A 72,089-nucleotide genomic window follows, 5' to 3' on the forward strand; every position below is an offset into this window, starting at 1 on the left:
GGTTTGGTCGACGGTAGAGGCAAGGGTCGAGGGAACACGGGGATTGTAGAGAAAAATAAGACGAGGGTGCGATACTGGGCCGCGGCCCATGATGGATGGCGTGCGTGTCAACACGGTTTCTAGCGCTGAAGGTGTCAAAATAGGACCGTCCGGGAGGATTGGTGCAGTGTGGGTGGGGGCTCGCCGGAGTTGGAGGAGCTTTAGAGGGAAGGCCGGAACTATGATAGACCGACGGTGACCATGACTCGAGCAGGATGGGGCGTGTTGTATTGTGATCCAAATTCATATACTAAAGGGAGGCTAACTTCTGACGAGCGGAGCGAGGCCCGTCGCCGGAGGCAGCCCCCCGCGGTACGGTACGGATCGTTGGCACCGCCTATATATACATCTTGTAAGCCGCCGGCTAGGGTTTATCAGATTACAAGATAGCCCACGGCGTTTGTAAACACCTCCCGATATAGTGAAGTTTTACTGGCTGGCGTCCGTGGTTTTTTCTCCTTCTGTGTTGGAAGGGATTTTCCACGTTAAATCTTGTGTCCCCTGCGTATGTTCTTGTTTCGTTCTTCGTTATTTGCTTGTCGCTTTTATAACAGGGCGTTGAGGCGGCTGCGAGAGCGCCTTCGTCACACGTATCGAACACACGCACACGTAAGGATGCCGATTTATTAGGCTACAAGCTTCTGTATATCTACCATATGTTGTATAATTATAAGATGCCAGTTGAGATTAATTAATCATGAATTATTACCGGAAAACAAAATGTAGTGGGCAAGCTAGCTCCGCGTCATCGATCGATCGTGTGCTGTGTTATTTCGGATATTCTTCCCTGCAAACAAATAACAAGTACGATTCGAAGATTGAGATCGATCGATGCCGGATACGGCACTACAGGAATGGGCCTAGACGCCGACGGCCAAACCCTACGCCGAGGGCATTTTATCGGGGCCGTCGGCGTACGGCCTCGCCAGGGCAGCGCCCGAAGCCGACCGTCGGCGTCTAGGTACCGTCGGCGTCTAGGCTCCTACGCCGAGGGCCGCCGTCGGCGTCTACCTGGCCCTCGGCGTAGAGGTCTCCATCACCTCCCCTCACACCCGCACCGTCGACGCCCGCTCACGGCGTCAGTCATACGCCGACGGCCACCCTCGGCATAGGGCATGGCCACCCTATGCCGACGGCCACCCTCGGCATATAGATTTTTTTTTTTATTTATTTTTTTCCCTCTCTCATATTACTTTATAATATGTTTCTATTATTTATTTACTAGTATGAATTATGTAAAAAATGGTTCTATTTTTTAAGAATTCGTAGATGGCATATGTAGGTCCCATGCATGGGTGACGCTCTTCGCAGACGGGTCAACCGGAGCCACTAGGCCCAACATTTGCTATCGATGTACATATGGGTAGATCCGCGGGGTCCCCGCCCTACGGTTTCCCGAACCCTAACCCTAACTGTAACCCTAACTCTAACCCTAACTCTAACCCTAACCGTAACCCTAACTCTAGCCCTAACCCTAACCCTAGGGTTTCCACATACATTGCTAACTCTAACCCTAACCCTAACTCTAGCCCTAACCCTAACCCTAGGGTTTCCACATACATTGCTAACTCTAACCCTAACCCTAACCCTAACTCTAACCCTAGGGTTTCCACATACATTGCTAACCCTAACTATAACCCTAACAGATCACTTGGTAAAACCCTAACCCTAGGGGTCCCGCCCTAGGGTTTCCCAAGAAACAGATCACCGGAGCGTCGTAATTGTTGGAAAACTTGCTTCTGCCCCTAACATACATGTACAAGTGTGATGTAAGGTTTGGCTAACCTTGGATGTACCCGGCGTTGACGATTTCCGCATAATGGGCTACCAGTTGGTAAAATCCAGGATCTGTATGTGGAAACCCCCGCCATGGCTCGAACGGAGCCTATTTTATGGTAAAGTATGCCCAACCTATGGTTTCCATGTACATATGTCCTAAACAAAGCAAAATAAATAAAAAAGTCCACTGGTAAACCCTCGCACGGAGAAAGCTATAGGGGTAGATGTGTGGGGTCCCCGCCCTAGGGTTTTCCAAATTCTGAGACCACCGGAGCGTCGGAATGGCTGGAAAACTTGTGTGTGCCCACAGGCCAGGCCCAAAGGTGATTGGGGAGGGTTTTAAAGCCAAGGATACCCCCAAGGTGTGTCCGGCTTCTCGACAGGGGTTCCTACACTTAGGCGGATTCTGCATGTATAGGGGAACTCCCTCGGAGTTGAACCGGAGAGAAACTTGAGATCATATGTGATGATCCTTGTTTCCAAATGTACCTATGACCTAACCAAGCTCAAATGGAGGCATATGCCCACCGGGGGACCCCCGATGGGATGCAGTCAAAGGGGTAGACCGCGCGGTCAACAGAACTAGGGTTTCGTCGGAAATCGAGCATCGGATCTAGGGAATGGTCCCAAAACTTGTGTGTGTCCACATGGAATGCACAAAAGTGATTTGAGATGGTTCTATATCCAAGGCTACCCCCAGGTGTGTCGGCTTCTCGGACGGGGGTTCCTACACTTAGGCGCATTCTGCATGTATAGGGGGAACTCCCTCGGAGTTGAACCGGAGAGAAACTTGAGATCCTATGGGATGATCCTTGGTTCCAAATGGACCTATGACCTAACCAAGCTCAAATTGAGGCATATGCCCACCGGGGGACCCCCGATGGGATGCAGTCAAAGGGGTAGACCGCGCGGTCAACAGAACTAGGGTTTCGTCGGAAATCGAGCATCGGATGTAGGGAATGGCCCCAAAACTTGTGTGTGTCCACATGGCATGCACAAAAGTGATTTGAGATGGTTTTATATCCAAGGCTACCCCCCCCAGGTGTGTCCGGCTTCTCGGACGGGGGTTCCTACACTTAGGCGGTCTGCATGTATAGGGGGAACTCCCTCGGAGTTGAACCGGAGAGAAACTTGAGATCATATGTGATGATCCTTGTTTCCAAATGTACCTATGACCTAACCAAGCTCAAATTGAGGCATATGCCCACCGGGGACCCCGATGGGATGCGATCAAAGGGGTAGACCGCGCGGTCATCAGAACTAGGGTTTCGTCGGAAATCGAGCATCAGATGTAGAGAATGGCCCCAAAACTTGTGTGTGTCCACATGGAATGCACAAAAGTGATTTGAGATGGTTCTATATCCAAGGCTACCCCCAGGTGTGTCCGGCTTCTCGGACGGGGGTTCCTACACTTAGGCGGTCTGCATGTATAGGGGGGAACTCCCTCGGAGTTGAACCGGAGAGAAACTTGAGATCATATGTGATGATCCTTGTTTCCACATGTACCTATGACCTAACCAAGCTCAAATTGAGGCATATTCCCACCGGGGACCCCGATGGGATGCGATCAAAGGGTAGACCGCGCGGTCAACAGAACTAGGGTTTCGTCGGAAATCGAGCATCGGATCTAGGGAATGGCCCCAAAACTTGTGTGTGTCCACATGGAATGCACAAAAGTGATTTGAGATGGTTCTATATCCAAGGCTACCCCTCAGTGTGTCCCGACTTCTCGGACGGGGGTTCCTACACTTAGGCGGATTATGCATGTATAGGGGGAACTCCTCGGAGGTGAACAGGAGAGAAACTTGAGATCATATGTGATGATCCTTGTTTCCACATGTACCTATGACCTAACCAAGCTCAAATGGAGGCATATGCCCACCGGGGGACCCCCGATGGGATGCAGTCAAAGGGGTAGACCGCGCGGTCAACAGAACTAGGGTTTCGTCGGAAATCGAGCATATGATCTAGGGAATGGCCCCAAAACTTGTGTGTGTCCACATGGAATGCACAAAAGTGATTTGAGATGGTTCTATATCCTCTGCGACCCCCAGGAGTGTCAGGCTTCGCGGACTGGGGGTTGCTGCACTGAGGCAGATTCTGCATGTATAGGGGGGAACTCCCTCGGAGTTGAACCGGAGAGAAACTTGAGATCATATGTGATGATCCTTGTTTCCAAATGTACCTATGACCTAACCAAGCTCAAATGGAGGCATATGCCCACCGGGGACCCCGATGGGATGCGATCAAAGGGTAGACCGCGCGGTCAACAGAACTAGGGTTTCGTCGGAAATCGAGCATCGGATCTAGGGAATGGTCCCAAAACTTGTGTGTGTCCACATGGAATGCACAAAAGTGATTTGAGATGGTTCTATATCCAAGGCTACCCCCAGGTGTGTCCGGCTTCTCGGACAGGGGGTTCCTACACTTAGGCAGATTCTGCATGTATAGGGGGGAACTCCCTCGGAGTTGAACCGGAGAGAAACTTGAGATCATATGTGATGATCCTTGTTTCCAAATGTACCTATGACCTAACCAAGCTCAAATTGAGGCATATGCCCACCGGGGGACCCCCGATGGGATGCAGTCAAAGGGGTAGACCGCGCGGTCATCGAACTAGGGTTTCGTCGGAAATCGAGCATCGAGATGTAGAGAATGGCCCCAAAACTTGTGTGTGTCCACATGGAATGCACAAAAGTGATTTGAGATGGTTCTATATTCAAGGCTACCCCCGGTGTGTCCGGCTTCTCGGACAGGGGGTTACTACACTTAGGCAGATTATGCATGTATAGGGGGGAACTCCCTCGGAGGTGAACCGGAGAGAAACTTGAGATCATATGTGATGATCCTTGTTTCCACATGTACCTATGACCTAACCAAGCTCAAATGGAGGCATATGCCCACCGGGGGACCCCCGATGGGATGCGATCAAAGGGTAGACCGCGCGGTCAACAGAACTAGGGTTTCGTCGGAAATCGAGCATCGGATCTAGGGAATGGACCCAAAACTTGTGTGTGTCCACATGTTCCGATGACCTAACACAACACAAAGTAAGAAAAAGTCCATGGTTCAAGCTGTTATCGGAGGCCGATCAAAGGGGTAGATCTGCGGGGCTCCGGATTAGGGTTTCGTCTGGGAGGAATAGTGATGTAAGATAGGGTAATTATTGGTACTACATGGTCCGATGACCTAACACAACACAAAGGAATAGAATAGTCAATGGGTCAGCTGTCATCGGAGTTCGGTCAAAGGGGTAGATCTGCGGGGCTACCGGATTAGGGTTTCGTCTATGGGAGAAAATATTAAGTTAAGATGGTATTTTTTTTATGCGCATAGCTTGGGAATGTAGAAGATTAAAACAACTTAGCATGGACCTATATTAATATATTTTATAAATATAATTGACATTAATAAAATTTAAATAGAAAATAAATTGAAAAAAAATGGGTCTATGCCGAGGGGCTGCCGTCGGCATAGCCCTGGCCCTCGGCATAGGGTTAGGGTTTGGGGAACGGACAAGGTCGGGTCGAGCCGGACCACGCGCCCGAGCCGCACCCCTTTTCCCCATTTCCTTCCGCGCCGAGCCCGAGTCGCGCGCCGCCGCTGCTAGCTTCCCAGTCGCCCCCTGCTCACGCCGCCGCTGCTTTGGCGCTCGCCGACCGCCCCTGCAAGCTTCCCCCGCCGCCTGCTAGCTTCCCCGCCGCCCCGTGCTAGCTTCCCCAGTCGCCTGCTAGCTTCCGCCGCCTGCTCGTGCTGCCGGCCGCCCCTGCTACCTCCTGCTCGCGCCGCCGGCCGCCTGCTCGCGCCGCCGCCGCCCCCTGCCTCCCCGTCGCTGCCGCCACGCGCGATAGAAGCCCACTGCCTCGACCCGCAGGCCCTGCCTCATCTCTTCTCTCGTAAGTTTTTTACGTAAGTTTTTTTGTACAATGATGCAATTCCATCTATGATTCTATGCTATTTACTAATAGTAATAGATAATGTGAAATGTGAAATAATTTGTGAAATGTGAAAATAGAAAATGTGAAAATGTGAAAATGTGAAATAGCAAATGTGAAAGTGTGAAATAGAAAATGTGAAATAGAAATACAAATGGAAAATGTGAAAATGTGAAATAGAAAATGTGAAATAGAAATACAAATAGAAAATGTGAAATGTGAAATAATTTGTTTTTTATTGAATGGAAATAGGTGCCGTCGTGACCGCCGACCTCGTGACCGCCCCGTCGTGACCGGCCCGTCGTGACCGCCCCGTCGTGACCTCCTTGTCGCCGTGTCCGTGATTCTCTCCGTCCGCCGAGGGTGAGCTAAAACATCGCCTCCCCTTCCCCGCATTTTCTTATGTCACTAGATTCATTTTCCAAGTCCAGTTGCGTAACCTAGGTGTCACTTCCCGTCCGCGAGCGTTACGCGGATAAATATGCATTAGTGGTCCGCATATTTTGAACCGTAACGCTATGCGGCATTCTGAGACAGTCGGCGGATGCGTAGTTGTCTACGTTTTCCATGTTCTACTCCGGTCCGAGTCAGGATTTCGGCGGCGCCTCCCGTTGTTCTCCGGATGCACATCCTCTCGGCTTTTTGCCGAGACGTGTATCGGGAGAGCAGCGAGGAGGTGCTTGCCGAAATTCTGACTTGGACCGAGGTAGAGCATGGAGAACGTAGCCAACTACGGATCCGGCGGCTGCTAGGAGCCCACCTAGTAGAGATGTAGGTTGATGCATGCGTTTCGCCCGGTAAAATAAATAAAAATATGATGCATTTAATTTCCTATTTGATATAAATGCTATGTCTGTGGTTTGGCTCCCAATAAAGCAGAGGATGGCTGATAATGGATGGATGTACAATGAGCGTGTTAGTGCGACTGAGAAAACAGATGAGTGGACAAGGAAGACCCATTTTCTAGTGAATGAGTTAGCGCGTGGTACAAAGGGGCTGGTTCGGGCACTTTGCCCCTGTGTTCGCTGCGTGAAGCGTCAACGTCGTGGGAAGGATGAAATGTATAGACACCTTCTGCAATATGGGTATATGCATGGGTACGTCACGGAAATCGACTTTGATGAGCGCGAACGTGACAGAGGTGAGGTGATGCGGCAGCGGCTCAATGGCAATGCGTACGATGGAGTTAGAGACTTTCTAGATGATCTCGTCCATGCCGATGTCCCGGATTCGCCGCCAGAACCGGAGGCGCCGCCAGAACCGGAGGCGCCGCCAGAACCGGAGGAACCAGAGCCAACCGCGAAGGCCTTCTATGATATGATTGCCGCGGCTAAGAGGCCTCTGTACGAGGGCGCCGCGATTTCTCAGCTCGATGCCATCTCCCAATGTCTAGCCGACAAGACCCGGTACAACACCACCCGTGAGGGCTTTGAAGCAAGTCTGAAAACAACTGGTAACATGTTGCCCAAAGATCATTGTCTGCCTCAAAGCCTGCACGCGACGAGGAGAATTATGAAGGACCTCAACATGGATTATCAAAGGATAGACTGTTGTCCGAAAGGCTGCGTTCTATTTTGGAGACAGTATGCGGAGGACAAGTACTGTCCCATCTGTAAGCAGTCTAGGTATGAAGAGGTAACGGGAAAGGATGGTCAGGTGAGGCAGTCAAGCACCGCAAAGTCGATTCTTCGATATCTCCCATTCATAAAAAGAATCCAGCGGCTTTACATGCACGAGGAGACAGCCAAACAGATGACGTGGCACAAGTATGGGAAGAGATTCGTGGACGAAAACAAGAAGTTGAAGATGGGACATCCATCCGATGGTACGGCATGGAAGAACTTCGATACAAAACACCGCCTTAAGGCAGCCGAGGCTCGGAATGTCAGAATTGCGATAGCAACAGATGGCTTCAATCCATATGGTATGTCCACAGCCAATTACATTTGCTGTCCCGTGTTTGTTATTCCGCTCAATCTCCCTCCCGGAGTCCTAATGACGAGGAAGACCATGTTTACGTCGCTGATCATTCCAGGCCCTCATTACCCGTGGAAGAATTTGAGTGTCTACATGCAGCCGATTGTGGAAGATTTGAACCACTCTTGGCACCACGGGACATTGACGTACGACCGAGCATCGAAGACAAACTTCTGCATGAGAGTTTGGTTGCAGTATACCATGCATGACATGCCCGGGTACGCCCTAACATGTGGATGGTGTACAGCTGGTAAGTGGCCATGCCCAGTGTGCAGGCATCGGCTTGAGTTCCTTTGGCTACAGAAGGGTCGCAAGTATGTTGCGTTTGACACGAATCGACAGTTCCTCAAAAGGAGGCATCCGTTTAGAGAAGACAAAAAGAACTTCAAGAAGGGCAAAGTTGTGCATGAAAAAAAAGATGTGCCGAAGTTTGATGGTACACTTGTTGAAGCCGAGCTACGTGCTCTCGTGCGGCAGCGACGCCAACGGCCATCAATTTGAGGGATATGGTGTAACGCACAACTGGACTCACGAGGCGGCTTTAACGAAGCTCGAGTATTACAAGGACCTCGAACTTCCCCATAACATCGATGTGATGCACACTGTAAAGAATGTCGCGGAGTCCGTCTTTCACACATGCCTGAACATTCCCGGGAAGTCAAAGGATAATGTCAAGGCTAGAGTCGATATTGAGATCCTCTGTGATAGGGAAAAATTACACATGAAGCGTCCTATTGGCCGTCAAAAGAATTGGTTCAAGCCGCATGCCAACTTCTGCCTTGATTCCATCCAAAAGAAGGAGGCATTCGCGTGGCTCAAATACGTCGTGATGTTCCCGGATGGTTATTGCTCGAATATGAGTAAGGGAGTTAATCTTTCGACGGGAAAAGTCACCGGGCTCAAGAGTCACGACTATCATATATGGATTCAGCGGCTCATGCCGGTGATGCTGCGAGGTATATCCCCGAGAAAGTGCGCGAGTGCTTGCGCAGTTGAGCCATTTCTTCCGCACGCTCTGTGCTAAGCAGATATGTCCCGAGGTTATTGCAAAGCTACAACATACAGTGCCGGAGTTGCTATGCAATTTGGAGATGATATTTCCGCCAGGCTTCTTTACTCCGATGGCACATCTCATTGTGCACCTCGCCAACGAGGCACTCTTGGGTGGTCCGGTGCGATTTCGTTGGCGATTCTGTATTGAGAGAGAGTTTAAGTATATTCGAAAGATAACTGAAACAAGGCCAAGATTGAAGCATGCATAGCTGAGGCAATATGCCTTCGGGAGATGGCAGAGATGCCGCGACAACGTACTATCCCGATGATGTTCCCACTCAGCATAACCCGGTCACTCGTTACAATGTCGACGTGCCCGAGAATGACCCCAAGCTAAAACTATTCCAATTCCCCGGTGGCAAGGCTGGTAAAGGAACAAAATATAAATTGGAGAACGAAGAGAAGGATTGTATAATGCTATATGTGCTTATGAACATGGAGGAAGTGATCCCATTCGTAAGGTAAAATGGTGAACAAATTACTTTGCAGCTAGTAACCTCGTCTCGGTCTAATGCTTATTTTCTCCTTTCAGCGAATTCACGGATGAAATGTGGCCGTATGATGAATTGCCAGAAACCTCGGAGATGGACACTCTACTGAAAGACGGTGCTCCCGGAATTAATAAAAACTTTGTGACATGGTTCATGGAAAAAGTAATTTCTAACCTTTCCTCTTACATTGCAACACGTGACTTGTCCCTCTTATTACACGTAACTAATGCACACAACAAATTTGAAATGTTCTTGTAGGGCCGTGAGAGAAACGTTGATATGATAGATGAGTTGAAATGTGTTTCCCAAGGTTGTAGCCGTGAGGTGACCAAGTATGAGAAGTATGATGTGAATGGGTTTCGCTTCCACACGAGAGACGCACCGGAAAGGGCGGGCGAATCCCAAAACGATAAATACTGGGGTCTTCACCAAAGGAGCCAACAACTTTGATTACTACGGAAGGTTACAAAGTGTATACGAGTTGACATTCAATCGTACGAACGTGCAACTCAATATCGTCGTGTTCAAGTGTCATTGGTTCGACCCAATAGGTGGACAGAGAAGTGATAAGTCCATTGGGTTAGTTGAAGTTAAGCCTTCAACCACCTATAGCGGAGCCGATGTCTTTATTGTGGCTCACCAAGCCAAGCAAGTTTATTATTTGCCCTACCCATGCCAGAAAGCGGAACTCAAGGGTTGGGAAGTCGTCTTCCAGGTATCGCCACATGGTAACCTACCGATTCCCTCTGAGGATGATTACAACAACATTGACCCCGTGACATACGAGGGGATTTTCTATCAAGAGGAACAGGACTTCGGGAATATATTTTAGAACCGTTTGTTCAAGAGGACCTCGGGAACGATGCAGAAACTTCGTGGTGAGTCGGTGGTGGATCTAATGGACCTTTCTATGCTCGTGAAGTTAGTTGAGGCGAATGACAATTATGATGAGCCTCCACCCGTCGACCCTTCAACTTTGTACTCACAAGATAGTGATAGTGATAGTGGGCCAGAGAAAGAGAAAGAGAAAGAGATGGAGTATGAGAGTGAGCATGAGAGCGATGATGGCTGGTGAGGGTCTTTTATTCTTAGTATTTATTATGTCAACATGCTTCTTAATTGCATTGTGCCTTTTATTGTTAGTATCTTCATTTTATTATGTCAACATGCTTCTTAATTGCATTGTGCCTTTTATTCTTAGTATCTTCATTTTATTATGTCAACATGCTTCTTAATTGCATTGTGCCTTTTATTGTTAGTATCTTCATTTTATTATGTCAACATGCTTCTTAATTGCATTGTGCCTTTTATTCTTAGTATCTTCATATAATATGTCTTTGTGCTTAACTGTTTTATTCTTCTCAATGCAGGTGACTGGACAATATGAGCAGCGGCAAGGCAGACTCCGAGAGCTTGCTTAAGACGCTGGCGCAGGTGAAGAGGAATATTCCTAGACCCACTAGACGGAGTGATCGAGCCCCGGTGCAAAATCCGCGTTACGCCGATGGTACCGATGGAGGACGAGGACGAGGAGGACGAGGTGGAGGTCGAGGACGAGGACGAGGAGGACGAGGTGGAGGACGAGGTGGCGGCGGGGTACACATGGACTTTGACGAGCCACCCTCCGCTTCTGGCGACGTGGCTCCTGAGTTGTACCTAGAGGGTCCGTCTAGTGGGGAGGTGGAGATGGAGACGGAGTCTACACACGAGTCGGACTCTAGGGCTGAGTTGGAGGTGATGGAGGATGGGGGTGCGCCGAAGCCCTTGAAGCTTCGTGGAGAAGCTGGAGTCCCCGATGCGAGGAAGGAGCCGAAGACCCATGATGACAAGGCCCTTATCATTCCTTCGAGCGATGAGTAAGTGTACTACTTCAGAAATTTCGAACATGTATTTTCATCTTGGGCATAATAAACAATTTGGCATGTGTACTAATGTGTGATTTATTTGCAGCAACTGGACATGGGATGCCAAGCCCCCCCGCATGCCTAACAGCTTGCTTGGGGCTCTGATTAAGAAGTTCTGGCCCGGCAGATACACTCCCCTTAGCACGGTCCCCGGTGGCCCGACGAAGCTAGCCACTACTTGGGCGGACTATGAGGATGCCCCTGCCGTAGGCTTCGCGACAGTTGCTGAGGCTGTGACCACCAAGTTCCGGGTAAGGCATATATTTCTCGAGCACCGTTCATAGTTGATGACCCTAATGTGCTAACTCATGACTTTCACAACTGATTTATGCATGATTGAAGTGCTTCTATCGTGTGGACCCGGAGCATGACACGCAGGCGCGTCTCACTTTGCGTGGCGCTTGCGAGAGGTTGACACCGCAACAGTGGTACAACCAAAATTTCACGAGCTCTTGGGCCTTGTGGGCTACCACGGGTAAGAGGGTCAAGAAGGAGTACTTTGTTGGTAACGAGCCTACGGAGGAATGGGCAATGACCATTGAGGAGTAGATGTCGGTGAGTAAAATGTCAATGAGATTCTACATTGCTGCTAAGTTTTCATTGAATTATCTTGAGCTGACTATTGCGTTTTCAGGTTTGTCCGGAGTGGGCCGAGCAGCATAGGGAGGCATGGGAGGAGCTGATTAGGGCGAGGTGGCTCAGGCAGGACGAGGAGTTTGCAGCCGTGTCGAGGCGTAACATGGAGAACCGAGGCACCGGTGGCACACACTGCGCGGGAAACCGCGACTACACCCGCTTCAAGGGGAAAAAGGTATGTATATACATGGAACGACCTTCATTCATTTCCCGCCATGTCTCATTTGTGGTACGCTTAACTTTTCTTTCGCGATGCAGGTGGCCGAGGCACCACCTGGGGTGGTGCTTCATGATGCCCAGATATATGACATGATGCGGACGAAGCAGAAGCCCAATCCCGCATTGCCTCAGCCACAGTACTACGGCAATGCCAAGGCCGCCAAGGAGGACTACTGCGACATGGTCAAGTCTCGTCACCCCGAGGTGGATGACCCCTTGAGCATTCCGGTCGACGAGGAGTCGTTGGTCTGTCGGGGCACGGGCGTCCGCATGGCCGTTTCCCTTGGATGAATAAGGCGGTCAAGCCTACCCACTCCACGAGCTACACGCGCCTCAAGCATACCCTCACCGCCGACAGCCCCAGCCTCGTCCACGGCCTGCTCGTCCACCCGCCTACGATGTAAGTTTCCTCATTTTCATCCTCTTTCCGGTTTTCCTTCCTACATGGCTAAGTGTTTACGAGATTCATTGTTTCTGAAATTGTAGCCTGACTTCGAGGCGGCCTTCGAAGCCTGCAATGAAGCGTATCAGCAGGCCGTTGCCCAGTGGAATAGGCAGAATACGGCCTATATGACGTATTTATCAGTAAGTCTGAATCTTCCTTCTCGCGCAAGTAGATGACAAGTCTCAGTTTGATGCTTTATTTCTGCAAAGCCTAACTTGTAACCTATCTTGCAGGAAATGATGATCTCTATGTCTACTGGTACACCGCCACCGGATCGAGTTACCGTGGCGGGGGACATGCCTATCATGCCATCGAGGGCAGCTTTCGCTGCGACTTACTACGGATCCACACCGGAGGTAAGTTCTTTGCCAAACCGGTAGTTACCACTTTCCTTTGCCTCGCAAGTTGCTAACATGTAGGGAACACGTAGTGAACGGGATGGTCCGGGAACCAGGCATCGCCGGGTGGGCGCGAGGTCACACCGGTTCATGAAGGTGGTCGGTCTCCTGGGCGTTCTGCTGGTGTCTCTCCGTCGACTACTCACAGGACTACTCCCGGTGCCTCTCCGTCGACTTCTCCTGGGCGTGCTACCGGTCCTTCTCCAGGTGGTTCTTCTGCAGCTTCTACCGGAGCGAAACCCCGGGCTCCTCGTTTCGCCAACGATGTGGGCGGACACACCCCGCCCGGGTCCTTCCTCCGCTAGTCAGCACCGGGCTTCTTGCTTGCCATCATTTGCTAGCTACTACTATGTATTGGATGACATGGCACTCTCCTCTTGTATGCTACTACATGCACCATGTATGCTACTATGTGGATTTCATGCTATTTATGTGAATTATGGTGATTTTGGATGAATTATGGTACATTTGGTTGATTTTGGATGAATTTGGTCGATTTTGGATGAATTTGGTCGATTATATGATATTTATGTGAATTTGGTCGATTATATGAACTGGAACTGGATTGCAACAGAACTGGAACTGAAACAGCAAAAAAAAAAAAATGGCAGGCGCTATGCCGAGGGTAATGCCGTCGGCATAGACCCTGACATAGGGCCATATGGTCAGGTCTATGCCGAGGGGGTTGCCCTCGGCATAGCCCGACGCGCCAGGTGCTGCCGCGTGTCCACGGTGGCGCTGCATGGGGCATGCATACGCCGAGGGGGTTGCCCTCGGCATAGCCTCTGGCTAGGGTGCGCCTCCGTGCGCCACGTCGCCTCTCCCGTCTCTCTACGCCGAGGGGTTGGGCCGTCGGTGTCTCTGGCCGCTCCGTTAACGTCGACGGCGCGCCGCCACGCTACGCCGACGGCGTCAACGCCGAGGGGCTTCTTCACCGTCGGCATAAAGCCAGGACGCCGAGGGTTAGCTCTACGCCGACGGCCCACCTACCTATGCCGAGGGACCCAGACGCCGAGGCGACACGCCGAGGGCTGCCGTCGGCGTAGCCTACGCCGAGGGCAAGGCGTGGCTACGCCGAGGGCAGCCGGCCGTCGGCGTAGAGTAACATTCCTGTAGTGCGGTGTACTGCCGCGTATCATCAGACAGTGATATTCTACTATCACGGATCGAGCTAGCAATGATCATGTCAGGGAAAAGGGTTAAAGGGAGTGCATGGAATAAGGATGTACGATATCCTGATGCATCCATCCGGCCGCAATGGGATAATATTAGACACCAGAATTAATACGTACCATCGTACTCCTTTTGTCCAAAAAATAAGACGTAAACATTTAACAAAAGTTAACCTTTCCTATTTCTGACGAGCTTAATAGAAAAAAAACATGAACATCTACAAAACAAATCAATATTCCATACAGTCACGAGAATGGATTTTGTACTTACACGTATAGGTGTTGATGTTTCTATCACCGTTGGTTTATTTCTCGAGATTGCCGTGTTAGATGAAAAGGTAGCTCTCTCTCCTCCCTTATTTAGTTTAGTTTTTTTGTATTATAGATGTTGATATTTTTATATATATTTGATCAAATTTAGTGTGCTTTGACTTTTGGGTAAATGTATGTCTTACTTTTTTCTCGAAGGGAGGTACTATAATTTATCTATAATAAAACAACCTCACTAGGAGTATACCTCATCTTAAGAACATCACATTTCAATGCTTGTAATTAGAGATAGAGATGTAAAATTTACATTGGTGATCGATATAATGTCATATGTTTGGTAAAAGGGAATGGCATTTTAAGAGGAATTGGGTGTGAAATTTTGTTACCGCCGGAGGTGTGTGAGAATTGAGATGAATTGATTTAAAGAGAACATCTTGACCACATAAAGTATTGTCGCAACTAGTTTCTCGTGCATCTTATATTATCTATCCTATATTTTTTATATTGTGAGTTCTCAGAAATCATGAAACGATTCATGTGTGTAAGTCATAAAATATAACATGCAGATGCAAATCTCAAATTTTATGCCCTATACAACAACAAATAATCATACATGCACATGCTATTATCTCAAACACTATTTACTCAAATCTCATCTTTTTTTTTTCTACATTACAAATGGCCATACTTTTATATGATCTTTTGCAAGTACACATGATAATGAATTTGCAAATATATAGGAATTGTTTCATACTTTTGGAAAACTAGAACATGCAAAAAAGAGGAGAGAGAGAATATGAGTTACATGCAACTAGTTGCAATAGCATGGGATCTTCATCATAACATGTGTTATCATCTCCAACTATTCACTCATGGATTGTAGCTCACCAACATAACAAATAAACATGCCTCTAAAGTTCCCAGCATAATGCCATTCGATACTAAACATGTGAGTAAGACAAAGATGCAACATCTCTGTTTCAATCTCTACACAACTCCCTCCCGTGAACTCCCATTCTTCTTCCCACTTGTTGTCAAACACGTTGAGAGTTCGAACAACATTGAAATAAAACTCCATGTTTTCTTTGATACTAGAATATGCATCCACACCTAGTAGTTTAAAGAACGATAATGTTAATGTACATAGGTTTTTTTGTATGACACACAACAAAAAGTACTCCATCCGTTTACTATTATAAGATGTTTTAGGTTTTTTAAAAAAATGCATGTATCTAGATGCACTTTAGTATGTACATTGCTCATTTTGGTTGTAGTTAGTTTACATTAAAGTATCTAAAACATCTCATAATAGTGAATGGAGGAAGTTTTTTTAAATGTTAAATTACAGATTGGACATGCATGACCCCACAATGAACGAATCCTATGTTTTTTTTGTCGAAAATTATCAATATTTCATCAATCTTGGAACTCCATGACACCCATCTTCACTAAATGTTGTGAGACTCTATACATATGATGGTTCATGTGTGTATGCACATCTGCATTACACTCCATGTTTCTCAAACTAAAAATCAATATTGGGCATGCAACATGGATTTTTATAAGACAATTAGATCACTTGTGGTTGCATCGGTGTTCCAAAATGCCATAGCTCATAAGAATATGACTAGGCATGTCTGAACATATATCTATGTACGCATGTTCCATTGAATTATTTTCAAATCATGAAGGGATTCATTCTTTTGGATTCAACAATCACATGATGCACACAACTATCATATTGTTTCAAGAATTCATATTCCCTCCGTCCACAAAACGATTTCTCAACTTTGTCTAAATTTTCATGTATCTAAACATATAAAGGGCACAAACATATCCCATTATGATCATTCAGAAGCTTAATTAGAAACAAATCTAACTTCCAAAAACATGCATGCATAACAAAGCAGCTGTACGCGCTGTTGCCAACCTTGCCACCTTGGCAGCAAAGCCCGCCTCCAGCGACATCATCATCCATGGATGCTATATTTTGTGTGTGTATATATAGGGGTGCATGCATGTATATCAGAAGATACTATACTACACGTACATTCGAAGTCCTCCGAGAGCACGTGTTAGACCCATATAAGCTAGCAAGCTTCCCAGCTGCATGCATGTAGAGATGGCAAATTAATTATATGGATGCACACGTACTCCACCAAGATATATATTCCTTGTCATCATTATCATATTACAACAATAGCTAGGTGCAAATGGCAATGGGAGCTCTATACCTACTAGACCAGCTTAGCCTAGTTAGACCAACTTAGCCTAGTTAGACCAGCAGCTCTCTCTGATTCTGCATTAGAAACATTAATCTTGAAATGAATGGCCGTTCGTGCAAACTCTTTTTTTGGAACGTGATGCATATACATTTGTACAAATTAACTAGCTAGCCGGCATCACCAAATCAATCACTCAAATATATGCATGCATTACACAAACTAATTAAGCACCCGGCAAGCTCTTAAGTTCATGTACCAGCAATGAAGATAGGGATCCTGGACGTGTTTAATTTAATTAACTAGGATCATAGCTTGAGCTCAAGGTCCACATCTTGTGGATCATCTGAGTTCATACTCTCCGACCATTGGTCTACCGTCAGCGAGTGATTTAGGTCATGCAGTCCCTTGAAGCCAATGGAGACCTGTGGAAGAAGGCCAGCTCAATAAAAGTTGATTGTATAACAACGAAATCCAGCATGTCCATTTACTTTGTAAGAAAGAGATGGCACTCAGATCATACTTAAGGAGATTAGAAAATTGTACCACCATATTTGGCAGCAAGTTAAAAATCATAAAAGCCAACAGGTATTCAAACCATGGTAATAAATCGTTATCTTCATGCAAAGGTTGAGAGAACAAAACAATCTTTCTTTTCAGAACAAATCCAATAATCATTTCAAATGTAAGAATCTAGTGGATCAGTCAAGCTTCAACATGTGCAAATGGACGACAGATCCACAACGGTATAAATACCTCAGGCTCAAAGAGAGGCAACGTGGCGTCGCTAGTCGGATGAGAGTAATGTGGTACTACTCCATAGATAGCTGATCCATGGTAATTCGGCGACGATCTGATGAATGTTGGATGAACAATAGCGTTAATTCTGTCCGACACATTATTTGCTGTTTATTTAGATCGTAGTACATCCTTAACCTCATGCTGATTAAAAAAAGTACCTGATTATGGGAGTAGTTGGTGGTGATTCGCCGTATCTCACGTCTCCTGCTCTCCCTCCATTATAGGCCATCTAAGTATGTTACATAACAGGTTAGGTCGCACTACACTGGGCATAAGATATGCATGCAGCAAGATAATAGGGCAATCACGTGCACATGCATGGGAGAGAATAAAATCTGATCTTTGGTTGCAATGATACTCTTGTTCTTCTCTGCGGCTTCACACTTGGCTATATATATGATCACTCATCCTTTCAACTATCCCCCAAAATAATACAGAATAGAGTATCACAATATATAAAATGCTTTTTTATACGCATTACTACTAGAAAAGTACCTACGTGGGGGAAATTTAAGCGTTGGAAACAAAACTAGAAGTCAATAATTAAGATGTATTCTGTGTCCAACTTTCTCTGATATTGTAGGGTACTCATTATTTGTTACTCAATTATTTCTTCTCAACTAAATTATCAAATTTGAATGATCATGCAAATCTTTAAATTGACCTAGCAAAAGATAGAGAAAATAACCACTCTAAAAACAATTAACCAGGCAAAATTTTGGTTAATATGAATCCACATAAATTAGCATGTATATCACTTAACGGATACACTTGGCGGCTAAAATTCAACTTACGTTCAAGCAAACAATAATGTATGTAAGTACCATAAGTTTTTTGTGGATCGGGATGGATAAAATTTGGACGTTCGTAGCATCACCTATTAACTTGTTTTGTGATTTCAGCTACTCAAACATTCTTAGTTTTGTTATGATTCCATACCAAAATATTTACCAACACTGATAACATTAATTAGTTGATGTTACTAGATTCATTATGAAATATGTACTTTCGTAATGTATAATTATTTTTAACAGAAGCAACATATTTGTATAGAGATTCACGCTCAAAGTTTAAACTTGAAGATATGTATATGACCAAACTGACTTGTAATCGTGTTTAATCACCTAAAGTATCACAAATGAGCGAACATGCATGCATCTTTAATGTTGAGATATTTCTAAATTGACCTAGATACATCCCTGCGGAAAATAAAAATGTAACCAAACTACAAAGGAGATAACATCAATTGGGTAAACGTTTTGGTAAATATAATACATCTTATGTTTTGGTAAAATAGTAGTACTACACCGAATACACTTTGGTGAGGAATTAATTTCCAGTTCAGTAAAAGTGCATATACCGCAAGATTTGGATGGATGGCGTAGGCCGATGGAACGTTGATGTTGTTAGCATGAAAGGAGGAGGATTTTGGCGGCGACAGTGAGTTTGACGACCATGCATCTTCCTGCTTAATCAAATTCCATAAGCACATCAAATCAGAAACCAAGCACCCAATAATTAAGTATAGGTCTTAACAAGATCAGATCAACCAATTAACACCACAAAAGTAATTAAGGATCTGCCACAGGTCAGATATGCATGAACATGCGATCAATAATCACCTGCAGGTTGAAGCTACCGGCTCCATGGATCGAGGATGGAGGTGGCTGTCCGGCAAGTGGTGGGTGGTGCAGGTACTCGGCCATTTCACTCTGCAGCCTGATCTTCTCCAGCTGGGCGACGCCAAGGCCTCGCTGCGGCTGCCTCGGCTTGTCGACGGAGCTGCCGCCGCTGGTGCCTCTCTTGCCTCTCCTTGACCCCGACGAGGATGGTGTCGACCTCCCCCTGCCCCACTCCATGATGTCCCCAAAGTTGCTTGCACTCGTGGATTATACCCAGGTAGCTACCAACAGACAAGACCTAGCTAGCTAGCTAGAAGATGACCAAAAAATGGGGGCAGTACAAGAAAATGGAAGGGGTAGAGAAAAGTAGAAGCTGGGAGATGTTGAGAGGCCGGCCTCTTAAAGTGAAAGGGAGAGATCGCCTTGCACGCTCAGTATCAATCCCTCTTATTAAATGGGGAATCCAGGCTGCCTAAAAGAAAATTTGATTTCATTTTTTATGTTGGGATAGCTATATATGATGGCATGGCCTTCTTTAGTTTAAGCAATGAGATCAGTACCATGTGACCCAAATAACGAAAGAAAAGGTAAAGTGTCAAGATCATGGACAATACCCTAAATGCTACTAAGTAGTCCAGTTTCTTCGGACAAGGCATTTCTGAACCCGGGTGTAGATGCTCCTGGTTTAATAACAAATTTGAAAACAATAGCCAAAAAAATCACAAAATCTGAAATTTCTGAACAACAAACATGAACAAGTGTTCTATCTGCAGACAAAAAAAAATCCGGAAAACGACATATGTAGTGGTTTGTGCAAAAACAAAAATACAAATTGGAGTGATGTAAGAAACAAATCTAAATGTTTCAAACAAAACCACATTTTTTCTTTTTGCATAGATCAATATGTATGTATTTTTTCGGAGATTTTTGGTGTGCAGTTAGGACACTCGTTTATGTTCATTGTCCAAAAATGTCAGATTTTTTTGAATTTGTTTACTATTTTTTGATTTTTTTATTCAATTAGGAGCATCTACACCCAAGTTCAGAACTGTTTTTTCGAATTTCTTCTATTTGATCATCCTCGACCTCGGCATCATATGATACATATATACAACAATATCTCATTCATGTGCCCGTACTGCCCAAGGCTCCCACCGAAAATGGCATACAAACGGATTTTTTTTTTGCCATACTAGGGAAAAATAATCTTTGATGACCTGCTAGCTTGCTACTCTTATAGAATCTCTGAACACAAATAAACCACCAATAGAAAATACTCTGTCTAATCCTATTTACAATTTGTATTAGTATTTTGAACTTTCTTTTACTGATATATCCCCCTGATCTTGAAATAGAGTCCAGAGCAGCTAGATTAGATATTTCTTTGGGGAATCTCCGGTACAAGTTAATAAGTCTATTACTTCCATTAAGGAGTTGGAGAAATATCGTAATTTAGTTGGTGGATGTTTACTCTATGTTTAGATGGCGGATCTTTGCCGCCACTTTATGTGATCCTTGATCTGTAAACTATTAATACTACTTGAACTATGCAATAAAATAAATGCCGTCTGCATCATTTTGATGCATAGATTGGAGCTTTGAGCTCCCATTTAAGAAAAATAGTATTTTAGAAAGTTAAAACTACGGAAACTTTGATCAAGTATAGGAGAAAAAACTATCAACCGTTACAATATTAAAAAATAATATAAAATATGTTTTAACTACACTAATCTTGAACAAGTTTGTAGAAAAATCAACCTCTGTAATACTAACTAAATGAAGTATATATGAAATCATGTTTCATGATGAATCTAATGATACCTATTTAGTGTTGTATAGGTTGATGGTTTTGTCGAAATCATGATCAAAGTTGGCGCGGTTTGACTTTTCCAAAAACTAATACGAAAAATTATTTAAAGAAAGAGAGTGAAACTCCATGTGGCATCAACAATCGGATCACCAGGGCAACACCCTCTAGAAAGCAGCAAAACATGGGCGTCAATATTGACGACACTAGCTAGGTAGCCCAATTTCTTTATCACTGATAAATGCATGCTTTACTCAATTGTTTATTTTGAAAAGGTGACTATGCCTCAGCCTCTGAATCGACCGATGCATGTGGTCTGCCACACATCACCCCCGCCCTACACATGTCGAACATCATGCGACAGCCTTCAAGACACCGTTGCGCCATGCCGCCGATACTCGCCATCGTCGATGTGCTAGAAACAACACCCTTCCTCCAAGAAACCCTCCACCGGTCCCTTGCGGCGATCCACACCTCCAAGATTGATGCCCCAGGGAGGGAATGAAATCGAAGCGTCGCCATCATCAAAGGATCTGGGGTTTCCCTGGAGGATAGGGGAAGGAGATGTAAGCATCAGCCCAATGATGCATTCAAGAACGCACAAGACGTCACCATCACCGGCTCTAGCCAAAGGCAAAACCTAGGGTTCACTCGGATCTGCCACACAAAGACACCATCCCGCAGCTTGTGCGTTAGAGCGACCAAGCCAACCACCTCCGACCAAAGGAGGAGGCCACCCCGCATTCGCTGACATGTCAATTAGACCTCCGCCGGCACCAACTCCGGAGAAAATCCCAATCCACGGGGACGGCGGGAAGCACCACCGGTCGGAGAAGAATGCCTATGAAGAAAGGGACTTTTGGGGGCCGGTGACCTCTGCCAATCATGGCGATGCCGCCTAGGGCGCCTGATCTGTCGTGTGTGAGGTCACCCGCGCTCTGCCGGCCGCCATCGAGCGTTGCCCGACCCGCATCCCACCGCCATGGCTTACTCAATATATACCACTGCACAAAATGTTTTTGTTCTCTCTCTATATATATACCATTCCAGCTCCATTAACTTCAGCAGGACCTATCTAATTTTTATTTGCGAATTTTCGAGTTATACTACATGTTTTGTACCATTTTGCGCTTGCTTGTTGGAATCTCTTCCATCACATCCTACTTAAGTAACAATGACCATCATATGCACAATAGGCTACACGGTTACATAGTTTGTCGTAGACATGCTACTGCTAGGGTTACCTAGCCCTTCGTCAAACTCAAACTCTGCATGTGTTTGAGCTTAGCTTGGCTTGGCTAGACTTAGATCACACAACACGGCCGCAGGGCATGGTGGGTGAGGCGAGCGAGCACGGGCGTTATTGTCCCTCGTTCAAATGCTACAAGATGAGAATAAGATGGATGATCCCTTTTATGTTGGCTCCTCCATTTGCAATGCAAGACTAAACTTTGCAATAGTATAATTTTATCATACACAAACTAAAATGCATGACATGTAAGAAATTTGGTGAAAAGTCAATCTATATATCCCACGCCGTCCCCACCACAATGGAAAAGCTAGGAAAATTCGTCTATAGAATATAAACAAAAATACTAGTAACCTTAGCCAATGAAATGCAGCGAATAATCAAGCCCTTTATCAGTGGCGATCTCAAATGAATTGTGCTTCCCAAGCGTGTGACATATATATGTACGGAGTTTTCTTTTATAGTTTTAAATTTGTTTCCCAGGGTACCTTGATTTGCTCGTACATATGATCGTGGAGATCTTTGTCATTGAAGTGTGACACCTTGATGGCTTTAAAAGACTACTAGGAAATGAGACAAGGGCCAGGTCAGTCTCTGCGAAATCTTGTTGGTGATCTTGGGGATCAGACGCTTCGCTGGTGTATGGATGAGACACTGAGACTCGAGCAGCAGCTAGCTCAGCTCAGCTCAGAGACATGGCCGGGGCACCGTGGGTGGATCACAGTTTAGGTGGGGAGGATCGTATCCTCCTCGATCGGACGCACGCAGCCACGTATATCCTCATCTGATTAATAAAGTGTCTCCAGTGCATCGATCTCGCTAATTGTTAAATGGTATATTTTTTTAGTTTAATAAAAGCAATTTAGAGCATCTCCAGCCGCGTCCCCAAACCGCGCCGGATTGAGCGTTTGGGGGACGTGTTTCGTTCGTGCCGCGTTTGGGGGACATCGCTCCCCAGTCGCGTCCCCCAAACAAAATTTCGGATATTTTGAACTTAACGAGATTCGATTTAGATTCGTCCAAATTTACATAGATTCGAACGAAATTTGACTAAATTTAAACTAAACCTAATCTAGAAGTACTTGCGGCGGCCGGAGGCGTCGTAGTACTGCTGGAAGTTGTACATCTCGTCGGTGACGACCTCCTGCTTGATGCGCTCGTCGACGGGCTCGTCCTTCACCAAGCCGATTGGTCCTGCCTCGCCGTCGTCGGTGAGGTCCACGAGCGGTTTGCCGGAGTCGCGGATGGACATGGCGATCGCCATGTCGACGTCGCCCCTCCAGGCGTCCTTATCGTTCAAGGACGCCAAGAACGTCGCCCGAAGCCTGGGCAGTCCTCGGGGTCGTCGCTGCTGCCGATGAGCCGCTGCTGCCGCTCGTACTCCGCCAGCAGCGCCGCCTGCGACGCTTCCTCCGGCTCCTCCTTCACCTCCGGCTTCGGGATGAGGAGGGCGCCGTCGCGCCTCCTTTGCTGCTGCCAGCTGTTGATAACCCACAAGTATAGGGGATCGCACCAGTCTTCGAGGGAAGTAAAACCCAAATTTATTGATTCGACACAAGGGGAGGTAAAGAATACTTGTAAGCTGTAACAACTGAGTTGTCAATTTAGCTGCACCTGGAAAAGCACTAGTAACATGGGTGATGTGAAAGCAGCAGTAATATGAGAGCAATAGTAACAGTAACACAACAGCAGTAATAGTAACACAGAGGCAATGACACCAGAAAATAGTTGATACTACTTCCAATGACATATAGAACGAGTATATGATGATAAGAGATGGACCGGGGTTCCCAGCTATCTACACTAGTGGTAACTCTCAAATAACAAGTGACAAGTGTTGGGTGAACAAATTACAGTTGGGCAATTGATAGGATTGAAATAGCATTAAGACAGAACATCAAGATTATTAATCATGTAGGCATGTTTTCCATATATAGTCATACGTGCTCGCAATGAGAAACTTGCATAACATCTTTTGTCCTACCAGCCGGTGGCAGCCGGGCCTCAAGGGAATCTACTGGCAATTAAGGTACTCCTTTTAATAGAGCACCGGAGCAAAGCATTAACACTTGGTGAAAACATGTGATCCTCATACCTACGCCTTCCCCTCCAGTTATCCCGATTCTTTGTCACTCACGGGGCCTCGGGTTCCGGACATAGACATGTGCAAACAACTTGTAGATACAATCTAAGCAATAATTATAGAGCTTAAATCTAAGATCATGTCACTCGTGCACTAGTGACAAGCATTAAACACAACAAGATTGCAGCAACAATAACTTCACAAACTTATATAGATAGACTGATCATAATTTAACAATTCATCGGATCCCAACAAACACAACACCGATTACATCAGATGGATCTCAATCATGTAAGGCAGCTCATGAGATCATTGTGTTGAAGTACATGGGAGAGAGAGTACCAACTAGCTACAACTAGAACCCGTAGTCCATGGGGGAACTACTCACGGAGCATGATGGAGGCGGTGGCGTTGATGGAGATGACTTCCGGGGGCACTTCCCCGTCCCGGCGGCGTGCCGGAACAGAGACTTCTGTCCCCCGAAACGGAGTTTCGCGATGGCGGCGGCGCCCTGGAGTCTTTTTGGAGTTTCGTCAATTGGTATCGGGTTTTTAGGTCGCGAGGGATTTTATAGGCGAAGAGGCGGCGCAAGGGTGTGCCTGGGGGGCCCACCCCATAGGGCGGCGCGCCCCCCTCCTAGGCCGCGCCCCAGTGTGGTGTGGGCCCCCCTGGCACTTCTCCGTCTCTCCTTCGGTGTTCTGGGTCCGTCTCGGTGAAATAGGAGGTTTGGCTTTTGTTTCGTCGAATTCCGAGAATATTGCCCGAACAGCTTTTCTGGAACCAAAAACAGCAGAAAACAGGAACTGACACTTCGGCATCTTGTTAATAGGTTAGTCCGGGAAAATGCATAAAATCATTATACAGTGTGAGCAAAACATGTAGGTATTATCATAAAACTAGCATGGAACATCAGAAATTATAGATACGTTGGAGACGTATCAAGCATCCCCAAGCTTAGTTCCTACTCGCCCTCGAGTAGGTAAACGATAAAAAGAATAATTTCTGAAGTGACATGCTACCAACATAATCTTAATCATACTATTGTAAAGTATATGAGATGAATGAAGTGACTCAAGGCAACGATCTATAGTTTGCTAACAAATAGATAACATATAGCAAAACTTTTCATGAATAGTACTTTCAAGACAAGCATCAAAAAGTCTTGCATAAGAGTTAACTCATAAAGCAATAAATTCTTAATAAGAGGTTTGAAGCAACACAAAGGAAGATTTAAGTTTCAGCAATTGCTTTCAACTTCAACATGCATATCTCATGGATATTTGTCAACACAAAGTAATATAATAAGTGCAATAAGTAAACATGTAAGAATCAATGCACAGTTTACACAAGTGTTTGCTTCTAAGATAGAAAGAAGTAGGTAAACTGACTCAACATAAAGTAAAAGAAAGGCCCTTCGCAGAGGGAAGCAGGGATTAAATCATGTGCTAGAGCTTTTCAAGTTTTGAAATCATATAGAGAGCATAAAAGTAAAGTTTTGAGAGGTGTATGTTGTTGTTAACGAATGGTAGCGGGTACTCTAACTACCTTATCAACCAGACTTTCAAGAGTGGCTCCCATGAAGGATGTTATCTCTACCAGCAAGGTAGATCATCCCTCTTCTCTTTTGTTTACACATGTATTTTAGTTTCATTATTGATGACACTCCTCCCAACCTTTTGCTTACACAAGCCATGGCTAACCGAATCCTCGGGTGCCTTCCAACATTCACATACCATGGAGGAGTGTCTATTTGCATAATTAAGTTGCTTACTGATAGATCAGGGCAAAACACGTGAAGAGAATTATTAGTGAAAGTTGTAATTAATTGGGGCTGGGAACCCCATTGCTAGCTCTTTTTGCAAAATTATTGGATAAGCGGATGAGCCACTAGTCCATTGGTGAAAGTCTATCAGAAGTAAATGACAATATCGAAAGATAAACACCACATACTTCCTCATGAGCTATAAAACATTGACACAAATAAGAGGTAATAGCTTTTGAATTGTTTAAAGGTAGCTGATACGTCCCAAACGTATCTATAATTTCTTATGTTCCATGCTACTTTTATGATGATACTCACATGTTTTATACACATTATATGTTATTATTATGCATTTTTCGGCACTAACCTATTGACGAGATGCCGAAGAGCCAGTTGTTGTTTTCTGCTGTTTTTGGTTTCAGAAATCCTAGTAAGGAAATATTCTCGGAATTGGACGAAATCAACGCCCAGGGGCCTATTTTTTCACGAAGCTTCCAGAAGTCCGAAGAGGAAACGAAGTGGGGCCACGAGGTGGCCACACAACAGGGCGGCGCGGCCCAAGCCCTGGCCGCGCCGGCCTAGCGTGTGGGCCCCTCGTGACGCCCCCTGACCTGCCCTTCCGCCTACATATAGTCTTCGTCGCGAAACCCCCAGTACCGAGAGCCACGATACGGAAAACCTTCCAGAGACGCAGCCGCCGCCAATCCCATCTCGGGGGATTCAGGAGATCGCCTCCGGCACCCTGCCGGAGAGGGGAATCATCTCCCGGAGGGCTCTTCATCGCCATGATCGCCTCCGGATCGATGTGTGAGTAGTTCACCCCTGGACTATGGGTCCATAGCAGTAGCTAGATGGTTGTCTTCTCCTCATTGTGCTATCATGTTAGATCTTGTGAGCTGCCTATCATGATCAAGATCATCTATTTGTAATGCTACATGTTGTGTTTGTTGGGATCCGATGAATATTGAATACTATGTCAAGTTGATTATCAATCTATCATATATGTTGTTTATGTTCTTGCATGCTCTCCGTTGCTAGTAGAGGCTCTGGCCAAGTCAATACTTGTGACTCCAAGAGGGAGTATTTATGCTCGATAGTGGGTTCATGCCTCCATTAAATCTGGGACAGTGACAGAAAGTTCTAAGGTTGTGGATGTGTTGTTGCCACTAGGGATAAAACATCGATGCTTTGTCTAAGGATATTTGTGTTGATTACATTATGCACCATACTTAATGCAATTGTCTGTTGCTTGCAACTTAATACTGGAAGGGGTTCGGATGATAACCTGAAAGTGGACTTTTTAGGCATAGATGCATGCTGGATAGCGGTCTATGTACTTTGTCGTAATGCCCTGATTAAATCTCATAGTACTCATCATGATATATGTATGTGCATTGTTATGCCTTCTTTATTTGTCAATTGCCCAACTGTAATTTGTTCACCCAACATCTGTTTATCTTATGGGAGAGACACCACTAGTGAACTGTGGACCCTGGTCCTATTCTTTACATCTGAAATACAATCTACTGCAATTGTTCTTTACCGTTCTTCGCAAACAATCATCATCATCCACACTATACATCTAATCCTTTGTTTACAGCAAGCCGGTGAGATTGACAACCTCACTGTTACGTTGGGGCAAAGTACTGTGATTGTGTTGTGCAGGTTCCACGTTGGCGCCGAAATCCCTGGTGTTGCGTCGCACTACACTCCGCCACCAACAACCTTCAACGTGCTTCTTGGCTCCTACTGGTTCGATAAACCTTGGTTTCTTTCTGAGGGAAAACTTACTGCTGTGCACATCACACCTTCCTCTTGGGGTTCCTAACGGACGTGTGTCTCACGCGCATCAAGACTGTTTTCTGGCGCCGTTGCCGGGGAGATCAAGACACGCTGCAAGGGGAGTCTCCACTTCCAATCTCTTTACTTTGTTTTTGTCTTGCTTTACTTTATTTACTACTTTGTTAGCTGCACTAAAACAAAACACAAAAAAAATAGTTGCTAGCTTTACTTTATTTACTGTCTTGTTCTCTATATCAAAAACACAAAAAAAATTAGTTACTTGCATTTACTTTATCTAGTTTGCTTTATTTACTACTGTTAAAATGAATACTCCTGAAAACACTAAGTTGTGTGACTTCACAAACACTAATAATAATGATTTCTTATGCACACCTATTGCTCCACCTGCTACTACAGCAGAATTCTTTGAAATTAAACCTGCTTTACTGAATCTTGTTATGAGAGAGCAATTTTCTGGTGTTAGTTCTGATGATGCTGCTGCCCATCTTAATAATTTTGTTGAATTATGTGAAATGCAAAAGTATAAGGATGTAGATGGTGATATTATAAAATTGAAATTGTTTCCTTTCTCCTTAAGAGGAAGAGCTAAAGATTGGTTGCTATCTTTGCCTAAGAATAGTATTGATTCACGGACTAAATGTAAAGATGCTTTCATTGGTAGATATTATCCTCCTGCTAAAATTATATCTTTGAGAAGTAGCATAATGAATTTTAAGCAATTAGATAATGAACATGTTGCTCAAGCATGGGAGAGAATGAAATCTTTGGTAAAGAATTGCCCAACCCATGGACTGACTACTTGGATGATCATCCAAACCTTCTATGCAGGATTGAATTTTTCTTCGCGGAACCTATTGGATTCAGCTGCTGGAGGAACCTTTATGTCCATCACTTTGGGGGCAGCGACAAAGCTTCTTGATGATATGATGATAAATTACTCTGAATAGCACACTGAAAGAGCTCCACAAGGTAAGAAGGTAAATTCTGTTGAAGAAACCTCCTCCTTGAGTGATAAGATTGATGCTATTATGTCTATGCTTGTGAATGGTAGATCTAATGTTGATCCAAATAATGTTCCTTTAGCTTCATTGGTTGCTCAAGAAGAAAATGTTGATGTGAACTTCATTAAAAGTAATAATTTCAACAACAATGCTTATAGGAACAATTCTGGTAATAACTATAGGCCATATCCTTCTGCTAATAGTAATGGTTATGGTAATTCTTATGGGAATTCTTACAACAATAATAGGAGTGTACCCCCTGGTCTTGAAGTCATGCTTAAAGAATTTATTAGTACACAAACTGCTTTTAACAAATCTGTTGAGGAAAAGCTTGATAAAATTGATATTCTTGCTTCTAAGGTTGATAGACTTGCCTCTGATGTTGATCTTTTAAAATTGAAAGTTATGCCTAATAAGGATAATGAAAATAAGATTGTTACTACAGCAAATGCCATCCAAGTTAGAATTAATGAGAATATAAGATTAATGGCTGAATTGCATGCTAGGTGGGAAAGAGAAGAAAATGAAAAACTTGCTAAAGAGAATAATGTAGCTAATGTTTGGACTATTACCACCACTAGTAATGATAATGATTCACATGTTGCTAAACCTCCTACTATCAATGGTAAAACAATTGGTGTTGGCAATGTTTCTACTCCTAGTGCAAAGCGTGCAAAATTACCTGAAACTGCTAAAACTGCTGAAACAACTGCTTGTGATAAAACTGCTGAAATTTTTTCCAACGTTAGGGACAATGATCCCATTGCTGTAGGTCATAATGATTTAGACTTTGATGATTGTCACATCTCTGAAGTTATAAAGTTCTTACAAAAACTTGCTAAAAGTCCCAATGCTAGTGCTATAAATTTGGCCTTTACAAAACATATTACAAATGCTCTCATAAAAGCTAGAGAAGAGAAACTAAAACTTGAAACTTCTATTCCTAGGAAGTTAGAAGATAGTTGGGAGCCCATCATTAAGATGAGGGTCAATGATTTTGATTGCAATGCTTTATGTGATCTTGGTGCAAGAATTTCTGTTATGCCTAAGAAAATATATGATATGCTTGACTTGCCACCACTGAAAAATTGTTATTTGGATGTTAATCTTGCTGATAATGCTATAAAGAAACCTTTGGGGAGGATTGATAATGTTCGTATTATGGTTAACAATAACCTTGTCCCCGTTGATTTTGTTGTCTTGGATATTGAATGCAATGCATCTTGTCCCATTATATTGGGAAGACCTTTTCTTCGAACTGTTGGTGCCACCATTGATATGAAGGAAGGTAATATTAAATATCAATTTCCTCTCAAGAAAGGTATGGAACACTTCCCTAGAAAGAGAATGAAGTTACCTTATGATTCTATTATTAGAACAAATTATGATGTCGATGCTTCATCCCTTGATAATACTTGATACACACTTTCTGCACCTAGCTGAAAGGCGTTAAAGAAAAGCGCTTATGGGAGACAACCCATTATTTTACTTCTGCACTTTGTTTTATATTTGAGTCTTGGAAGTTGTTACTACTGTATCAACCTCTCCTTATCTTTATTTTATTGCATTGTTGTGCCAAGTAAAGTCTTTGATAGTAAAGTCAATACTAGATTTGGATTACTGCGCAGAAACAGATTTCTTGCTGTAACGAATTTGGGTATGGTTCTCTTTAGGTAACTCAAAAAAATCTGCCAATTTACGTGCGTGATCCTCAGATATGTACGCAACTTTCATTCAATTTGGGCATTTTCATCTGAGCAAGTCTGGTGCCTCTAAAAAATTCGTCTTTACGGACTGTTCTATTTTGACAGATTCTGCCTTTTATTTCGCATTGCCTGTTTTGCTATGTTTGATGGATTTCTTTGTTCCATTAACTTTCAGTAGCTTTGTGCAATGTCCAGAAGTGTTAAGAATGATTATGTCACCTCTGAATATATGAATTATGCACTGACCCTCTAATGAGTTTGTTTTAAGTTTGGTGTGGAGGAAGTTTTCAAGGGTCAAGAGAGGAGGATGATACAATATGATCAAGAAGAGTGAAGAGTTTAAGCTTGGGGATGCCCCCGTGGTTCATCCCTGCATATTTTAAGAAGACCCAAGCGTCTAAGCTTGGGGATGCCCAAGGCATCCCTTCTTCATCGACAACTTATCAGGTCACCTCTAGTGAAACTATATTTTTATTCCGTCACATCTTATGTGCTTTGCTTGGAGCGTCTGTTTGTTTTTATTTTTGTTTTTGTTTGAATAAGATCGGATCCTAGCATTCTTTGTTTGGGAGAGAGACACGCTCCGCTGTTTCGTATGAACACATGTGTTCTTAGCTTTATTCTTAATGTTCATTACGAAAGTTGGACTATTTCATTCATTGTTATATGGTTGGAAACGGAAAATGCCGCATGTGGTAAATGGTATAATGTCTTGAATAATTTGATACTTGGCAATTGTTGTGCTCATATAGATCATGTTTAAGCTCTTGCATCATGTACTTTGCACCTATTAATGAATAACTACATAGAGCTTGTTAAAATTTGGTTTGCATGATTGATCTCTAGAGTCTAGATATTTTCTAGTTAAGGTGTTTGAACAACAAGGAGACAATGTAAAGTCTTATAATAGTTACAATATGTTCATATGTGAGCTTTGCTGCACCATTTCATACTTGAGTTTGCTTCAAACAACCTTGCTAGCCTAGCCTTGTATTGAGAGGAATTCTTCTCGTGCATCCAAATCCTTGAGCCAAATACTATGCCATTTGTGTCCACCATACCTACCTACCACGTGGTATTTCTCCGCTATTCCAAAGTATATTACTTGAGTGCTACCTTTAAATTTCTATTCTTTGCCTTTACAATATATAGCTCAAGGGACAAATAGCCTTAAAAACTATTGTGGTGAAGAATATGTACTTATGTGTCTTATTTCTTAATAAGTTGCTTGTTGAGCGGTAACCATGTTTCTGGGGATGCCATCAACTTTTACCTTTGTTGAATATCATGTGAGTTGCTATGCATGTTCGTCTTGTCTGAAGTAAGGGCGATTTTCATGATCAAATGGTTTGAGTATGCATACTGTTAGAGAAGAACATTGGGCCGCTAACTAAAGCCATGATTCATGGTGGAAGTTTCAGTTTGGATAATTAATCCTCAATCTCTTATGAGAAAATTAACTGTTGGTGAATGCTTATGCATTAAAGAGGAGTCCATTATCTGTTGTCTATGTTGTCCCGGTATGGGTGTCTAAGTTGAGAATGATCAAAAGCGAGAAATCCAATGCGAACCTTCTCCTTAGACCCTTGTACAGGCGGCATAGAGGTGCCCCTTTGTGACATTTGGTTGAAACATATGTTATGCAATGATAATCCGTGTTAATCCAAGCTAATTAGGACAAGGTGCGAGCACTATTAGTATACTATGCATGAGGCTTGCAACTTATAGGATATCTTATACATAACACATATGCTTTATTACTACCGTTGACAAAATTGTTTCTATGTTTTCAAAATGAAAAGCTCTAGCACAAAAATAGTAATCCATGCTTCCCTCTGCGAAGGGCCATTCTTCTACTTTATTGTTGAGTCAGTTTACCTATTCTTTCTATCTTAGAAGCAAACACTTGTGTAAACTGTGTGCATTGATTCTTACATGTTTACCTATTGCACTTGTTATATTACTTTGTGTTGACAATTATCCATGAGATATACATGTTGAAGTTGAAAGCAACCGCTGAAACTTATATCTTCCTTTGTGTTGTTTCAAAGCTTTCTACTAAGAATTTATTGCTTTATGAGTAACTCTTATGCAAGTCTTATTGATGCTTGTCTTGAAAGTATTATTCATGAAAAGTCTTTGCTATATGATTCATTTGTTTACTCATTATCTTCATCATTGCTTCGAATCGCTGCATTCATCTCATATGCTTACAATAGTATGATCAAGATTATGATAGCATGTCACTTCAGAAATTATCTTTGTTATCGTTTACCTACTCGAGGGCGAGTAGGAACTAAGCTTGGGGATGCTTGATACGTCCCAAACGTATCAATAATTTCTTATGTTCCATGCTACTTTTATGATGATACTCACATGTTTTATACACATTATATGTCATTATTATGCATTTTCCGGCACTAACCTATTGACGAGATGCCGAAGAGCCAGTTGTTGTTTTCTGCTGTTTTTGGTTTCAGAAATCCTAGTAAGGAAATATTCTCGGAATTGGACGAAATCAATGCCCAGGGGCCTATTTTTCCATAAAGCTTCCAGAAGTCCGAAGAGGAAACGAAGTGGGGCCACGAGGTGGCCACACAACAGGGCGGCGTGGCCCAAGCCCTGGCCGCGCCGGCCTAGCGTGTGGGCCCCTCGTGACGCCCCCTGACCTGCCCTTCCGCCTACATATAGTCTTCGTCGCGAAACCCCCAGTACCGAGAGCCACGATACGGAAAACCTTCCAGAGACGCAGCCGCCGCCAATCCCATCTCGGGGGATTCAGGAGATCGCCTCCGGCACCCTGCCGGAGAGGGGAATCATCTCCCGGAGGTCTCTTCATCGCCATGATCGCCTCCGGATCGATGTGTGAGTAGTTCACCCATGGACTATGGGTCCATAGCAGTAGCTAGATGGTTGTCTTCTCCTCATTGTGCTATCATGTTAGATCTTGTGAGCTGCCTATCATGATCAAGATCATCTATTTGTAATGCTACATGTTGTGTTTGTTGGGATCCGATGAATATTGAATACTATGTCAAGTTGATTATCAATCTATCATATATGTTGTTTATGTTCTTGCATGCTCTCCGTTGCTAGTAGAGGCTCTGGCCAAGTTGATACTTGTGACTCCAAGAGGGAGTATTTATGCTCGATAGTGGGTTCATGCCTCCATTAAATCTGGGACAGTGACAGAAAGTTCTAAGGTTGTGGATGTGCTGTTGCCACTAGGGATAAAACATCGATGCTTTGTCTAAGGATATTTGTGTTGATTACATTACGCACCATACTTAATGCAATTGTCTGTTGCTTGCAACTTAATACCGGAAGGGGTTCAGATGATAACCTGAAGTTGGACTTTTTAGGCATAGATGCATGCTGGATAGCGGTCTATGTACTTTGTCGTAATGCCCTGATTAAATCTCATAGTACCCATCATGATATATGTATGTGCATTGTTATGCCTTCTTTATTTGTCAATTGCCCAACTGTAATTTGTTCACCCAACATCTGTTTATCTTATGGGAGAGACACCACTAGTGAACTGTGGACCCCGGTCCTATTCTTTACATCTGAAATACAATCTACTGCAATTGTTCTTTACTGTTCTTCGCAAACAATCATCATCATCCACACTATACATCTAATCCTTTGTTTACAGCAAGCCGGTGAGATTGACAACCTCACTGTTACGTTGGGGCAAAGTACTGTGATTGTGTTGTGCAGGTTCCACGTTGGCGCCGGAATCCCTGGTGTTGCGCCGCACTACACTCCGCCACCAACAACCTTCAACGTGCTTCTTGGCTCCCACTGGTTCGATAAACCTTGGTTTCTTTCTGAGGGAAAACTTACTGCTGTGCACATCACACCTTCCTCTTGGGGTTCCCAACGGACGTGTGTCTCACGCGCATCAGTAGCACATGAAGTATTTACTTGGAATGGCAGGAAATACCACATAGTAGGTAGATATGGTGGACAGAAATGGCATAGGTTTTGGCTCAAGATTTTGGATGCACGAGAAGCATTCCCTCTCAGTACAAGGCTTTGGCTAGCAAGGTTGTTTGAAGCAAACACAAGTATGAACCGGTACAGCAAAACTTACATAAGAACAAATTGCAAGCATTATAATACTCTACACTGTCTTCCTTGTTGCTCAAACACTTTTACCAGAAAATATCTAGACCTTATAGAGACCAATCACGCAAACCAAATTTCAACAAGCTCTACGGTAGTTCTCCACTAATAGGTTTAAACTACATGGTGCATGAACTTAAACATGATCTACTTGAGAGCTCAAAACAATTGCCAAGTATCAAATTATTCAAGACAATATGAAGCATTTTCTGTTTCCAACCAAATATCAATAAGTGATGCGGTTTTCAACTCCGCCATGAACATTAAAATAAAGCAAAGAACATCAGTGTTCAGATGAAAAATCGGAGCGTGTCTCTCTCCCACACAAGGATTGCTATGATCCGAATTTATTCAAACACAAACAAAAATAAAAACAAACAGACGCTCCAAGTAAAGCACATATGATGTGACTGAATAAAAATATAGTTTCACTAGAAGTGACCTGATAAGTTGTTGATGAAGAAGGGGATGCCTTGGGCATCCCCAAGCTTAGACGCTTGAGTATTCTTGAAATATGCAGGGATGAACCACGGGGGCATCCCCAAGCATAGACTTTTCACTCTTCTTGATCATATATCATCCTCCTCTCTTCACCCTTGAAAAATTCTGCCACACCAAACTTCTCATAAACTTCATTAGAGGGGTTAGTACTCAAAAAACTTTAATCCACTTTGGTCCTGTAGTGACACATTGCAAGAACTCAATAAAACATTAGCTACAGCTCTCCACTTCTAGAAAGCCTTACTTAAAGTCCACAAGAGACAATGCAAAAAACAGAGACATAATCTGTCAAAACAGAACAGCCAGTAAAGAAATTTTTTTAAGAGGTACTTCCGTTGCTCAAATCAGAAAACTCAAAACTAATGAAAGTTGCGTACATATCTGAGGAACATGCACGAAAATTGGCAGATTTTTCTGAGTTTCCTACAGAGATACCTACTCAAATTCGTGACAGATAGAAATCTGTTTCTGCGCAGAAATCCAAATCTAGCATCAACCTTCTATTGGAGACTTTACTTGGCACAACAATGCAATAAAATAAAGATAAGGAGAGGTTGCTACAGTAGTAACAACTTCCAAGACACAACAAAACAGTAGCAAAATAAAGACATGGGTTATCTCCCAAGAAGTGCTTTCTTTATAGCCATTAAGATGGGCTCGGCAATTTTAATGATGCTCACATAAGGATGAGAGTTGAAGCAAAGAGAGCATCAAAAAGCAAGTTCAAAACACATTTAAGTCTAACCCACTTCCTATGCATAGGAATCTTGTACACAAATAAATTCATGAAGAACAAAGTGACAAGCATAGCAAGATAAAACAAGAGTAACTTCAAAATTTTTAGCATACAGAGAGGTGTTTTAGTACTATGAAAATTTCTACAACCATATTTTCCTCTCTCATAATAATTTTCAGTAGCATCATGAACAAACTCAACAATATAACTATCACATACAGCATGCTTTTCATGATCTACAAACACATAATTTTTATCAAGCTCAAAAATAATGGGATTAAAACTTTCAAACCCACTTTTTAATAATCTATAACAAGATGATTGATCATTCTCAAAAGATATGGGACTCCTCGATAAATTCAAAACCTTTCCAATCCCATTTTCATTAGTGGTATAATTAATATTATCAAGTAACATAGGACCATCATCTAGAGCTTTATCATAAACATTTGCTAAGCAAAACTCTTTAGTACCATGCATTTCGATATCAGACACAAACAAAGCATTATCATAAGATTTATCAAAATAGCTTGGATTATCATAGATAACAGTAGCATAATTATTCTCACAAGTTTTACTCATAGGGAATATTGCAAGAGAATCCACAGGAACATAACACTCATCCTCCTTTGGTAAGCATGGAGGACAATCAAATAGTGTAAGAGATAAAGAGTTACTCTCATTAGAAGGTTGGCATGGGTAGCTAATCCATTCTTCCTCCTTTTGTTCATCACTCTCCTCCTCTTTTTCATCCAATGATCTTTCAGGTTCATCAATTTCCTCCTCTTTTTCATCCAATGAGCTTTCAGGTTCATCAATTTCTTCTTTCACAGGTTCCTGCAAATTGTGAGTGCATTCTTGTGCATTAATGAGTCTCTCTTTATAATCAATGATATAAGGATTATCACTGTAACTTTCTATGCAAAAATTAAGGATAGAAGAGACATAATCTTTAAGGTCCTTACAAGCAACACAAGTTTCATAATTTTTAGACATGAAGGATTCGATCTCAGAAGCTCCCATAAATAAGACAAATTGTTCTACCTCTTCGAACCCAAAATGAATATAGTTATTCCAATTATAGTTCTTAATTAAAACTTCTTCACTAAAGCCACATTGGAATTTCAGATGCTTAGTATCCTGTTTAGAGCAACAATTTATATCATGACATTTAAGCAAGATTTTAGCAATTGTATTCAATTTTTCTATCACATCACTCATGACTTTACCCATTCTTGATTCTCTATAATTCATATATATTTCAATAAGCTCCAAATAGGTTGTGGGTTCTGATACGTCCCAAACGTATCTATAATTTCTTATGTTCCATGCTAGTTTTATGATGATACTCACATGTTTTATACACATTATATGTCATTATTATGCATTTTCCGGCACTAACCTATTGACGAGATGCCGAAGAGCCAGTTGCTGTTTTCTGCTGTTTTTGGTTTCAGAAATCCTAGTAAGGAAATATTCTCGGAATTGGACGAAATCAACATCCAGGGGCCTATTTTTCCACGAAGCTTCCAGAAGTCCGAAGAGGAAATGAAGTGGGGCCACGAGGTGGCCACACGCTAGGGCGGCGCGGCCCAAGCCTTGGCCGCGCCGGCCAGTTGTGTGGGGCCCTCGTGTGGCCCCCTGACCTGCCCTTCCGCCTACTTAAAGTCTTCGTCGCGAAACCCCCAGTACCGAGAGCCACGATACAGAAAACCTTCCAGAGACGCCGCCGCCGCCAATCCCATCTCGGGGGATTCAGGAGATCGCCTCCGGCACCCTGCCGGAGAGGGGAATCATCTCCCGGAGGTCTCTTCATCGCCATGATCGCCTCCGGATCGATGTGTGAGTAGTTCACCCCTGGACCATGGGTCCATAGCAGTAGCTAGATGGTCGTCTTCTCCTAATTGTGCTATCATGTTCGATCTTGTGAGCTGCCTATCATGATCAAGATCGTCTATTTGTAATCCTTCATGTTGTGTTTGTTGGGATCCAATGAAAATTGAATACTATGTCAAGTTGATTATCAATCTATCATATATGTTATTTATGTTCTTGCATGCTCTCCGTTGCTAGTAGAGGCTCTGTCCAAGTTGATACTTGTGACTCCAAGAGGGAGTATTTATGCTCGATAGTGGGTTCATGCCTCCATTAAATCTGGGACAGTGACAGAAAGTTCTAAGGTTGTGGATGTGCTGTTGCCACTAGGGATAAAACATCGATGCTTTGTCTAAGGATATTTGTGTTGATTACATTACGAACCATACTTAATGCAATTGTCTATTGTTTACAACTTAATACTGGAAGGGGTTCGGATGATAACCTGAAGGTGGACTTTTTAGGCATAGATGCATGCTGGATAGCGGTCTATGTACTTTGTCGTAATGCCCTGATTAAATCTCATAGTACTCATCATGATATATGTATGTGCATTGTTATGCCTTCTTTATTTGTCAATTGCCCAACTGTAATTTGTTCACCCAACATCTGCTATCTTATGGGAGAGACACCACTAGTGAACTGTGGACCCCGGTCCTATTCTTTACATCTGAAATACAATCTACTACAATTGTCCTTTACTGTTCTTCGCAAACAAACATCATCATCCACACTATACATCTAATCCTTTGTTTACAGCAAGCCGGTGAGATTGACAACCTCGCTATTACGTTGGGGCAAAGTTCTGTGATTGTGTTGTGTAGGTTCCACGTTGGCGCCGGAATCCCTGGTGTTGCACCGCACTACACTCCTCCGCCATCAACCTTCAACGTGCTTCTTGACTCCTACTGGTTCGATTAAACCTTGGTTTCTTACTGAGGGAAACTTGCTACTGTGCGCATCACACCTTCCTCTTGGGGTTCCCAACGGACGTGTCAACTACACGCATCAAGCAAATTTCTGGCGCCGTTGCCGGGGAGATCAAGACACGCTGCAAGGGGAGTCTCCACTTCCAATCTCTTTACTTTGTTTTTGTCTTGCTTTACTTTATTTACTACTTTGTTTTCTGCACTTAAACAAAACACAAAAAAAATTAGTTGCTAGCTTTACTTTATTTACTGTCTTGTTCTCTACATCAAAAACACACAAAAAAAATTAGTTACTTGCATTTACTTTATTTACCTTTTGTTTATTTCATCATGTTTCCTCCTAAGTACACTCTAAAAGACATACTGGTAGGCCGAGGGTCTATAATTGGAAGAGATAATATAGAAGATTTCTTCACTCATGTTAGTATAGCTGAAGATTTTGAAGATAGACACTTGGTAGAACTTGCTCCTACTTATGAAATTGCTGTTGCTTCTTTAGTACACATGTTGGAAACTAAGTTTGTTAATCTCAATCCTATAATCCAACATATGTTTCTTACACTCTCTGATATGGAGGAAGGAGAAAAGAAATATTTTGTCTTAGAAACCCTTCTTAAAGAATTTGGTGGTGTAGCAAGAGAGGCTAGAAAAGTCTTTATTAAATATAAGATGCTTGGTTCTTACACCAACTTTGCTAGCACCCTTAAAAAGATGGACATGGATAGAATAAGGTACACTAATAATGTTAATGATGGAGGGGAGATTAAAGTACCGATACCTAGTAAGCTCCTAGGAATGCATGAAGCTCTAGAAAATAACTATGGTTGGCTTGTTCCTGAAAATTTGTTTGATGAGAATAGCAAGCCCAAGAGTAATGAAAAAGGAGCCTCTGAAACTTACATAGATAAGATAACATGTATAGTTGAGAAAACTCCAAACCCCTATGTCGATGCTTCATCTCTTGATAACACTTGATTCACACTTTCTGCGCCTAGCTGAAAGGCGTTAAAGAAAAGCGCTTATGGGAGACAACCCATGATTTTACTACAGTACTTTGTTTTATATTTGAGTCTTGGAAGTTGTTTACTACTGTAGCAACCTCTCCTTATCTTTATTTTATTGCATTGTTGTGCCAAGTAAAGTCTTTGATAGTAAAGCCAATACTAGATTTGGATTACTGCGCAGGAACAGATTTCTTGCTGTCACGAATCTGGGCAGAATTCTCTGTAGGTAACTCAGAAAAATCTGCAAATTTACGTGCGTGATCCTCAGATATGTACGCAACTTTCATTCAATTTGGGCATTTTCATCTGAGCAAGTATGGTGCCACTTTAAAATTCATCTTTACGGACTGTTCTGTTTTGACAGATTCTGCCTTTTATTTTGCATTGCCTGTTTTGCTATGTTTGATGAATTTCTTTGTTCCATTAACTTTCAGTAGCTTTGTGCAATGTCCAGAAGTATTAAGAATGATTATTTCACCTCTGAATATATGAATTATGCACTGACCCTCTAATGAGTTTGTTTCGAGTTTGGTGTGGAGGAAGTTTTCAAGGGTCAAGAGAGGAGGATGATACAATATGATCAAGAAGAGTGAAAAGTCAAAGCTTGGGGATGCCCCCGTGGTCCATCCCTGCATATTTTAAGAAGACTCAAGCGTCTAAGCTTGGGGATGCCCAAGGCATCCCCTTCTTCATCGACAACATTATCAGGTTCCTCTAGTGAAACTATATTTTTATTCCGTCACATCTTATGTGCTTTACTTGGAGCGTCTGTTTGTTTTTGTTTTTGTTTTTGTTTGAATAAATCGGATCCTAGCATTCTTTGTGTGGGAGAGAGACACGCTCCGCTGTTGCGTATGAACACATGTGTTCTTTTGAACTATTTCATTCATTGTTATATGGTTGGAAACGGAAAATGCCGCATGTGGTAAATGGGTTAATGTCTTGAATAATGTGATACTTGGCAATTGTTGTGCTCATATAGATCATGTTTAAGCTCTTGCATCATGTACCTTGTACCCATTAATGAATAACTACATAGAGCATGTTAAAATTTGATTTGCATGATTGGTCTCTCTAAGTCTAGATATTTTCTGGTTGAGGTGTTTGAACAACAAGGAGACGATGTAAAGTCTTATAATGCTTACAATATGTTTATATGTGAGCTTTGCTGCACCTTTTATACTTGAGTTTGCTTCAAACAACCTTGCTAGCCTAGCCTTGTATTGAGAGGAATTCTTCTCGTGCATCCAAATCCTTGAGCCAAATACTATGCCATTTGTGTCCACCATACCTACCTACCACATGGTATTTCTCCGCCATTCCATAGTACATTACTTGAGTGCTACCTTTAAAATTTCTATTCTTTACCTTTACAATATATAGCTCATGGAACAAAATAGCTTAAAAAATATGGTGGTGAAGAATATGTACTTATGTGTCTTATTTCTTAATAAGTTGCTTGTTGAGCGGTAACCATGTTTTCTGGGGACGCCATCAACTCTTTTACCTTTGTTGAATATCATGTGAGTTGCTATGCATGCTCGTCTTGTCTGAAGTAAGGGTGGTTTTCAGAATCTAATGGTTTGAGTATGCATACTGTTAGAGAAGAACATTGGGCCGCTAACTAAAGCCATGATTCATGGTGGAAGTTTCAGTGTGGACAGCTAATCCTCAATCTCTTATGAGAATATTATCTGTTGTTAAATGCTTAATCATTAAAAGAGGAGTCCATTATCTGTTGTCTATGTTGTCCCGGTATGGGTGTCTAAGTTGAGAATGATCAAAAGCGAGAAATCCAATGCGAACCTTCTCCTTAGACCCTTGTACAGGCGGCATAGAGATACCCTTTTGTGACACTTGGTTGAAACATATGTCATGCAATGATAATCCATGTTAACCCAAGCTAATTAGGACAAGGTGCGAGCACTATTAGTATACTATGCATGAGGCTTGCAACTTATAGGATATCTTATACATAACACATATGCTTTATTACTACCGTTGACAAAATTGTTTTTTGTTTTCAAAATGAAAGGCTCTAGCACAAATATAGTAATCAATGCTTCCCTCTGCGAAGGGCCATTCTTCTACTTTATTGTTGAGTCAGTTTACCTATTCTTTCTATCCTAGAAGCAAACACTTGTGTAAACTGTGTGCATTGATTCTTACATGTTTACTTATTGCACTTGTTATATTACTTTGTGTTGACAATTATCCATGAGATATATATGTTGAAGTTGAAAGCAACCGCTGAAACTTATATCTTCCTTTGTGTTGCTTCAACTCCTTTACTAAGAATTTATTGCTTTATGAGTTAACTATTATGCAAGTCTTATTGATGCTTGTCTTGAAAGTGTTATTCATGAAAAGTCTTTGTTATATGATTCATTTGTTTACTCATTATCTTCATCATTGCTTCGAATCGCTGCATTCATCTCATGTGCTTTACAATAGTATGATCAAGATTATGATAGCATGTCACTTCAGAAATTATCTTTGTTATCGTTTACCTACTCGAGGGCGAGTAGGAACTAAGCTTGGGGATGCTTGATACGTCCCAAACATATCTATAATTTCATATGTTCCATGCTACTTTTATGATGATACTCACATGTTTTATACACATTATATGTCATTATTATGCATTTTCCGGCACTAACCTATTGACGAGATGCCGAAGAGCCAGTTGCTGTTTTCTGCTGTTTTTGGTTTCAGAAATCCTAGTAAGGAAATATTCTCGGAATTTGACGAAATCAACGCCCAGAGGCCTATTTTTCCACGAAGCTTCCAGAAGTCCGAAGAGGAAACGAAGTGGGGCCACGAGGTGGCCACACGCTAGGGCGGCGTGGCCCAAGCCTTGGCCGCGCCGGCCTGTTGTGTGGGGCCCTCGTGTGGCCCCCTGACCTGCCCTTCCGCCTACTTAAAGTCTTCGTCGCGAAACCCCCAGTACCGAGAGCCACGATACGGAAAACCTTCCAGAGACGCCGCCGCCGCCAATCCCATCTCGGGGGATTCAGGAGATCGCCTCCGGCACCCTGCCGGAGAGGGGAATCATCTCCCAGAGGTCTCTTCATCGCCATGATCGCCTCCGGATCGATGTGTGAGTAGTTCACCCCTGGACCATGGGTCCATAGCAGTAGCTAGATGGTCGTCTTCTCCTAATTGTGCTATCATGTTCGATCTTGTGAGCTGCCTATCATGATCAAGATCGTCTATTTGTAATCCTTCATGTTGTGTTTGTTGGGATCCGATGAAAATTGAATACTATGTCAAGTTGATTATCAATCTATCATATATGTTATTTATGTTCTTGCATGCTCTCCGTTGCTAGTAGAGGCTCTGTCCAAGTTGATACTTGTGACTCCAAGAGGGAGTATTTATGCTCGATAGTGGGTTCATGCCTCCATTAAATCTGGGACAGTGACAGAAAGTTCTAAGGTTGTGGATGTGCTGTTGCCGCTAGGGATAAAACATCGATGCTTTGTCTAAGGATATTTGTGTTGATTACATTACACACCATAGTTAATTCAATTGTCTATTGTTTACAACTTAATACTGGAAGGGGTTCGGATGATAACCTGAAGGTGGACTTTTTAGGCATAGATGCATGCTGGATAGCGGTCTATGTACTTTGTCGTAATGCCCTGATTAAATCTCATAGTACTCATCATGATATATGTATGTGCATTGTTATGCCTTCTTTATTTGTCAATTGCCCAACTGTAATTTGTTCACCCAACATCTGCTATCTTATGGGAGAGACACCACTAGTGAACTGTGGACCCCGGTCCTATTCTTTACATCTGAAATACAATCTACTGCAATTGTCCTTTACTGTTCTTCGCAAACAAACATCATCATCCACACTATACATCTAATCCTTTGTTTACAGCAAGCCGGTGAGATTGACAACCTCGCTGTTACGTTGGGGCAAAGTTCTGTGATTGTGTTGTGCAGGTTCCACGTTGGCGCCGGAATCCCTGGTGTTGCGCCGCACTACACTCCTCCGCCATCAACCTTCAACGTGCTTCTTGACTCCTACTGGTTCGATTAAACCTTAGTTTCTTACTGAGGGAAACTTGCTACTGTGCGCATCACACCTTCCTCTTGGGGTTCCCAACGGACGTGTCAACTACACGCATCAGGTTCTCCCATAACAACAGTTTTTAATTTTTCGATTTTTCAAATTTTTATGGATTTTTGGGTATATAAGAAAAATAAAACAAAACAAAAAGAAACTAGACAAAAGTAAACTAAGCAAAATGATACTAGACAGAAATAAACTAAGCACAAATAAACTAGACAAAAGTAAACTAAGCAAAATAAAATAAAATAAAATAAAAATAGAGAGAGAGGTAGAGTGTACTCCCCAGGTGAACTTATGAGTAGAGCTATGCCTCCCCGGCAACGGCGCTAGAAAATAGTCTTGATAACCCACAAGTATAGGGGATCGCAACAGTCTTCGAGGGAAGTAAAACCCAAATTTATTGATTCGACACAAGGGGAGGTAAAGAATACTAATAAGCTGTAACAACTGAGTTGTCAATTCAGCTGCACCTGGAAAAGCACTAGTAACAGGGGTGATGTGAAAGCAGCAGTAATATGAGAGCAATAGTAACAGTAACATAGCAGCAGTAACAGTAACACAGAGGCAATGGCACCAGAAAATAGTTGATACTACTTCCAATGACGTATAGAACGAGTATATGATGATAAGAGATGGACCGGGGTTCCCAGCTATCTACACTAGTGGTAACTCTCAAATAACAAGTGGCAAGTGTTGGGTGAACAAATTACAGTTGGGCAATTGATAGGATTGAAATAGCATTAAGACAGAACATCAAGATTATTAATCATGTAGGCATGTTTTCCATATATAGTCATACGTGCTCGCAATGAGAAACTTGCATAACATCTTTTGTCCTACCAGCCGGTGGCAGCCGGGCCTCAAGGGAATCTACTGGCAATTAAGGTACTCCTTTTAATAGAGCACCAGAGCAAAGCATTAACACTTGGTGAAAACATGTGATCCTCATACCTACGCCTTCCCCTCCAGTTATCCCAGTTGCTGTCACTCTGGGGCCTCGGGTTCCGGACATAGACATGTGCAAACAACTTGTAGATACAATCTAAGCAATAATTATAGAGCTTAAATCTAAGATCATGCCACTCGTGCACTAGTGACAAGCATTAAACACAACAAGATTGCAGCAACAATAACTTCACAAACTTATATAGATAGACTGATCATAATGTAACAATTCATCGGATCCCAACAAACACAACACCGATTACATCAGATGGATCTCAATCATGTAAGGAAGCTCATGAGATCATTGTATTGAAGTACATGGGAGAGAGAGTACCAACTAGCTACAGCTACAACCCGTAGTCCATGGGGGAACTACTCATGGAGCATGATGGAGGCGGTGGCGTTGATGGAGATGACTTCCGGGGGCACTTCCCCGTCCCGGCGGCGTGCCGGAACAGAGACTTCTGTCCCCCGAAACGGAGTTTCGCGATGGCAGCGGCGCCCCTGGAGTCTTTTTGGAGTTTCGTTAATTGGTATCGGGTTTTTAGGTCGCGAGGGATTTTATAGGCGAAGAGGCGGCGCAAGGGGGTGCCTGGGGGGCCCACCCCATAGGGCGGCGCGCCCCCCTCCTAGGCCGCGCCCCAGGGTGGTGTGGGGCCCCCTGGCACTTCTCCGTCTCTCCTTCGGTGTTCTGGGTCCGTCTCGGTGAAATAGGAGGTTTGGCTTTTATTTCGTCGAATTCCGAGAATATTGCCCGAACAGCTTTTCTGGAACCAAAAACAGCAGAAAACAGGAACTGGCACTTCGGCATCTTGTTAATAGGTTAGTCCAGGAAAATGCATAAAATCATTATAAACTGTGAGCAAAACATGTAGGTATTGTCATAAAACTAGCATGGAACATCAGAAATTATAGATACGTTGGAGACGTATCAGCTGCCGCTGCCGCTGCAACCACGCCTCGTGTTGACGGGCGTCGCCGGCTCCTCCTTCACCTCCCATTTGGGGATGGTGTAGGGCGCCGAGCGGTACGACGAGGATGGCGTCGATTGCGCCGGTCCTGAGGAAGAAGAGTGCGAGGAGGACGAGTACGTCGTCCTCCTCGGCTGCCATTGCGGTGGTCCTCCTCGAGGAGACGGTGGCGGTGACGACGGCGTCTCCAACCTTGGAGCGCCGTTGCGGATGCCGCAGATTACGTTCTCGAGGGTGCGCCCCGAAACGCCCCAGAACAGGGCACGGCCGTCCTTGTTCCAGCTGTTGTGTTGGAGATATGCCCAAGAGGCAATAATAAAATGGTTATTATAATATATCTTTGTGTTTATGATAATGTTTACATACCATGCTATAATTGTATTAACCGAAACATTGATACATGTGTGTTATGTGAACAACAAGGAGTCCCTAGTAAGCCTCTTAACTAGCTTGTTGATTAATAGATGATTAGTTTCATAATCATGAACATTAGATGTTATTAATAACAAGATTATATCATTATATGAATGATGTAATGGACACACCCAATTAAGCGTAGCATAAGATCACGTCATTAAGTTATTTGCTATAAGCTTTCGATACATAGTTACCTAGTCCTTATGACCATGAGATCATGTAAATCACTTATACTGGAAAGGTACTTTGATTACATCAAACGCCACTGTGTAAATGGGTGGTTATAAAGGTGGGATTAAGTATCCGGAAAGTATGAGTTGAGGCATATGGATCAACAGTGGGATTTGTCCATCCCGATGACGGATAGATATACTCTGGGCCCTCTCGGTGGAATGTCGTCTAATGTCTTGCAAGCATATGAATAAGTTCATAAGAGACCACATACCATGGTACGAGTAAAGAGTACTTGTCAGGAGACGAGGTTGAACAAGGTATAGAGTGATACCGATAATCAAACCTCGGACAAGTAAAATATCGCGTGACAAAGGGAATTGGTATCGTATGTGAATGGTTCATTCGATCACTAAGTCATCGTTGAATATGTGGGAGCCATTATGGATCTCCAGATCCCGCTATTGGTTATTGGTCGGAGAGAAATCTCAACCATGTCTACATAGTTCGCGAACCGTAGGGTGACACACTTAAGGTTTGATGTTGTAATAGTAGAACTTGAATATGGAATGGAGTTCGAAGTATTGTTCGAAGTCTCGGATAGGATCCCGGACATCACGAGGAGTTCCGGAATGGTCCGGAGAATAAGATTCATATATAGGAAGTCATATTCCAAGTTTGGAAATGATCCGGTGCATTTATGGAAGGTTCTAGAAGGTTCTAGAAAAGTCCGGAAGAAATCACTAAGGAAGGAGGAGTCCCGGAGGGACTCCACCTCCCCATGGCCGGCCAACCCTAGAGGGGGGAGTCCAAGGTGGACTCCACCAAGGGGGCCGGCCACCCCCCTTCATGGAAGGGTGGGAATCCCACTTGGGTGGGAGTCCCACCTTGGGTAGGTTTCCCAACTACATGGAAGGTTTTGGGTTCAGGTCTTATTCGAAAACTTGTAGTCCAACACTTGGGGTTCCACCTATATAATGAGGGGCATAGGGGAGGGGGCCGGCCACTACAAGCCACCAAGCTGGCCGCACCCCTTGAGGCCGGCCACCCCCTCTCCCAAACCCTAGCCGCCCCTCTCTCCTCCACCTCTCCCGCACGCTTAGCGAAGCTCCACCGGAGTTCTCCATCGCCACCGCCACCACGCCGTCGTGCTGCCGGAGTCAAGGATGAGCTACTACTTCCGCTGCCCGCTAGAACGGGGAGAAGGACGTCGTCTTCATCAACACCGAACGTGTGACCGAGTACGGAGGTGCTGCCCGATCGTGGCACCATGATCAAGATCTTCTACGCGCTTTTGCAAGCGGCAAGTGATCGTCTACCGCAGCAACAAGAGCCTCATCTTGTAGGCTTTGGAAATCTTCAAGGGTGAGTCTCGATCATCTCCTCGTTGCTCCCGTCTTCTAGATTGCATCTTGGCTTGGATTGCGTTCTCGCGGTAGGAAAATTTTTGTTTTCTATGCAACGAATCCCTACAGTGGTATCAGAGCCGTGTCTATGCATAGATGGTTGCACGAGTAGAACATAATGGTTTTGTGGGCATTGATGCTTTTGTTGTCTTTAGTTTGAGTACTTTGCATCTTTGTGGCATAGTGGGATGAAGCGGCTCGGGCTAACTTTACATGACCGCGTTCATGAGATTTGCTCCACGCTCGACATGCAACTTGTATTGCATAAGTGGCTTTGCGGGTGTCTGTCTCTCCTACTATAGTGAAGATTCAATTTACTCTTCTATTGACAACACTAGTATCACCGTTGTGGTTCATGTTCGTAGGTAGATTGGATCTCACTCGAAAACCCTAAACCACGTAAAATATGCAAACCAAATTAGAGAACGTCTAACTTGTTTTTGCAGGGTTTGGTGATGTGATATGGCCATAATGTGATGATGACTATGTATGAGATGATCATTATTGTATTGTGGCAACCAGCAGGAGCCTTATGGTTGTCTTTAAATTTCATATTGAGTAGTATTTCAAAGTAGTTGTAATAGTTGCTACATGGAGGACAATCATGAAGACGGCGCCATTGACCTTGGTGCTTCGCCGACGATGATGGAGATCATGCCCGTTGATGATGGAGGTCATGTCCGTGCTTTGGAGATGAAGATCAAAGGCGCAAAGACTAAAGGGCCATATCATATCACATATGAATTGCATGTGATGTTAATCCTTTATGCATCTTATTTTGCTTAGATTGCGACGGTAGCATTATAAGATGATCCCTCACATTAATATCAAGATAATAAAGTGTTCTCCCCTCGTATGCACCGTTGCACAGTTCATCATTTCGAAGCATCTCGTGATGATCGGATGTGATAGACTCAACGTTGACATACAACGGGTGTAAGCCATGTTGCACACGCGGAATACTTGGGTTTGCTTGACGAGCCTAGCATGTACAGACATGGCCTCGGGACAACGGAAACCGAAAGGTTGAACACGAGTCATATGGATGATATGATCAACATGTTGATGTTCACCATTGAAGCTACATCATCTCACGTGATGATCGGTTTTGGTGTAGTGGATGTGGATCGTGTACCACTTAACAACTATGAGGGATGTTGTATTAAATGGGAGTTCATTAGTAATTAGATTAAAACATGAACTAATTATCATAAACATAGTCTGAGTAGTATTTTGAATTAATTTTGTAGTATTGGCATCTGTATTCTACCATGCGCTAGTCTTGTAATTGAGATAGAAATACTGTTAAAATCTGACAAGAAACTTTACGGACTAGTACCGTATTGTTAAAGAATCAAGAAATGATTAAGTCCTATTGCAAACTTTTAGTAAACCTCACATTGTTGATTCAAAGAGCTATGGTTTCAATTAGTACCTAAAGTTATCTTGTCTCCGTGAAACTTAAAGTTCAAATCTGTTTGAAAAGTAAGGAGCTGAAAATTTAGTTTTCAGAAATAATCAAGGTATGAGATATATGTGATATCTAAGACCTTATTGCAAGATGATAGAATATAATTTGGTGAGACTACATAAACTCATAAGTTTTATGGGAATGTACGAAGGTTGAAGACGCAAGGCGTTCCAATCCTCCAACTATTGGGGCACTAACGATATTCGCATATCCATGAAGTGATCGTCCTTAGTATGCACCGTTGCTAAGACTCGTCGTTTCCAAGCATCACGTGATGATCGGGTGTTATAGATTCTACGTGTGCATACAACGGGTGCAAGCCAGATTTGCACATGCGAATACTGAGGTTAAACTTTATGAGCCTAGCATGTACAGACATGGTCTCGGAAAGTCGTCATGATATGATGGATAAAATTATGAGTGAAATTGTTCATCATATTAAAAAAGTTACTAACAGTGAAATTCGGAACACTTGTCATATGATGATCAACTTCAAAGTAAGAACCTCAAGGTTATTGGTATTTGACTAACAAACCTAGAAGTTATTGAAGGTGAAGTGTTCTCTAAGAATGAGGAAAGCTAAAAGAGAAACAACAAAAGATATTTTGGCAGAAAGAAAGAAAAGACTAGAAAGTCTAGCTCAGGTGTATATAAATGATATACATGTTATGGATATATTCCTTGTTTGGTCACACAATGAAATTCTTGGGTATTTGTACCATATTGGTTGGTATGAAGTGTCATACAAAACAACGCAATACAAGAATACAATGGCCTAAGTAACTGACAAGGAATATGATAGGAATGCACGTCTGGAACAAAAATAAAGTGTTATTATATTCATCGTTGGCATTTTATCTAGCCCTTAGAATTTATAATAAAGAACTTAATAATTGTTATTTTGCTCTGGTCAAATGAAAACAATGAGTTGTTCAAATTATGGCATAACTCCATGTACGATGGATAAGTTATTATAAATCTTAATGGTGAAACACACACACATAATACTGACGCTAAAATGCCATAAGGCAAATGATTCGAATTACACTTATTTGTGGAACCGCCATTTAGGTCATGTTAGAAAGGAGCGCATGAAGGAACTCCATGCAAATGGAGTTTTGGAGTCATTTGATTTTTGAATCGTTTGGCGCTTGCAAATCTTTTCTAAAGAGAATGACTAAAATACCGTTCATAGGCCAAGAGTTGAACGGGCAACTAACTTAGTGGAAAAATACATGATGATGTATGTGGTTCACTGGGCATAGATGTGTGCGGGAGATTCTTCTACTTCATGAAAACTTCCAACAATGAATTGAGTATATATATGTGGATATATTCGATAAGGAAGAAGTTTGAAACATTTGAATAGATTCAAATAAATTTCAGCATGAAGTGGAAATCATCGTAATAGAAAAGTCAAATATCTATGATTGGATCATGGGGGAAATATTTGAATTACGAGTTTTAGCGAACATCTAAGAGAGTTATGAAGTTGTTCTACAACTCACGTTTCTTGGAGTATCATAGTGATGATGAAGTATCCGAGAAACGTATCCAAACCTTGTTGGATCAATGATGAGATAAAATATTGATGCCATTATATTTTTGTGGATTATGCTTTAGAGACTACCGCTTTTACACTGAATAGAGCATCATCATGATCCGTTGAAATGACACCATACGAGTTATGGCATGGGTATGAACCCTAATAGTCCTTTCTTAAATTTTGGAATGCATAGCATAAAGTAAATAAGTTTACAACCAAAATCGGATGAATGTCTTTGTTGGTTATCCCACAGAATTGATTGGGAATTCTTTCCACTATGGAGACAAAGACAAAAGTGTTTGTCGATGTTTCTTACTTATTTCCAAGAAATTGTTTTTAGCGAAGTATTTGAGTGGGAGGACAATATAACTTGATAAGGTTTATGAACCTGAGCATAATGATCAGAGTAGCGCAGCATCGGAATTGGTTCTGGAAGTGGCCACGACGATCATGGCTCCTATGTCTACAAAATGTTATAGTCATGGAGATCGAAGTACTTATTGAACCTTGTAGGTATGGTTTACTTTATGATCAAATAAATGATTTGTGAACAAAGGATTGTTTTTGAACAATGATAAACCAACTACATACAAAGAAGTTATGATGGGCCCTGACTCCGTTGAAATGGCTATACACCATAAAATCCAAGATAGATGAATACTTTTTTGGATCTATAAAATTGATGGACTTGGATGGAATATCCTTGAATAAGCTCGACTTGTCGAAAAGTTGTTTACGACAAAGTTCAAAGAGTTGACTACGATAAGATTAGATCTTCCGTAGCAATGCTTATAGTCTATGTGGATTATTCTAGTAATCGCTACATATTTCTTTCATGAGATATGATAGTAGGATGGCAAAATACATTACTTAACAGAAGTGTGTATTAAAGGTGTATACAAGATACAACCAATTGTTTTGCTAGTCCGTGGAATACTAGATAGGTATACGAACTTCAATTGGATGAAGTGAGTATCGCGGAGTTGGAATCTTCACCGGATGAAATAGTCAAAGAGTTTTGGATTTCATCAGAAACGATGAAGATGCTTGCATTTGCAAGAAATTAAGTGGGAGCATTGAGACATATTTGTAATACTTTATGTAGGTGACATATCGTTGATTATAAATAATGTAATTATATACTTGATTATAAAAGATTTCATTGAGAATTAACTTCAATGAAAGAATATGGACAGAAACATATTTAGTGTCAAGATCTATGAAGATAGATTGAAACACATAATAAGTTTAAGTCAAAGTACATAGAATGGATATTGAAGTAGTTCAATATAGAAATATTAAGAAGGTGTTCTTTTCATGTGAAGTTTTAACAAGACTTGAGTGTATCTGACACTCAATGAGTAAAAACACATGAGTGATTTTAGATCACGAATAATATGTACAATATCAGATGTCCTATGCTCTAAAATGTTATGAGCATATACCAGAATGATTCATGTGATGATCATTGAACGACAGTAAGAATATCCTTGAGTACTTTAGAAGAACCAAGGATATATAGTTTTGTATGAGTAATGACAAACAAATCGCTGTAAGGTGTTGCACCGATATTAGTTTGGTCACATATAAAAATAAAATTTCAATCTCAAATTAGGCAAAGTGTTGTTTAAAAGGTAGCACAATGAGCTAGAATTTGTCTATGCTAGATTTAGATGAGTTCTAAATGTTGTGACGGATTCTACAAACAACGGCAGAATATGTCATTGTTTTGACAATGACTGAGGATGTTAAGTCAAGAGGTTCTTTGAGAACTTGGTGTAGTTCCAATAGTGTCAGAACTTTGAAACTATATTGTGTATGACAATATTAGTGACATATTTCAGACCGCGGAATTAAGGTTCCACCAGAAGACCAAACATATTTAATGCCGACTCATTTAGAAAATGAGTGATGCGTTGAGACGCAAATGAATTGCAAAATACATACGTTTCTGAGTGTGTCAGAACCGTTGACTAAAACTCTCCCTAGGGCAAAGTATGACCAACACCAGAATGCCATGGGTGTTAGGTACTTTACAAATGTAAACTAGATTATTGACTCTAGTGCAAGTGGGAGACTGTTGGAGATATGCCCAAGAGGCAATAATAAAATGGTTATTATAATATATCTTTGTGTTTATGATAATGTTTACATACCATGCTATAATTGTATTAACCGAAACATTGATACATGTGTGTTATGTGAACAACAAGGAGTCCCTAGTAAGCCTCTTAACTAGCTTGTTGATTAATAGATGATTAGATTCATAATCATGAACATTAGATGTTATTAATAACAAGATTATATCATTATATGAATGATGTAATGGACACACCCAATTAAGTGTAGCATAAGATCACGTCATTAAGTTATTTGCTATAAGCTTTCGATACATAGTTACCTAGTCCTTATGACCATGAGATCATGTAAATCACTTATACTGGAAAGGTACTTTGATTACATCAAACGCCACTGCGTAAATGGGTGGTTATAAAGGTGGGATTAAGTATCCGGAAAGTATGAGTTGAGGCATATGGATCAACAGTGGGATTTGTCCATCCCGATGACGGATAGATATACTCTGGGCCCTCTCGGTGGAATGTCGTCTAATGTCTTGCAAGCATATGAATAAGTTCATAAGAGACCGCATACCACGGTACGAGTAAAGAGTACTTGTCAGGAGACGAGGTTGAACAAGGTATAGAGTGATACCGATAATCAAACCTCGGACAAGTAAAATATCGCGTGACAAAGGGAATTGGTATCGTATGTGAATGGTTCATTCGATCACTAAGTCATCGTTGAATATGTGGGAGCCATTATGGATCTCCAGATCCCGCTATTGGTTATTGGTCGGAGAGAAATCTCAACCATGTCTACATAGTTCGCGAACCGTAGGGTGACACACTTAAGGTTTGATGTTGTAATAGTAGAACTTGAATATGGAATGGAGTTCGAAGTATTGTTCGAAGTCTCGGATAGGATCCCGGACATCACGAGGAGTTCCGGAATGGTCCGGAGAATAAGATTCATATATAGGAAGTCATATTCCAAGTTTGGAAATGATCCGGTGCATTTATGGAAGGTTCTAGAAGGTTCTAGAAAAGTCCGGAAGAAATCACTAAGGACGGAGGAGTCCCGGAGGGACTCCACCTCCCCATGGCCGGCCAACCCTAGAGGGGGGAGTCCAAGGTGGACTCCACCAAGGGGGCCGGCCACCCCCCTTCATGGAAGGGTGGGAATCCCACTTGGGTGGGAGTCCCACCTTGGGTAGGTTTCCCTACTACATGGAAGGTTTTGGGTTCGGGTCTTATTCGAAGACTTGTAGTCCAACACTTGGGGTTCCACCTATATAATGAGGGGCATAGGGGAGGGGGCCGGCCACTACAAGCCACCAAGCTGGCCGCACCCCTTGAGGCCGGCCACCCCCTCTCCCAAACCCTAGCCGCCCCCTCTCTCCTCCACCTCTCCCGCACGCTTAGCGAAGCTCCGCCGGAGTTCTCCATCGCCACCGCCACCACGCCGTCGTGCTGCCGGAGTCAAGGATGAGCTACTACTTCCGCTGCCCGCTGGAACGGGGAGAAGGACGTCGTCTTCATTAACACCGAACGTGTGACCGAGTACGGAGGTGCTGCCCGATCGTGGCACCGTGATCAAGATCTTCTACGCGCTTTTGCAAGCGGCAAGTGATCGTCTACCGCAGCAACAAGAGCCTCATCTTGTAGGCTTTGGAAATCTTCAAGGGTGAGTCTCGATCATCTCCTCGTTGTTCCCGTCTTCTAGATTGCATCTTGGCTTGGATTGCGTTCTCGCGGTAGGAAATTTTTTGTTTTCTATGCAACGAATCCCTACATGTTGGGCCCGTCGACGAGCCCTTGGGTGCTGTGCATCTCGACGTCGTACTTCGCCTTGAAGTACGTCTTCCACCAGTCGTCGTTGTTGTTGGCCGCCCACATCGGATCCTGCCGCTCGGCGGCAGTGAGTTGAGCCCGCTGGGCCCTGATGCCGTCCCTCCATTGTTCCGTGCCCGGCTTCGGCGGCGGCGGGACGCCAATGCCGTTCACGGCCATCTTCCAGCCGCCGCTGTTTGGCAGCCGCATGTCCAGCGGGACTGTATAGCCGGCGTGGTACAGCGCCCACGCCTCCAGCACGGTTAGGCTGCCGCGGCCGAAGCCGTTCGCCGCGGCGATCTTACGGGAGGACGAGGTCGACATTTTTGGAGTGGCGAGGAGAAGATGTGGGAGGGGGGAGGCGGCGGCGACGAGAAGGTTTGGGAGCGGTGAGAACTGCAGGGCGTCTTAAAACAGCGGCGTTAGCGGGTGGTTGCACACAATAACGCCGGCGCGGACATCCACGCGGCCATGCACGACGAGACGCGTCCCTGCATCGCCTGGGAAAACGGAGACGCCATTAACGTCGCTTGACCAAAGGTAGGCGGCGGGGTTTTAGCCTTCCGAGCCGATGACGCGTCGGGCCCGCGTCGATTCGCCTCGCTTTTCGTTGTGTCCGGCATTCCCGGAGCGTCCCCTGTGGGACGGGGACGGGCTCGGGGCGCCGGACACCGTATCGAACCGCGCCGGATAAAAATGGGCTTTGGGGGACGCGGCTGGAACGGTTTTTTGGTCCGGTGCGCCCCAAATTGTTTTGGTGGACGCTTTGGGGGACGCGGCTGAAGATGCTCTTAAATTTGTTGAATGGTTCTCATGATCGCAAGTAAATTTCCGCTGGTATGCACTGTAGCCTTGGAATTCCACGTTAGACTGACGTACTACCACTGGTGGAAAAAGGGGCTTTGGTCGCGGTTCGCAACTGCCATTAGTCGCGGTTGCGCAACCGCGACCAAAGTAGCGCGACTAAAGGCCCCCCTTTAGTCGCGGTTCCTTACGAACCGCGACTAAAGGCCCGTCCACGTGGGCCGCAGGCGAGCGCCAGGGCGGAGGACCTTTAGTCGCGGTTCTTCTGGCCAACCGCGACTAAAGGCCTCCGCAGGGTTTAGGGTTTAGCCCCCCCTCCCCCTAAATCTGGTTTCTTTTTAATTTGTATTGTTTTATTTCTTTTGGGTTTTAATTTTGAAGGAGTTTCACATATTCTACGGTACTACATACATGCATATGAATGTACAATTTCAAACAAATTTGAAATTAGAACCAAAAAGAATTCAAGAGGAATATACAATATATATTCAATATCGGATGACCATATACAATATATATTCAATATCAGATGACCATATACAATTTTGAACAAGTTTCCATCCATAATTTAGTGCATATAAAGTTCTACGTCATCGTAATGGTGTTCTCCTCTAGGATCGATGACTTCCCTCGCCAACCATCCAGCTAGTTCCTCTTGAAGTGGTCGGAAGCGAGCTTCTGGACTAAGCGTCTTCCGGAGGTTATTCCTCAGGATGTTGTTCTCACACTTCTGGTCCCGCTCATTGCAGTATCTCCGGATCCTCTCACAAACATAGTATCCACATAGATTGGTCCCCGGTGGCTGAATATCCCCAGTCGTCCGCTCTGCCTTTTAAAATGTAGCTCTTTTTTGAATTCACCGACCTTGGTATCTACGAACCGTCTCCAAACCCTACGAGGCAAAGAAAATTAAATGAACAAGAGAGTTATTAATTAGTTACTTGATATTAGGAAATGATGAACGAAATAGGCCGATCGATATAGAGCGCAAATGAATGAAAATAATTACTTTTGCATCATTTTTCTCATGTCGGCCCAAAGCGCCGGATCCATATTCAGAGAGTCGTGGACGAGAACAGAGGAGGTCTGAACTTGAATTACCATAAGAATCCGGTGGAACTGCGGACACGATACATGCACAGTCATGCATAACTCATCGATTAGCCACATACCATGCATGGAGTAAACAAAAGAGAATGTGCTCAAGACAGAAACACTCACCCAAAATGGTAAGGAAATAGAATATCACTTTTGAGTTTCTGTTTTCTAATAAACCGCCACAGGTCATCCTCCACGTCGGCGGGGTGGTGTTCTAACACATATGAATTAACGATTTGTGGGTCAATGAACCCAACATCATGGATGTTCCTTATTCGCATTTCCCGCTTCTTCATTCTGCATAATAGCGTACACAACAAGATAGTTAGGACAATATATATATATATATATATATAAATATATATATATATATATATATATATATATATAGTGCAGGCAATGAACGAGATGGGGTAGAAATTAATAAATCACTTACAGAACGTAGCAACTGATGATAGATTTGTCGAGATCGCGCAGATTGAACAGCTGGAACAATTCACTCAGATGAATTTGTACATAGTAATGTTTGAAGTGATGCTCATATCTAACTTCCGCATAGATATAGTCTTTGGCGTTTTTATGTTTTATGTAACCCTTGTACCAATTTAGCAGACCTTTCATTTGTCGAGGTAGATCCTCTTCCTCGCGCAGCTCGACGAGAGGGCCATTCTTCACATATGTAAATACTACGTCCTTCATTGGCGCCTCATCAAGGCCTAACAGTGCACGAAGAGTGATACCTAAGTCGGCCGCTTGTTCTCTGGCACTCGTTACAGTCAATCCATGTGCTGCCGCAGCTGCTATGATATCGGGGGCATCCGGACCGGCGGCTTGCACTATGAGCGGGGCGATCGATTGTTTACTTTGTTCCCCGAGCTGGGCAACTTCTTTCCCCCTTTCTAAGTTTTTCTCGGCCTCCTCCAAGGCTTTCTTCTCCGCCAACTCTTGGTTCCTCTTGAACGCGAGTGCTTGCCTACGAAGTTCACGTAAATAGTCGTCAGGCAGATTCTTCGCGGCTTGGGACGGTGTGTTCAAAAATGACTTAGCCCAGCTCTTTTCCTTGTCAGAAAATACTTGCTTGGGCTCGGGCTCTCTTTTCTTCTTGCAGTCCGCCTTCCATTTCTCATATTCAGCAGCCGCGTGTGCGTCGACTTCCTCGGCACTACGTTCCCAAGGCCTTGTGGGGAGAGGCTTCAGTGATGGCTCTGGTATCTTTGTGGTTCTAGGTACATAAGGGTCCAGGTTAATAACCCAGGACTGCTTCTGCTTCTTCGCCGGAGGTGGATTGGGGGGCGGTGTCTGATCACCCGCCGGACGAGGACTGGGGGGCGGCGTCTGCTTACCCGCCGGAGGTGAATTGGGGGGCGGCGTCGGCTGACGTGAAGGAGGTGTAGGTGAAGCACCACCACCACCACCGCCACCGCCACCGTCACCGCCACCGCCACCGCCACCGCCACCGCCACCACCACCACCGTAGGGGGGTGGACTTGTTGGCGCCTCGCCTGGAAACTTGATAAATTTCTTCTGCCATAGAATGAACTGGCGCTTGACATCTCCAAGTCTTTTCACCCCTTCAGGTGTAGCAATGTCAATGTCCAGGTCCTCAAACCCTTGGACTATCTCCTCTACCGTGACACGAGCATAGCCATCTTGAATGGGGTTGTTGTGGTGGAGTGCTCCAGGTGGTAAAGCACTGCCGATGGCTACCTTCATGGACATGTTCCCGATAGGATAATACAGATGACATGCTTTCATCTCCTTTATATCGTCCACGGGGTAGCGAGGAGGCTCCGGTGCAGTAATTTCGACCACCAGAGGCTCCGGTGCAGTAATTTCGATCGTCGGTGCACCAGCCGGTGAGGCCTCCGTGGAAGCCACGCTGCTTCTTCTCCGCTGCTGGCTTCCGAGATCCATTGGATGATCTTCATGCTGCGCCCGAGCTGCATCTCTTTCGGCTACTAGTACACTCACGGTTTTCTTCATCACATCCATTTCCGTTACCAACTTCGCCACAACATCTGCATCCCGATCCATCTTTCTCTTACGGCTTCTGTAACCGTACGGGTCATCGTTCTGGGGGAACCCTACTTTCCACGAAATGGGCCCCATGCCTCGTACACGTCCTCCGTGTTCAGGATTCCCGAGGGCTTTTGTCAGGGCGTCGTTCTCTCTGTTGAACTTGATCCTCCCCTCTTGAGCATCCCTCATTGCCTCAATAAGCTTTTGGGTGGGTGTAATTATTTTGCCCTGATAAACACACTCCCCTGTCTCCGGGTTCAGCGATCCCCCATGCCCGCACCACCAGCTTTTGGCCATTGGGTCCCATTCCTCCGTACCTGGACGGATTCCTCGCGCCCTCAGCTCGTTCTCCATCTTCTCCCACCTAGGCTGCCAAAAGCGATACCCTCCTGGCCCCATAATATGATTGTACTCCTTCTTGGCCGCATTCTTCTTATTTTTTTTCGACATTTCAAGGAACTGCTCCGATTTCTTTTGCTTCACAAATTCTGGCCAATCATGTTGCAGTTTCTCATATTGTCCTTTGAAATCCGGAGTCTTGCCCTGCTTGACAAAGTCATGGGCTAGATTTTGCTTGTATTTCCGGAATGCGTTGGCCATCTTAGAAAGAGCGAACCGTTTGACTAGCTTGCACCTCTCCTTGTTTTCCTGAATCTTGTTACCCGCCTCATCGTATTTGCGGTATTCCGGAGGTAGAACGAAATGTTCCATAAGCTTGTTGAAGCAATCTTTTTTTGTTCTCTTATCGACAAAAGTGAAACCAAGACGTGCCTTCTTTGGCTCATTCCACTCCTGGACGGTGAACGAGACGTTGTCTCTAACAACGGCTCCGCATTGGCTGATAAACTTGGTGGCGTTCTTGCTGGGCTCCAGCGGCCTGCCGGTTTCTTCATCGACAACCTCGATGGTGCATGTTTCGTTTGGTTTCATCGTCTTGGTTGCGCCACGCTTTGACGACGTACTCGATTTTTTCGACGATCCGGCCGAGGGCTAAAATAAGAAAGAGAGTCGCGCGCGTTAGTACACACATATTTATTCAAATCAGTTAGTTTGTATCACCAGAGGCTCAATGTATATATATACCTCGGCGCCGGAGGTGGTTGCTACTTCCAATTGAAGATCGTCGTTTATCGACGTTTCTTCGGCATCATCTTGCTGACGACGCCCTTCATCTTCACCCTCAAGGTTCAGATAAGAAGAGATATCATCTTCTTCTTGTCCGGTCGGCACATATAGAATATCGCCTTTTATGATGCCGAACATATGGTCTTCAGCGTCCGGATCATAGTTGTCCAGAATCGGGTCAGCTCTATCGTCCGCCATATGTCAGTCCTGAAAACATGTAGTCAAAACAAATTAATTAAGTGAAGAAGGGGGGCGGTGGCGGTGGCGAAAGGGGGGCGGTGGAGAAAGGGTGGCGGTGGCGAAAGGGGTGGCGGTGGCGAAAGTATTAAAAGAATCTAGGCATTTTGACAAGCTCAAATAAATTTTGTAGTCAAATAAACTTAGAGATACCGCGGGAACAAATTTTAAGTTACAAATTTTAAGTTACAAATTTTAAGTTATACAAATTTTAAGTTACAAATTTTAGTGAGGCGGCGCGGCAGAGATCAACGAGACGGCGCGGCAGAGATCGACGGCGCGTGTGCGCATGCGGTGAGAGAGAGCGAGGCCGGCGCGTGCGCGGTGAGAGAGAGAGGGCCGGCGAGGAGCACGGACGGTGAGAGAGAGACCGCGGCGCGGTTTTTTTAGTTTTTTTGTTTGTAACTAAGTTTTTTGTTACACTTTAATTATACACTTTAATAATTAAGTTACAATTTAATTAAGTTACCATTTTAATTAAAAAACTTAGTTACAAATTTACAATTTAAAGTATAGATATAGATATATATAGATATAGATTTACCACTTTAATTAGTTACAAATTTAAACTTTAATTAGTTACAAAAACAACTTAATTAGTTATACAAGTTTTAAGTTATTTTACCCTTTTTGTTAAACTAATTAACTATTTAAAATTACAAAGAACAAAAAAACACAAAAAAAAGAAAAAAAACCGGCCGGCCCTCTCCCTCTCTCTCCTCCCTCCCTCTCTCTCTCTCTCTCTCTCTCTCTCTCCGGCGGCCGGCGCGCGCGCACGTCTCTCGATCTGGTGGCCGCCGGCCGGCCTCGAGGCGGGCCAGTAACACTGGCGGCGCGGGGGCCAGGGGCGGCGAGGGCGGCCTCTCCCCCTGTCGCGTGGCGCGCGCGCGGCGGCGCCGGCGCCGGGGGGGGGACGGACGTCGACGACGCGGTACGGGCGGGGCGGGGGAGCGTACGGTGGTTCGGGCGCGCGTGGCGGCAGTCAGCGAGGGCGCGGCGGCAAGGGGCGGCGCGCGCGGCGGCACAGTCGTCGTCGGCGAGGGCGGCGAGGGCGGCGGTCGGCGATGGAGCAGCGTGACGACGTCTCCTCTGCAGTTCCTTCGCGCGCGGAGAAGAAGAGAAATGGGCAGCGTCGGTTCGGCGCTCGAATTTATACTCAGCGACCTTTAGTCGCGGTTGGGGAGGCCAACCGCGACTAAAGGGTTACCTTTAGTCGCGGTTGGCCTCCCCAACCGCGACTAAAGGGTATTTTTCGCCGGGTTTAAGTTTCCCGCGGAAAATACCCTTTAGTCGCGGGTGGCGAGGCCAACCGCGACTAAAGGTATTTTTCGCATTTCTTTTCTTTTTTAAAATGTGAAAAGTACATATAATATATCAACAAATTCAGAAAACTAAAACTAATTCATTTCAAAATCTTAAAATACAAATAATATATCAAAAAATTCAGAAAAATAAAACTAATTCAATTCAGAAATCTTAAAAATACAAATAGTATATCAAAAAATTAAGAAAAGTAAAACTAATTCAATTCAAAATGTTAAAAATACAAATAATATATCAAAAAAATCAGAAAAATAAAACTAATTCAATTCAAAATGTTAAAAATACAAATAATATATCAAAAAAATCAGAAAAATAAAACTATTTCAATTCAAAATGTTAAAAATGCAAATAATATATCAAAAAAATTCAGAAAAGTAAAACTTATTCAATTCAAAATGTTAAAAATACAAATAATATATCAAAAAATTCAGAAAAATAAAACTAATTCAATTCAAAATCTTAAAAATACAAATATTATATCAAAAAATTCAGAAAATTAAAACTAATTCATTTCTAAATGTTAAAAATACAAATAATATATGAAAAAATTCAGAAAAATAAAACTAGTTCATTTCTAAATCTTAAAAATACAAATAATATATCAAAAAAATCAAAAAAATAAAACTAATTCAATTCAAATTCTTAAAAATACAAATAATATATCAAAAAAATCAGAAAAATAATATATCAAAAAATTCTTTCTTCCCGCCACTTTCTTCGCGCCACTTTCTTCCCGCCACTTTTTTCCCGCCTCTTTCTTCCCGCCACTTTCTTCCCGCCTCTTTCTTCCCGCCTCATGTCTTCCCGCTCCCATTTTTCCCACCATTTGTCACTACATATAGGTAGCCCGGCTTGGCCAGCATTATCACATCTCTACAATCTCTCATCACTCTCTCATGGCTTCCACCGCACCCACTCTAACCTACCAGCAGGTGGAGGAGCTTTGCACCTCGAACTACCCTTGCCCACCGGGCTACCGCGTCCCTGCCGGCTGGAGCCTAAGCGCCGGCGGCGTGCCGGTACCTCCCGTCCCTCAGGGTACTGCGCGCCGGGCGGCCATCACGAACCACTACTACCTCGACCTCACGCCGGAGCAGCGGATGAATCCCCGCTGGCATCCCGATAACCAGCATACTTGGGACGCCTTCTTCATCAATCGGCGTGAGAGGGCGCTCGCCAGGTATGAGGAGGACGGTCTGCCTCCTGGAAACTTCCACGAGGCCGGCCGTCGGCTATGGTGGTACGGCCGGACTCTGCAGAGCGTCATGGACTACATCACGGCCGGCGATATCCCCCGCCTGCGCTACCCTCAGTTTGAGCCACGAGCGCCGCCCGACGACGGACGACAAAGAGCCGACGACGACGCCGGCAACTTAGAAGGCGACGACTACCAGTACAACGGCGGCGGCTATGAAGACTACGAGTATGCATATTATACGCCTAGGCAGGAGTATGACTAAATCACTCCAAATTTCATGTATGCAGGAGTATGACTTAGTCACTCCAAATTTCCTGTATGCAGGAGTATGACTTAGTCACTCCAAATTTCATGTATGCAGGAGTATGACTTAGTCACTCCAAATTTCCTGTATGCAGGAGTATGACTGAATCACTCCAAATTTCATGTATCATCAGTGCTATCTCGAGTCAATTGAATCATTCGAAAATGGACACCAAACACATCACGGGTAATATAATTCACATGATTCATTCAACAAAGTTTGGTACAATAAATTATTACACATCATTTCTTCCCTTGTGTCCCTGCTTGCTTACGATTGTGCCGTATCCATGGAGCATCCTCATCATTTAACTTAATGCTTGGGTCGGTGTTCACTTTGAAGGGCGGAATTTCAGCAAACATATTATAATCTTCTGACATGTCTGTCTTGTCCTCCACTCCCACGATGTTTCTTTTCCCTGAAAGAACAATGTGGCGCTTTGGATCATCGCATGATGTACTGATCGTTTTCTTATCTTTCCGTTTCCTCGGTTTGCTACTCATGTCCTTCACATAGAAAACCCGAGCGACATCTTTTGCTAGGACGAATGGTTCGTCAAGGTAACCAAGATTGTTGAAATCCACCATTGTCATTCCGTATTGCTGGTCCACCTTTACCCCACCTCTGTTAGCTTGAACCATTTGCAGGAACAAAGGGACCCTAAAGGAGGGTCCATAGTCAAGTTCCCATATCTCCTCTATGTAACCATAATATGTGACCTTTTGCCCATTCTCGGTTGCTTTGCATCAAAGCGGACACCACTGTTTTGGTTGGTGCTCTTTTTATCTTGGGCGATCATGTAAAATGTATTCCCATTTATCTCGTACCCTTGGAAAGTCGTTATAGTCGAAGATGGTGTCTTGGCCAACATGTACAGCTGATCTACAACCTTATTGTCATGCATTAAATGTTTTCTCAACCAACTGCCGAAAGTCTCCATGTGGGCCTTCCTAATCCAGGATTCAGGCTTCCCAGGGTTGTCCGAGCGTAAAATATTCTTGTGTTTCTCAAAGTACGGAGCCACCAAGCTGGAATTGGTCAGAACCGTGTGGTGTGCTTGATCAGAGAATGGCCGTCCATACATATCGTTGATTTCCTTCCGATCGTGCCTTTTCCACTTAGTCTCCCCTCGTGCCGCGATTGAGGAAGACCAATCGGCTTAAGGTCAGGAACAAAGTCAACACAAAACTCAATTACCTCCTCATTTCCATAGCCCTTGGCGATGCTTCCTTCTGGCCTAGCACGGTTACGAACATATTTCTTTAATACTCCCATGAACCTCTCGAAGGGGAACATATTGTGTATAAATAAATGACCGAGAATGGAAATCTCATCGACTAGGTGAACCAGGAGGTGCGTCATAATATTGAAGAAGGATGGCGGGAACACCAACTCGAAATCGACAAGACATTGGATCACATCGTTCTGTAACCGTGGTAGAACTTCTGGATTGATTACCTTCTGAGAGATTGTATTGAGGAATGCACATAGCTTCACAATGGCTACTCGAACATTTTCCGGCAGGAGCCCCCTCAAAGCAATCGGAAGCAATTGCGTCATAATCACGTGGCAGTCGTGAGACTTCAGGTTTTGGAACTTTTTCTCCGCCATGTTTATTATTCCCTTTATATTGGACGAGAATCCTGACGGGACCTTCATACTGCTCAGGCATTCAAAAAAGATGACCTTCTCTTCTTTGGTCAGAGCGTAGCTGGCACGACCTTGAAACCGTTCCGGATGCCGGTCATCAGGGTCTTTCAAACTTTGCTGGTCCTGCCGTGCTTCCTTTGTATCATTTGACTTCCCATACACGCCCAAGAAGCTTAGGATGTTCACGCAAATATTCTTCGTAACGTGCATCACGTCGATTGCAGAGCGGACTTCTAGGACTTTCCAATATTCTAGCTCCCAGAATATAGATTTCTTCTTCCACATGGTACGTGCCCGTCAGCTCCCTTCGGAACTGATTGTCCGCCAGGACCCTTTCCAAAGATGACTTTCAAATCCTTGACCATATCAAATACCTCAGCACCAGTGTGTTCCGCAGGCTTCGGCCGGTGATCTGCCTTGCCGTTGTAATGCTTGCCTTTCTTTCTTACTGGATGACCTTTCGGAAGAAATCGACGATGCCCAAGGTACACGTTCTTCTTACAATTTGGCAAATGTACACTTTCAGTCTCATGTAAGCAGTGCGTGCATGCATTGTATCCCTTATTTGACAGTCCCGAAAGGTTACTAAGAGCAGGCCAATCGTTGATGGTTACGAAAAGCAACGCTCGTAGGTCCTCTTCTTTGTGCTCATCCCACACACGGACACCAGGTCTGCCCCACAGCTGTAAAAGTTCATCAACTAATGGCCTTAGGTACACATCGATGTCGTTGCTGGGTTGCTTCGGACCTTGGATGAGCACTGGCATCATAATGAACTTCCGCTTCATGCACAACCAAGGAGGAAGGTTGTAGATGCATAGAGTCACGGGCCAGGTACTATGGCTGGAGCTCTGCTCGCCAAAAGGATTCATGCCATCCGTACTTAGACCAAATCTTATGTTCCTTGCGTCAGCTGCAAAATCTTTGAACTCTCTGTCGATCTTTCTCCATTGCGTTCCATCTGCGGGGTGTCTCAACTCCCCGTCCGACTTACGGTCCTCTTTGTGCCATCGCAACAACTTGGCATGCTCTTTGTTCCTGAACAGACGTTTCAACCGTGGTATTATAGGAGCATACCACATCACCTTGGCGGGAACCCTCTTCCTGGGTTTACGGCCCTCAACATCGTCACCAGGGTCATCGCCTCGATCTTATAACGCAATGCAAAGGTGCATACCGGGCATTCATTCAAATTCTCGTATTCACCGCGGTAGAGGATGCGATCGTTGATGCATGCATGTATCTTCGAACCTCTAAACCTAGAGGGCAGACAACCTTCTTTGCTTCGTACGTAGTGGCGGGCAACTCGTTATTCTTTGGAAACATATTCTTCAACATTTTCAGCAAGTTTTCAAATGCCGAGTCAGCTACACCTGCTTGTGCCTTCCATTTCAGCAAATCCAGTGTGCAGCCCAGCTTTTTCAGACCATCATCGCATCCGGGGTACAGCGCCTTCATGTGATCCTCTAACATGCGATCCAAATTCTCCCTCTCTTTTTCAGTTTCGCAGCGTCTCCGTGCATCAGCAATGGTCCGACCAAGATCATCAACGGGATCATCACGTGCCTCTTCTTCACCTTCCCCCTCACCTTCCCCTTCACCTTCAGCATCCTCCATGAAAGTATCACCGAAATGAGCAAGATAGCTTTCATCGATGAAATCATCCCCTTCTTCATCTTCTTCCATTATAACCCCTCTTTCTCCATGCTTGGTCCAACAATTATAGCTTGGCATGAAACCGTGCCGAAGCAGGTGCATGTGAACATCTCTTGAGGAAGAGTAACCCTTCTGATTCTTACAGTTAACACATGGACAGATAACAAAACCCCCCTGCTTGTTCGCATTAGCCACTACGAGGAAATCTTTCAAACCCGTACTGAACTCACCGGAGAGTCGGTTACCGTACATCCATTGTCGATTCATCTGCATTATTATAATATAAAATATATAATTAACCATCATGCATTTGTTAAACTAACTAGCTACAAACAATATAAATTAAACAATGAACTACACACACATGCATATTTTATCAACGACACATGAAAGGTTCAAGTTGCTAACCGCGATCGAGGAGGAAAAAATAAATGAGAAAGCTCAAGTGTGGCTCCAACACTTCATATCATGTTTGTTTCATGCTCTTGGGGCATTTCATCAAACACCTTATGTGCATAAGAGGAACCAAAAGCAAACCTAACACCCACTTGTGAAGTTTGTGAAGAGAATGGCTCCAAATGGCTAAGTGTTGGCTGCTGGATGGGTATATATAGGGGGGGGGGTCTTTAGTCCCGGTTGGCCTGGCCAACCGCGACTAAAGGCATTCGGGCACCTTTAGTCGCGGTTGGCCTGGCCAACCGTGACTAAAGCCCCCCACGTGCACCGGCTGGCCACCGAGCGCCCTGGGCCCAGGCCTTTGGTCGCGGTTCACCTCCCGAACCGCGACTAAAGGTCCCATTAGTCGCGGCTCCTACAGATTCGCGACTTATGGGGCTCACCGGAAGCCTGTTTTTCTACCAGTGTACGTGTTCAGCATGCCATGTCAGCGTGCTCTTCATTGCAGCTTTGTGTCCGTTTGGCACGTATACTAGCAAACCGAGAACATATTTTATCCAAAGAAAAAAGATGACCATATCCTGCTTGATATAAATCTGAAAAGGCTAGAAAAAGGATGCCCTCCATAGGAGGGCACCTCAAGCCGCTTCCCTTTTTAACAAGTGCGCAACATGGAGCCTCCTGCGTCCCGTAGATCATTCCCTATTCGCCACCACGTGTCCATTCAGTGAGTGTGTCGCTGGTTGTTTGTCCATTTTTTTAGATTCGTATATTAAAAACAAAATAACTTTCAAATCAAGAGTTCAAATCGTGATTCCTCTTCAAAACTGTCTTAGGGTTGCCGAGATCTAAAACATTAGAATTCATGTTGATAGATTTCGAAGAACTTTTTTTACACTGCTTTTGATGCCTAGGTGCCTATTATTTTGTAGTGCATTGGGTGGTGCATTGGTTATGCGTCGCACTGGCTGCCTTCATTTGCAATGCACCGGGAGCTACATTGGAAGTGTGCTGCCTTCTGTTCAACTTTGCATTGTCTTTCAGTTATCCAGTGCATTGCATCAGTAGGCAGGGCATTGCCTTCCGGTAGACACTGGCACCGCGTTGGTAGGTAGGACACTGCCGGGGCACTACGTTCGATGGATGGTGTGTTGTTTTTTTAGCTTTTTTGTTGGGCACTAATATGGTGTTTTAAGTAGTATTGTGTATTAATTGTGCAACAGCGGAATGCATCCGAAAAAATGTGAAAAATCATAGGGCACCGCAGGGGTCGCTGCACTACCGCGCTGCACCCTGCCCATCTACCTCGTGCGACAAAACTTGCGCAAGTGATGGCAACAAAATTATATGTGTTTATACCAATTCATTGGAACTCCAAATGTAGAGCGATGCAACAAGCATAATTTCTCCCATAAGGATGACTCGAGGCTTTATATCGAACTATTGCGGGGAAATGGTTCTTTCTCCTTATCCTCTTCAAGCAATATGTAATTGCAAAAAGATCGTTTTGTGTCTCAAACTCCCGAGGTGTTTGTCAGGCACACGGTGCATAAGCAATACAATACTAAAGTAAAAAAAGTAACGCGACGTTTGTTTTTATATTTTTGGATCTAATTGTAACCCAAAACAAAAGAGCATGCAAGTCAAGTAAAAGGTGTTTCTTGTGGTTTAGCATCACCAAGGTTTATGGTTTCACTTGACATCTCTCTCTCATAAACATGGTGACACAATCATTGCTTCATATAACAAGCAAGTTACAAGTGATAGCAATTTTAATGTCGTGATTGATATGTATTCATACGGGCATAAGAACATTAACATACCAAGTTTTAGATTTAATAGAGTATTGCCTTAAGAACATTAATATGAGTTGCACAACAATATGCTACCTTGAGCAAACTAGGTCACAAAATTTGTCACTAGATGAAAAAAGCCCTAATGAGATAATAAATGAAAAGATAAAAATATTAGTAGCAAACAAACTTGTTGTTATTATCCCATGCTACTTCATCTAACACACGCATCCCTCACGCGGGTTCTTCATACAAGTTTAATAAGAACATAGCATACTTGAACTGGACGACATAAGCATTTATTAATACATCAACCACATACTTAACAATGCATCTCACAACTCATATCATTAACAAAGCATCAGCCATAGGGTAATATAAATATGACCACAATCTTGTAGGGCATATCACAAGGTTCTAAATCATTGAAGTACATAAAGAAATTGATACAAGTTACTTCCACAAACACGTAGTCCAGGGGTAGAATACTCCCTCTTCATCATAACGGCGATGAGGCTAATGTCATGGAGGTGGAGGAGCAACATGGGGCCACTCGGGTGGTCTTTTCCCCCACCCATCCAATCTTCGCACGTCTATCTCTATTTTGGTGTTTATGTGTCTCGCAGGTGCCTCTTCTCGACTTCGCAATTCCAACACTTCTATGTATGTTTTAGGTAAAGATGGTTTCGTAGGCGTGAAAAACGAGGCAAAATGAGGCTCTAGGCCTTGGGTGGGACCCATGGCATGACTTGGAAGATGGGCGGCTACGTGGGACCTCTTCAGTGCTTCTTGTTCTTCTATTCTTCTTCTCACTTCGTGGTATTTCCCTAGAAAATGATGTGGTAAAAATTCCGAGTCTATTTGACATCTGAAAGGTTTCTCAAAATCAAAAATAGGGTTTCTGTTCTCGAGCATTAGGAATAAAATAAAGCAGGCGTCGTGAAAAATTCCTGAAATCTATGTAAAACTTGGTACGAACCTCACTTATGATGAAAATATGAAGAATTATCACATAATAAACTTTAAAGTTCATGGATACATTTTACATGTATCAGTGAGTTGCGACAGTGCTAGCCACATGATTCCTTATGGCGACCGACAAGAGCCTCCCGCGCCCCCGCACGCGCCCTCCATGGTGCGCATGTGAAGACACTCTTTCGCTTGTCCTCCTCATTTAAATTTTATGGGTCACAACCTTTTAATCTTTGAATTCCTAGAAAAATCTCAAATGGCTATTTAAATTGTATGTCATGAGTATAGGATTTAGTCTCACATGGCTAGGAGAGGAAGTTAGAAGCTGACATATGCGAGACTATGGCATCTTGGCTTGGTCATAAGATGAATGATATTGTTTCATGTAGCCAAAATGCTTTCTTAAGGACAAAAGCATGCACAACAACTTCATGTATATGAGAAATGTCACTCGACTTCATTGAAATAGATATTTGTCGCTTCTGATTAACCGTGAAATATCCAAGGATTTTAATTCTCTCAGATGGGACTGCATGTTAGATAAAAGCAACTGACAACTCTCTTTGCTGACCAATGTTACAATAGGAAACAGAATAAAGCCTCCTTTGATCATCATCTTGGCTTCATGCCGCCCAACTTAAAGCACTACAAGAAATATGTTGATTTGTGACCTTCTGATAGTGACCGTGGATAAAAATGGCATAGATCTATGACGATTTTGCAGCAGATCATCGTAAGCTATTTTGGAGGTGAAAACCCTAGCTAGAAAACTACGATGATTTGAGTCAAGAGCGTCATTATTTCTTAACATCAAATGATCATAGTGTTAGCCCTAAAATCGTTTGAGGTGTTAAAAAGAAAGAACAAATGGGCCCTTCACGCTCTCACAAACCAAAAGTGGATCACATATTTTAACATGGATGCTTTATCAACTCAACATATTGCACTATCTGTCCATCGTACCTCTGGGCCCTCTTCAAGACTTCCACATTACCTCTGAGGTGGATGACTCAATTGTAGGATAACGTTGCATAGAAAACAAAAAAATTTCCTACCGAGAACACGCAATCCAAGCCAAGATGCAATCTAGAAGACGGTAGCAACGAGGGGATGATCGAGACTCACCCTTGAAGATTTCCAAAGCCTACAAGATGAGGCTCTTGTTGTTGCGGTAGACGTTCACTTGCCGCTTGCAAAAGCGCGTAGAAGATCTTGATCACGGCGCCACGAACGGGCAGCACCTCCGTACTTGGTCACACGTTCGGTTGTTGATGAAGACGACGTCCACCTCCCCGTTCCAGCGGGCAGCGGAAGTAGTAGCTCCTCTTGAATCCGACAGCACGACGGCGTGGTGTCGGTGGCGGTGGAGAATCCCGGCGGAGCTTCGCTAAGCGTGCGGGGAAGAAGGAGGAGTGGGGCGGCTAGGGTTTGGGGAGAGGGGGGCGCCGGCCATCTAGGTGGTGCGGCCACCTTGTTGTGTTGGGGTGGCCGGCCCCCTCCCCTTGGTCCTCATTATATAGGTGGAACACCCAAGAGTTGGTCTACAAGTTTTCGAATAAGACCCCAAACCAAAACCTTCCATATGACATGAAACCTACCCAAGCTAGGACTCCCACTAGAGGTGGGATTCCCACCTTCCCTTGGGAGGGGGTGGCCGGCCACCTTAGGTGGAGTCCACCTGGGACTCCACCCCTTAGGGTTGGCCGGCCATGGTGGTGGAGTCCCTTCGGGACTCCGCCTTCCAAAGTGACTTTCTTCTGGAATATTCTAGAACCTTCTAGAACCTTCCATAAATGCACCAGATCATTTTCAAACACATAAAATGACTTCCTATATATGAATCTTATTCTCCGGACCATTCCGGAACTCCTCGTGATGTCCGGGATCTCATCCGGGACTTCGAACAAATCTTCGAACTCCATTCCATATTCAAATACTACCATTTCAACATCAAACCTTAAGTGTGTCACCCTACGGTTCGTGAACTATGTGGACATGGTTTGAGTACTCTCTCCGACCAATAACCAATAGCGGGATCTGGAGATCCATAATGGCTCCCACATATTCAACGATGACTTAGTGATCGAATGAACCATTCACATATGATACCAATTCCCTTTGTCACGCGATATTTTACTTGTCCGAGGTTTGATCATCGGTATCACTCTATACCTTGTTCAACCTCGTCTCCTGACAAGTACTCTTTACTCGTACCGTGGTATGTGGTCTCTTATGAACTTATTCATATGCTTGCAAGACATTAGACGACATTCCACCGAGAGGGCCCAGAGTATATCTATCCGTCATCGGGATGGACAAATCCCACTGTTGATCCATATGCCTCAACTCATACTTTCCGGATACTTAATCCCACCTTTATAACCACCCATTTACGCAGTGGCGTTTGATGTAATCAAAGTACCTTTCCGGTATAAGTGATTTACATGATCTCATGGTCGAAAGGACTAGGTAACTATGTATCGAAAGCTTATAGCAAATAACTTAATGACGTGATCTTATGCTACGCTTAATTGGGTGTGTCCATTACATCATTCATATAATGATATAATCTTGTTTATTAATAACATCCAATGTTCATGATTATGAAACTAATCATCTATTAATCAACAAGCTAGTTAAGAGGCTTACTAGGGACTCTTTGTTGTTTACATATCACACATGTATCAATGTTTCGGTTAATACAATTATAGCATGGTATATAAACATTTATCATAAACATAAAGATATATAATAACCACTTTTATTATTGCCTCTTGGGCATATCTCCAACAGTCTCCCACTTGCACTAGAGTCAATAATCTAGATTACATTGTAAGGTACCTAACACCCATGGCATTCTGGTGTTGGTCATGCTTTGCCCTAGGGAGAGCTTTAGTCAACGGATCTGCTACATTCAGATCAGTGTGTACTTTGCAAATCTTTACTTCTCCATCTTCGATGTACTCACGAATCGAATGATAACGCAGCTTGATATGCTTCAGCCTCTTGTGTGACCTTGGTTCTTGTGCATTGGCGATGGCACCCATGTTGTCACAATAG

General features: G+C 43.7%; 2 protein-coding genes and 2 long non-coding RNA genes across 5 annotated transcripts; 3 read left to right on the plus strand and 1 right to left on the minus strand.

Annotated features, from left to right (window-relative positions):
- Positions 1–6,005: 6,005 nt before the first annotated feature.
- On the plus strand, positions 6,006–11,394 carry LOC139835393 (uncharacterized). 2 transcript variants are annotated; one of them, XR_011751186.1, is made up of 3 exons: positions 6,006–6,116; positions 10,645–11,130; positions 11,225–11,394. It is a non-coding gene; the product is annotated as an uncharacterized lncRNA (long non-coding RNA). The 2 variants fall into 2 exon arrangements; XR_011751185.1 differs by lacking the exon at positions 6,006–6,116 and adding an exon at positions 10,211–10,345.
- A 396-nt stretch (positions 11,395–11,790) lies between these two features.
- Positions 11,791–12,324, plus strand: LOC139834963 (uncharacterized). Its single transcript, XM_071824898.1, has 2 exons — positions 11,791–11,989; positions 12,073–12,324. Exons 1-2 carry the CDS (start codon positions 11,918–11,920, stop codon positions 12,322–12,324), a joined length of 324 nt encoding a protein of 107 aa, XP_071680999.1. The 5' UTR covers positions 11,791–11,917.
- A 67-nt stretch (positions 12,325–12,391) lies between these two features.
- LOC127327289 (uncharacterized) lies at positions 12,392–12,892 on the plus strand. Its single transcript, XR_011751187.1, has 3 exons — positions 12,392–12,433; positions 12,520–12,618; positions 12,712–12,892. It is a non-coding gene; the product is annotated as an uncharacterized lncRNA (long non-coding RNA).
- Positions 12,893–16,334: 3,442 nt separating this feature from the next.
- Positions 16,335–19,371, minus strand: LOC127327299 (protein SPEAR3). The gene is made up of 5 exons (XM_051354081.2): positions 18,964–19,371; positions 18,702–18,806; positions 17,500–17,570; positions 17,297–17,393; positions 16,335–16,965 (listed from the first exon to the last, which is right to left on the minus strand). The coding sequence occupies exons 1-5, from the start codon at positions 19,198–19,200 to the stop codon at positions 16,849–16,851; spliced, it is 627 nt and encodes a 208-aa protein (XP_051210041.1). The 5' UTR covers positions 19,201–19,371; the 3' UTR covers positions 16,335–16,848.
- Positions 19,372–72,089: the final 52,718 nt, after the last annotated feature.

Source organism: Lolium perenne, chromosome 1 (genome assembly GCF_019359855.2).
Source record: "Lolium perenne isolate Kyuss_39 chromosome 1, Kyuss_2.0, whole genome shotgun sequence".
Lineage (NCBI taxonomy): Eukaryota > Viridiplantae > Streptophyta > Magnoliopsida > Poales > Poaceae > Lolium > Lolium perenne.

Coding starts and splice junctions, on each gene's coding strand:
- LOC139834963 (XM_071824898.1), top strand. CDS start 11,918: ATGGAGAACCGAGGCACCGGTGGCACACACTGCGCGGGAAACCGCGAC. Junction 11,990..12,072: donor CCCGCTTCAAGGGGAAAAAG/GTATGTATATAC, acceptor TTCGCGATGCAG/GTGGCCGAGGCACCACCTGG.
- LOC127327299 (XM_051354081.2), bottom strand. CDS start 19,200: ATGGAGTGGGGCAGGGGGAGGTCGACACCATCCTCGTCGGGGTCAAGG. Junction 18,807..18,963: donor CCGGTAGCTTCAACCTGCAG/GTGATTATTGAT, acceptor TTGATTAAGCAG/GAAGATGCATGGTCGTCAAA. Junction 16,966..17,296: donor TGCCTCTCTTTGAGCCTGAG/GTATTTATACCG, acceptor CTTCTTCCACAG/GTCTCCATTGGCTTCAAGGG.